At 40.1% G+C, this 72,089-nt stretch overlaps 2 protein-coding genes across 15 annotated transcripts; both read left to right on the top strand.

The window, feature by feature from the left end:
* Positions 1-11,171: 11,171 nt before the first annotated feature.
* ZNF285 (zinc finger protein 285) lies at positions 11,172-26,916 on the top strand. Of its 7 annotated transcripts, none has more exons than XM_077983251.1 (5): positions 11,172-11,231; positions 15,490-15,547; positions 19,094-19,220; positions 21,374-21,462; positions 23,359-26,916. In XM_077983251.1, the coding sequence occupies exon 5, from the start codon at positions 23,490-23,492 to the stop codon at positions 24,987-24,989; it is 1,500 nt and encodes a 499-aa protein (XP_077839377.1). In that variant the 5' UTR covers positions 11,172-11,231; positions 15,490-15,547; positions 19,094-19,220; positions 21,374-21,462; positions 23,359-23,489; the 3' UTR covers positions 24,990-26,916. The 7 variants fall into 7 exon arrangements, with proteins under 7 accessions (XP_077839377.1, XP_077839378.1, XP_077839376.1 ...); XM_077983252.1 differs by having other exon boundaries at positions 11,172-11,322; XM_077983250.1 differs by having other exon boundaries at positions 11,172-11,376.
* A 7,196-nt stretch (positions 26,917-34,112) lies between these two features.
* Positions 34,113-66,652, top strand: ZNF112 (zinc finger protein 112). Of its 8 annotated transcripts, none has more exons than XM_077983245.1 (5): positions 34,113-34,273; positions 50,169-50,217; positions 52,935-53,061; positions 56,551-56,646; positions 63,266-66,652. In XM_077983245.1, exons 2-5 carry the CDS (start codon positions 50,203-50,205, stop codon positions 65,767-65,769), a joined length of 2,742 nt encoding a protein of 913 aa, XP_077839371.1. In that variant the 5' UTR covers positions 34,113-34,273; positions 50,169-50,202; the 3' UTR covers positions 65,770-66,652. The 8 variants fall into 8 exon arrangements, with proteins under 8 accessions (XP_077839371.1, XP_077839373.1, XP_077839372.1 ...); XM_077983246.1 differs by lacking the exon at positions 34,113-34,273 and adding an exon at positions 35,105-35,159 and having other exon boundaries at positions 52,938-53,061; XM_077983248.1 differs by lacking the exon at positions 34,113-34,273 and adding an exon at positions 35,105-35,159 and having other exon boundaries at positions 52,935-53,057.
* Positions 66,653-72,089: the final 5,437 nt, after the last annotated feature.

Raw genomic sequence — 72,089 nt, 5'->3', positions numbered from 1 at the left:
CTTTCTCCATGGAATCATGGAGAACTGAGGACCAATCCTTATAAAATGTGGGCCCGTGAATCTGTTCAAAGACGCAAGATGAACTTTCAGCCCTCATCCTCCCTCATAAATGACAAAATATTATGTAGGATCCCTCTAATGGATTTTTTAAATGCTATAAATTGTATCAGTTTGCCATTGTTAAAGGTGTACAGCATTATTGAATACAATGGAATTGATGAAACCCATATCCATGGACAAACCATGACTTATGATGGTTTGATTTATGATTAAACTTTATGATGGGTTTATTGGGATATTAAATAGATTTTCGAGTACACTGGGTTTATCAGTATGTAACCCTATACTCCAGAAATAGCTGTAAAAAGAAAAACAGGTGTACCGAAGTAATAAATACTTAGTGACTTCAGAGAAAGCAATAGATGTTTACAATTCGAGAATCATGGAAGAGACATACCGGTAAATAAAAACAATAACACAATTTTCCTGCAACTGTCAAGGATTTCTGAACAAAACAGAGGAAGTAGGATGCACACAATGAATATAAAAGAGAGAGGGCAGAAGAAGCAAGAGAGAAATAGAAGGAAGGAAGGAAGGAAGGAAAGAAGGAAGAAAGGAAAGAAGGAAGGAAGGAAGAAAGGAAAGAAGGAAGGAAGGAAGGAAGAAGAGAAGGAAGGAAGGGGAAGGGGAAAACTGGTGTTACTGAAACAAAAAATGGCTTCTCACATTTAAATATTTGAAATACAAGGGGAAAACTAAATGTTTGCATATTTCAATTATGTGTGGACTGCGAGGTCAAATAAAAAGAATATCTGTAAACAGTAAAAACACAAACATTTCCATCATGACTAAAAATAATCCTGAAAGAGAGTTTTGGAGACCTCAATGTAAAATACATATACTAGATTATTAAAACACAAAAACCACATGATGATTTCAATAGACACAAAAGAGCATTTGACAAAATCCAACATCATTCATGATAGAAAGACTCTAGAAACTAAGAAAACGTCTTTAGGCCGGGCGCGGTGGCTCAAGCCTGTAATCCCAGCACTTTGGGAGGCCGAGACGGGCGGATCACGAGGTCAAGAGATCGAGACCATCCTGGCTAACACGGTGAAACCCTGTCTCTACTAAAAAATACAAAAAAAAAAACTAGCCGGGCGAGGTGGCGGGCGCCTGTAGTCCCAGCTGCTCGGGAGGCTGAGGCAGGAGAATGGCATAAACCCGGGAGGCGGAGCTTGCAGTGAGCTGAGATCCGGCCACTGCACTCTAGCCTGGGCTACAGAGTGAGACTCCGTCTCAAAAAAAAAAAAAAAAAAAGAAAACGTCTTTAACCTGGTAAAGAACATCCACCAGAAACCCACAGCAAACATCATGTTTAATGGCAAAATGTTAAATGCTTTCCACCTGACATCACAAACAACACAAAGGGCCGGGTGCAGTGGCTCATGCCCATAATCCCACTACTTGGGAGAATCGCTTGAGCCAAGGAGGTTGAGACCAGCCGAGGCAACAAATGAGAGCCAGTATCCAGGATAAATGACAATTATGAAAAATTAGTTTTAAAAAAAGACAAAGATGTCTACTCTTGCCATATTTAGTCAAGATTTTACCAGAATTTCTAACCAGGAAAATTAGGCAATAGAAAGCATCCAGATAACAAAGGATTAAGTAAAAAAAAAAAAAGATTCCGTTTCTCAAAGACATTATCCTGAATATAGAAAATCTTAAGGAATGCATTAAATGATCTATTCGAACTAATACATGAGTCCAGCAAGGTTTCAGGATAGAAGCTTAATATTCAAAAATCCATTAAATTTCCATACAATCACAATGAACAATTTGAAAATGAAATGTAGCAAATAATTCTATTAACAATAGCATCAAAAAGAATAAAAGGCTTATGGAGGCTTATGCCAGTAATCTCAGCACCCTGGAAGGTTGAGGCGGGAAGATCACTTGAACCCAGCAGATTTAGACCAGCCTGGGTGACATGGTGAAACCCCAACTCTAAAATTTAAAAAAAAAAACAAAAAAAAAGGCCAGTAGTGGAGGTAAGCACCTGTGGTCCCAGCAATGTGGGAGGCTTACATCAACAGTGTCACTGCCAGGTAGGACGGTCATGCTAGCCATGTCAGCGGTATTGTCACCCGCAGGGACACCGACATGCTGGAGGTCGGTGTCAGTATGGGCGCTGGCAGCCACGTCGGCAAGCAGGAGGGTCCCGCTGCACAGCTGCGGGGCGATGATAGTCTGGGTGGTGATATCGGCCGTTAGAGGAGCCTCTTCTGCTGGCAAGAGTGTGACAGTAGCAAGCAGATGGACAGGCCTGCGTGTGAGGACGGAATGCAGGAGGGGCTCTTCTGCGGCTGGGTGTGGGGCCCTCACCAGAAATGTGGAGAAATGGCCAGGTAACTGCGTCATGTTGGCTAGTAGATTGGCCAGGCCTTTGAACTGAAGGACAATAACAGGGAATAGCTGTGAGGCCCTGGGAGTGCCTGAGTGTAAATGGAGATGGGTTCGGGGTCACTGAGGGATACGTGGGAGCCATCCCTGTATAGACACAGGTCACAGGGAAATAATCTCGTGAGGCCTGTGAGTTTCTAGGGTTCTCGTGGGTGCCTGGGGCTGACTGCCGCAGAAATCTGGGGAAGGCGGGAGGGAAGGTGGGAGACACCGGAGAGTCCCTGAAGCCTGGGGGTGAAGAGGTGAAAGAAATGGCGGAGGGCTGCAGTAAGGTCTGTGAGTCTGTAGGTGTTTCCTGGGTGTGGGAGGCCGACTCCTGCTGAAATCTGGGTGTGGTTGGAGAGTAGCTGGGACAGACAGGAGAGTCCCTGAGGGCTGGGGGTGAAGGCATGAGAGGGACCGGGGAGTAGCTCAGTGAAATTGGTGAGTTTGTAGGTGATTCCTGGGTGCCTGGAACTGAGTCCCGCTGAAATCTGGGTGTGGTTGGAGAGTAGCTGGGACAGACAGGACAGTCCTTATGGGCTGGGGGTGAAGACATGAGAGAGACTGGGGAATATCTCAGTGAGGTGTGTGAGTTTGTAGGTGATTCCTGGGTGTCTGGAACAGACTCCAGCTGAAATCTGGGTGTGGTTGGAGAGTAGCTGGGACAGACAGGAGAGTCCCTGTGGTCTGGGGATAAAGACATGAGAGAGACTGGGGAGTAACTCAGTGAAATTGGTGAGTTTGGTGGTGATTCCTGGGTGCCTGGAACTGAGTCCCGCTGAAATCTGGGCGTGGTTGGAGAGTAGCTGGGACAGACAGGAGAGTCCCTGTGGGCTGGGGGTGAAGACAAGAGAGAGACTGGGGAGTAACTCAGTGAGGTCTGTGAGTTTGTAGGGGATCCCTGGCTGCCTGGAACTGAGTCCAGCTGAAATCTGGGCGTGGTTGGAGAGTAGCTGGGACAGACAGGAGAGTCCCTGTGGCCTGGGGATGAAGATGTGAGAGAGATTGTGGAGTAACTCAGTGAAATGGGTGAGTTTGTAGGGGATCCCTGGCTGCCTGGAACTGACTCCAGCTGAAACCTGGGCGTGGCTGGAGAGCAGGTGAGAGAGACAGAAGAGTCCCTGTGGTCTGGGGATAAAGACATGAGAGAGATTGTGGAGTAACTCAGTGAAACTGGTGAATTTGGTGGTGAGTCCTGAGTGCAGACAGGAGAGTCGCTGAGGGCTGGGGGTGAGCTGCTGGATGATGGCAGTGAGAACATATGGTATATTATTGAGGAACGGGGTGACTGTGAAGAATCTCCAGAGGAGGACACGGGAGAGCACAATGACATCAGTGACTGTCCTGCTTGGTTAGCCGGGGGAAATGTAAAGTTGTGAAATTCCGCTGATGATGGATGTGCGCGTGGTGAAGTCCTGAGGGATGATGAAAGGTACTTCCACATCCCTGGTGAGGAGCTGCCCCTTGGGTCTGAGTTTCTGGGAGGGGAGAGGGAGAAGCTGGGAGAGGCAGGCATGAATCTTGAGGAGTCAGGGCTGGGGGACCGCTCATAATCTCCTGAGACCTGTGAGTTTCTGGGGGACTCCTGGCTGCATGGGGCTGACTCCCGCAGAAAGCTGGGGATGGTTGGAGAGTAACTGGGAGACACAGGGGAGTCCCTGAGGGCTGGGGGTGAAGAGATGAAAGACATAGGGGAGGAGCGCCCTGAGGCTTCTGAGTCTGTATGTGATTCCTGGGTGTGGGGGGCTGACTCCAGCTGAAATCTGGGGTTGTTTGGAGAGTAGCTGTGAGACACAGGAGACTCCCCTAGAGCTGGGGGTGAGCTGCTGGGTGATGGCAGTAAGAACATGTGGTATATTATCGATGAACGTGGTGACTGTAAAGAATCCCCAGAGGAGGACACGGGAGAGCCCAGTGGCTTCACTGATTGCCCATCACGGTTAGGAAAGGGAAATGGGAGCTTTTGGGTTTCTGGTGATGACGGAGGTGAGTGGGGTGAAGCCCTAGAGGATGGTGAATGGTAGCTCCAGATCCCTGGTGAGGAGCTTTCTCTTAAGTCTGAGTTTCTGGGAGGGGAGAGAGACAAGCTGGGTGAGGTTAGCATAGATCTCGGAGAGTCAGGGCTGGGGGACCGCTCATAGGAAGAGCCAGACAAGACCCCACTGTTCTTAGACGCAGACATGATTAGGAAACCTGCAGCTCCCAGGGCCCCCTACCAATTTTCTGACCCCTAGAATAAAGGAGTGTGTGGGTATGTGTGTGTGTGTGTGTGTGTGTGTGTGTGTGTGTGTGGTGTGAGGTATGTGCTCCTTAAGAAAATGGAAATAAACAAACCAATAAGACAGACAGACAGAGCTTCACTTACCCAAGTGTTCCGTCCTGTCGTCTGAATCCGCTTCCAAGTCGCAAGACGCTGTAAGCTCCAAGTCCACGCAGAGACCGCAAAACGCTCTGGACGCTGCTCTCCTCTGCGAAGATCTGAGCAGAGGCTCGCCAGGGCGGGCTTAAGTAGCCTTGGGCGCAGCCAGTCAGCGGAAAGGGCGGAGCTTCACTCCTTCTTTCCAGGAGTCTCCCCCAACTTTCCCAGGCTCCACCTCATAGGAAATTGCTCTCCTGATTTGATGTCATGTCACGCATTTGAGACAATCTAAGAACTTCAAGTTTCATTGGACAAATATAGTATGAATTAAATGTAATTAAACACTGAAAACCATCCTGTGCTGTGGTTCTGACATTGTGGTTTTGAGACCAGCAGCATCCTTGCAACCCTCAAACCCCGGAGATCCACAGATCTGTTTTGTAACAAGCCCTCCCCTTGACCGTGATGCACGGCAGTTTAAGAATACCCATGTAAGCGAAAAGACTTTTAAGAAAAAGTGGAGTATGCGTTGTATAAACATTCTGCTGCTCTGGAACCATCTAGAGACTTCGGGGCCAGTTGAGTGGAGCATTCATTGGATGAGGGTGATTGGGTTAAGAATATCAAGGTGTGGTTCCAGATAATTCAATCATCTAATTAAGTTTTCAGTTATGCTAATCTGTTTTAAAATTCCGTTTGTGTAAATCCTATTACTCAGACTGAGAATGGCAATGCCCTAACCCCAATTTCCAGGAGGATTGAGAGCCTGAGGTTGAATTGATCACCAATAGCCTATGGTTTAACCCATCATGCCTATGTAATGAAGCCTCCATAAAAACCCAAAAGGACTGGGTTTGGAGAGCTTCTGGATAAAACTTCCTGGAAAGTAGGGTACCCCTCCACCCATGCGGGGCCCCATGAATCGTTGTTCCAAATTTTTTGCAATATCCTTTATAGTAAAATGGTAAATGTGTTTCCCTGCGTACTGTTAGCTGTTCTAGCAAATTAATGCAACTAAAACAGGGAGTGGTGGAAACCTGATATGTAGCCAGTCGGTCAGAAGCACAGGTAAAACAACGTAGGATTTGCCATTGTTATGAGAGTTGGAGGCCAGTCTTGCGGAACGGAGCCCTGTGTAATCTAATACTATGTCCAGGTACATAGTGTCATAAATGAATTAGAATATAGCCAGCTGGTGTCCCCAGCAGAATGGATTGTGTGCTTGACTGACCGGGAGAAATCCCCATACATATGGTCACAGAAATCTTCTGTGTTGATTCTTGTGATGTGAGAGCAGCGGAAAAACCATTTTTCTTTTTTCGCTGAACCTAAAATGTAAAAGTGTCTATTTTCTCACACTATTGAGGTTCACGTGATTTATAATAAACATGTTTAATCTTTGTCAACTTGATATATAAAAAGGATGTTGGTTTTCATTTCATTGCTAACAATCAAGGTGTCTTTTTGACATTTTTCATTTCACTGACTTGTCAAGCCTTTCACCCATTTTTACTTATTTAATTTTTAATTTAAAAAAATTTTAGGCCGAGCACAGTGGCTCACGTCTGTAATCACAGCACTTTGGGAGGCCGCGGCAGGCAGATCATGAGGTCAGGAGATCGAGACCATCCTGGCCAACATGGTGAAACCCTGTTTCTACTAAAAATATAAAATTTAGCCAGGCGTGGTGGCACGTGCCTGATAATCCTAGCAACTCAGGAGGCTGAGGCAGAAGAACTGCTTGAAGCCGGAAGGCAGAGGTTGCAGTGAGCCGTGGTGGCACCATTGCACTCCAGCCTGATAACAGAGCTAGACTCCATCTCAAAAAAAAAAAAAAGTGTAGAGACAAGGTCTTGCAGTGTCACCCAGGCTGAACTGTAGTGGCGTAATCATAGCTCACTGCAATCTCCAATCCCTGGGCTCAAACAATTCCCCTGCATCAGCCTCTTGAGTAGCTGGGACCACAGGCACACAGCACCAGGTTTAGCTGTTCACCCATTTTTCAAGTGTTCATTTCCCCCCCTTCATTGTATTGTGACCACTTCCTCTTCACGAAATTAGCTACTAACCGTCATTTGTGTTGAGAATAATTTTTCTAGTTATTTGCTGTATGTCTTAATTGCAATATGTAATCAAATTCTTTGTCTTTACTTTATGGCACCTGGGTTGAGAAACAGAATTTGAACCAGAAATTGGTCTGTCACTTTTTCAGTCTGAGACTTTGTTTATTTTGCCACTATTGTTTCGTTTTTGTTTTTTTTTTGTTGTTTGTTTGTTTTGTTTTTAAGTTCTGGGGTATATGTGCAGATTTGTTACACAGGTAAACGTGTGCCATGGAGGTTTGCTGCACCTATCACCCCATCACCTAGGTATTAAGCCCAGGATGCATTAGCTATTTTTCCTAATGCTCTCCCTCCCCCAACCCCACCCCATGACAGGCCCCAATGTGTGTTTTTCCCCTTCCTGTGTCCATGTGTTCTCATTTTTCAGCTCCCACTATGAGTGAGAATGTGTGGTGTTTGGTTTTCTGTTCCTGCGTTAGTCTGCTGAGGATAATGACTTCACATCACTAGTCTTTTTTTAAATGTCTGCATATTTCTAAGACTTCATTTCTCTTTTTGCTATTGCAAATTACATGTATGTTGAAGATAATATTTCCTTATATTTTAATTTTTTTAAGTTAAAATGAAAGTCCCATTGCTATATCAATCTCCTCTCTCTTGTTACTTTCATTTGTCTCCCCAAATTACCATTATTAACGATTTCACCTTAGTTGTTTCAGATCGGTTTCTAAATATTTACACCCATATTTGTGTATAGTTAGGAACAGAGTTTGGGGTTTGTGTGTCTGTTTTTACTTAAGTGCTGCCATATGGACTATCTATTCTGCATCTTGTTTTGGTTTGGTTTTTTACATTGCCTCGGAGATCTTTCCATGTTCATACATATACATTACCTTAATCTTTTTCACTGTGCATAACATTTCATACAATGGGTGTCTTAGGTTAATAAACTGCTATTGGTGAATATCTACTTTTTTCTCTTAATAATTCTGCAGTGAACTGCTTTTTTACATATTCCTATAAATGTGTATTTCTGTAGGATCGTTCCCTAGAAATCGTAAATTTAATAATTAAAAAGGAATTTTCTTTTATTTTTTATTTTTACTTTTAAAAATTTATTTATTGGCCGGGCGCGGTGGCTCAAGCCTGTAATCCCAGCACTTTGGGAGGCCGAGACGGGCGGATCACGAGGTCAGGAGATCGAGACCATCCTGGCTAACACGGTGAAACCCCGTCTCTACTAAAAAATACAAAAAACTAGCCGGGCGAGGTGGCGGGCACCTGTAGTCCCAGCTACTCGGGAGGCTGAGGCAGGAGAATGGCGTAAACCTGGGAGGCGGAGCTTGCAGTGAGCCGAGATCGCGCCACTGCACTCCAGCCTGGGTGACAGAGCCAGACTCCGTCTCAAAAAAAAAAAAAAAAAAAATTTATTTATTTATTATTATTATTTTTTGAGACAGAGTTTCGCTCTTGTTGCCCCAGCTGGTGTGCAGTGGCATGATCTTGGCTCACTGCAACCTCTGCCTCCCAGGTTCAAGCAATTCTCCTGTCTCAGCCTCCTGAGTAGCTGGGATTACAGGCATGCGCCACCACACCTGGCTAATTTTGTATTTTTAGCAGAGATGGGGTTTCTCCATGTTGGTCAGGGTGGTCTCGAACTCCTGATCTTGGGTGATTCACCCGCCTCGGCCTCCCAAAGTGCTGGGATTACAGGTATGAGCCGCTGTGCCTGGTCTAGGAATTTTCTTGTAAAAGGCTGAACCAACTTATACTCTAACCAGAGTAGATGAGATGTTCATCTCCTCAAGCACACAATAAAACTGGCTGTTACTTTGGGAGGCCAAGGCAGGAAGATCACTTGAGGTCAGGAGTTTTCACCATGGCCAACATGGTGAAACCCTGTCTCTACTAAAAATACAACAATTAGTGGAGCATGGTGGCAGATACCTGTAATTCCAGCTACTTGGGAGACTGAGGCAGGATAATCACCTGAACCTGGGAGGCGGAGGTTGCAGTGAGCCAAGATCACATGCCACTGCACTCCAGACTTCGTGACAGAGCAAGACTCCAGCTCGAAAAAAAACCCAAAAACTGGCTCTTATTAATCCTTTTAATTTTTATTTTTTTTCCCATCAGGTGAACAATTATGGCATTATATTACTGTGAATTTTTCCAGGTAGAAGATATTGGCCATCCTGTTTTTTTTTTCAGTTAGGATCTCACCCTGTCACCCAGGCTTTAGTGCAATGGTGGGATCAGAGCCTCAAGCGATCCTCAGCCTCTTGAGCAGCTGGAACTACAGGTGTGCACCACTGCACCTGGCTAATTTCCTTTTAAATTTTTTTGTACAGTCAAGGTCTCACTATGTTGCCCAGGCTTGTCTCAAACTCCTGGTCTCAAGCGATCCTCCTGCCTTGGTCTTCCAAAGTGCTGGGATTTGAGGTGTGAGCCACCTCTCCCTGCCTCTTCATCCTCTTATAAGCTTATTCTTTTGTATTTCCCTTGCTATTTACTCCTTGTTTCTTTCTGTTTAGGTATTTCTCTTATTTATGAACTCTTTTTGTGTATTTTTATAGGTTTTGATGCTTTTTCTTCTGTTATATGCATTAACAAGAAAATTACTTTCAACCTGTTGATTGACATTTATTTTCATGGTGATATGTTTTATAAAGTAATATTTCTTAATAAGATGAATTATATTGCTAAAAGTTATAATGATGAATTTCCATGCATCACTGTTGTACTGTAATAATTTTAATATATTGATGAATTTTGTTTGCTGCTTTTCATAAAATTTTGCAGTTCTATTCATTGAGACATTTTCCTTTAGTTTTCTGGCTTTTGTTGTTGTTGTTCTCTTATGGTATAATTTGGTTATCAAGATTATACTAGGATTTGTACTACTAATGTAGTAAGTTAAGAAGCCTCCCAAAGTGCTGGGATTACAGGCGTGAACCACCACCCCCAGCCTGGGAGCCTTTTTGATATGCACTTTTCAATAATTGACAGATGCATAATGAAAAAATCTAAGCAAGCACACAAATAAGCATGTAGCAAATTTAAATAGCACAGTTAGCAAGTTTGGTGAAAACATAAATGTATGCATATCCATCTGATAGAGGACACACATGGTTTTCCAATAGACACAGATGTCACAAAAATTAACCTTGTATTAGGCCAAAAATAAAAATATTCCTGAACTCGTTAAAATTCAAGTATGTCAGATTAAATCAAGTAATCCTTCAACTTAGAGCAACGTATAAGAACATCAAACATGTAAACATCAAAAGACACAGATAAGCCAAAAGAATTTCACTGTCCCTTTATGTGCCCTAAGTTGCAATGTCAAGCTATAGTTGGATACTATTCAACCATTTCCTGCCCATTGCATAGAGGTGGGGGTCTTCACTTACCTGTCTAGTCCAGGACTGGAACTGCCTCACAATCCCTACAGCTTGAGGGTGTGTGGAAAAGAGAATGCCAGCCAGATATTCCAAACAGAGCCTCTGCCAGCAGGACCAGGCGACTATTCCTAGGAGAGATTGTTCTCACCCGTTATTAGGGCTTTCGTCCAGGCTAAAACTGTGGGCCTCTAATGGAATTCTTATTCAATTTTCTTACCCCATTAGGGTACCCAAATTTTTCTTTAATAGAAATCTTAAATCTTAAATGCAATAACATACAGCAAAATAAAGCCTAAGGCCAAACAAGGGGAAATTTTCAAAAAAGAATCTGAAAACTTCCCGTTTTCTTGTTATGCTGTGTTGTATCTCTTCTAGGAGGCTCTCAGTACTCCTGCAATTCCGCTGTTAAGGATTCAGACAGTGGTTGTTAATTCTTTCTGCTTCTCCTGAGACTAGGAAACAAATTACAGGGCTATGTTATATCGCAAGTGTAGATTATCCAGAGTCTTCATCAACAGAAACAAATCATGGTGAGGGGCGGGGAGGGAAAATATTTAAATGAATCTTAATTGAAAAGTTTCGTGGTTATAACATTGAAGGGCATGCCTATAAAAGTCTTCACCATAAAAGTCTTCAGTAGAATGGTAAAGTGCTCATTTCCAAGTAGTAAAATATTGAAACTTTTTCTTTTCATCGTTGATAGTGATTTATTTAACATTTCATTAGTGATTTATTTTACATTTCATTATTTTATCGTTATTATGATTGCCATTATTTTAGACGAATGCACGGAAGTCAAAGGACTTCCGGCCAACCCCTGACTTCACCCGGGTAGCCTTGCGAATGGTCACAGCGGCGCGCGGGGCTTTCTGGGGATTGTGGTCCATAGGCCTCCTAGCGCATGCGCCGTGGTACCGGACGCACGCTGCAGGCGACATTGTTTGGGATGTTGGGGTGAGTCCCGCCTGGACCGCGCCCCTCTTGGAGGCGTAGCCAGGAGTAGGGGTGTCGGATGTGCAGCTGTGACCCGTCCCTGTGGACTGAAGTAGGAGAAGTGGAAGAGGGGACTGGTGACCAATGATAAGGCCTCGTGGGTGGGGTAGGCTGGGGAAGTTCAGCGGCGCGACCCACCTGGGATGGGATGGGGAGAGCTTGGGCTCGGTTTGGGGAGCAGCCCTGGGTTTGAGAAAACAGTGCATCTTCTTCACGTTTCGTGACAGCGACTCGCGCTGTGCGTCCTCGGGTCGAAGCTTAGTGTCAGTCTTGGGATGTGCATCTCTGGATGAGGGCAGGGGGGCGCTGGCTCAGGGTTCAGGAGTAATGGCTGGGTCTGTGCGTCCCTGAATGGGATAAGGGATTTGCCTAATCAGCGTGTCTCTGGGTATAGAGGATGGTTTGGGCTGTTCTCGCTCAGTTTGGTGGGGGCGATTCTGGCTCAGCACCCCTAGGTTCTTGGAGGGGGAGTTGTCTTGGGTCTGAACTCTGGATTTTGGCAGCTCTGACTCCAGCGGGGCATTTCTAACGTCAGGGCAGAGGTTCTGGCTTCTGGCAATAAAGAAACAACTCAGACCGTAATAACTCTGGAGTTTAATGTCACCGAATTTATTTTGAAAAGAACTGCCCCAGGCCGGGTGCGGTGGCTCACGCCTGTAATCCCAGCACTTTGGGAGGCCGAGGTGGGCGGATCACGAGGTCAGGAGATCGAGACCATCCTGGCTAAAACGGTGAAGCCCCGTCTCTACTAAAAAAGATACAAAAAATCAGCCGGGCGTGGTGGCGGGCGCCTGTAGTCCCAGCTACTCGGGAGGCTGAGGCAGGAGAATGGCGTGAACCCGGAAGGCGGAGCTTGCAGTTAGCCTAGATCGCGCCACTGCACTCCGGGTCTCGGCGACAGAGCGAGACTCCGTCTAAAAAAAAAAAAAAAACAAAAAGAAAAGAAAAGAAAAGAACTGCCTCAAATTATTAACTCCATTCTCACCTCACATGCTGTGAGCCAGGGAGTAGGGACTTTGAGGATTATAAAGCAGATGAGCAAATATAAGTTGTTAAATTGCACTCAACAAATTTGAAGTTTGAACGCTCTCTGTATATTTGATAAAGTTAGAGAATTTGTGTTAATTATTTTAGGTGTAATGCAGGATTTATTACATTTCTGATTGTGTTTCTGGGCAATTGCAGTTCCAGATTCAGCTGCACTTTTCCTCTAGGTCCTCATTCCCTGAAGAGGTTGATATGGGCTTCTGGTCTCATTCCTGATGCATTCCTCAGATCAGAGTAGTTGTCAGGTTGAAGGATGAGAAAGGCATTTGTGTGCGAGAGCTGTGTGGACTTTGGTAGGTAGGGAAAAAACAAGAGTCTTGAGGTGCCATGTGCCCCATGTCTTTGGCTGCCCCACCTTTTCCCCTGCTGTCTGCCCTGAAAGGCCACAATTGCCTTCTGGCCTTGCTTGTCTTTGGCCAATGGGAAGTCTCAACAGAAAAGTTTGGAGAGAGGAAGAATTGTGATTTGGAGTATCTTGTCCCCCAGTTCTCTCTCTGCAGGATTGTCACAGATTAGCTGCCCTTCTAACAACAGATCATGGTTTGGGTGGCCCTGGCCACATGGTCCTCTCAGTTCCCGGCTCCAGGGACTGCTCCCTCCCCTTACCTCTTAAGGCCCAGGTATTATAATAGCACCTCCCTGTCACTTCCCAGGATAGAGCCTTATCCACTGTGATTTCCTTACCCCCAGCCAACACCATTGTAAGCCATCTGTTTATTAAATTCCCCTCAAATTTGAATATTCTGGTTCCTGCCATGGCCCTGACTTGATACAGGCAGGTAGTGTCTGAAGCCAGAAATTCAGGAAACCAAACCCCCAACCATATATGTGTGAGTGCATGTGTGTAGATGTGTGCTTGAAAATAAACCTGTCCCATTTTTGGCTCTTAAGTGAGAACAGGTACTGGAAGTAGAAGGTGAGTTTATGTCTTTGCAAATGCATCTAATGTATAATATCCAAGCCAATTCTATCTCTGCATTTGTTAATATCGAGAAACATTGAGTGCTTGTTAAATGATAAGATCCTTACCAAGTGCAGTGGATAAAAGACTGTAGCTTGGTTATTTTTGTTTTTAGGATTTGTAGTTTTTTGACAGGGGAAAGGAGGAGTGTTTTCTTGGTAGCTTTTAATTATTGTAAAACGATGTAATTCATGCTGTACTGATGAGTTGAATACTCCTTATTTTGCCCTTTGTTGGAACCCCAAATAAGATGTGATTAATGATGTCTCTTAAAGGTAGGAAAGGAGAGAAAAGGAGTCCAAGGATTTACCAAAAAGACATTTCATAGTCTTTTAATCTGATTTTATAACGCTGTGAGCTGCAATTCAAAGGGTAGCCAACAGACCAGTGCCAATAAATGATGTTGGTCTGTGACCAGATAATTTGAGAACTTGAGTGCAAATGTTTAAAATTTTGTCTTATCGATTAACAATTATTGTTGTTATTAATAATAATAACAATTGGGCTTTAAATTGCATACCTTCTTAATTTCCTTTTTCCAGTAATTTCTTTTTACTGTATCTTACCAAAATATCAGTCTGTGACAGACTTTATCACTTTATCACAGATAGTCTGAAAAGCACTATCTGAGAAGGCAGAAACATGGTTTTGGGCTTTTATTTTTTAATCTTTGCAGTTTCCACAGTACCTAAAGTGGCAATTTTATACACTAAGTTTCTCCACAAAGGCCAGAGACAATTGTGTTTACAGGGTTTATCAGATGGAATCCCAATAAAAAATAAATAGAACACTCAAATTGGGTAATTTGAGAAGAGCTTAATAAAGGCACAATCCATAAAGTTGTAGGCAGGCTGTGGTAATCAGCAAAGGATATTGCAATATTTCAGAACTAGTGATAGCAGGATAACTTACTGCCTTTAGGACTGAAGGGCTAAGTGAGGAGGCAGTCACTAAAACCTGAAGAAAGATTTATGGGATGACAGCTGCCTGATGGAGACCATGACCTTTGGTAAATGGATATGGAACATAGCCATTCCACAGCTTACCTGGGGGGATAAATATCCTGACTTCACTCTTGTCCCTTCTCCGGATCTCTTGCTGGCTTTCCCCATTGGCTGAACCCAACTGGAAGCTAATTGGCAAGGGAATCCACTGATAAAAGCAGAACAGGAAGGGGCTTTAGTGTATATGAAGTGGCAAGCTTAGAAGGTCTGTGTCTACCTACTTTGGACTACCTGCAGTCTGAGAACATTTATAGTTCAGTATACTGTGAGCATTTCCAGAGCAGAGGATGTGTCTTTTATGTCATAGGTGTGTCATCAATATTTGCAAAAGCAGGGGATAGAATGGGTGCTGGAGAGATAGTTTAGGAAGCCAAGAGTCAAGGTGTAGATGTTTAAAAATTTGTATTATTGATTAACATAATAATAAAAATTGAGATTTAATTTGTATATCTTGGCTAACCTCAAGTTTTTTAGACCACAGGTCTAGCCATACAAAATCAAGTCTTGCATGTGAAAAGTGGAAATAGCAGAAGGTCCCTGTCATCCTGAGATTGCTCTCTCCTCTCTCTCTTCTTTTTTTTGAGACAACTCTGTCTCTGTTGCCCAGGCTGGAGTGCAGTGGTGCAATCACGGCTCACTGAAGCCTCCGCCTCACAGGTTCAAGTGATTGTCCTGCCTCAGCCTCCTGAGTAGCTGGGATTATAGGCGCCCGCCACCACAGGCAGCTAATTTTGTATTTTTAGTAGAGACAGGGTTTCACCATGTTAGCCAGGCTGGTCTCGAACTCCTGGCCTCAAGCGATCCACCCATCTTGGGTTCCTAAAGTGCTGGGATTTCAGGCGTGAGCCACTGTGCCCAGCCCTGAGATTGCTCCCTTAATCAGCAATTCTGGGGCCTCTTTTCCTGCGAAATTCAGATGTAGATTATGTCAGTTCATTCACAAGTCTGAGCAAAGGAAAAGAATGTGCAGGTTTTGACCCAAAACCTTGAGGAGAGAGAGAGGAGTTACACAGTGGTTCGAGATTGAGGGACTGGGGCCAAATCGAGGGAAGTCTTGAGAAGGTGGGAGTTCAGTCTGTTCAGAGTGAGAAGAGATGATATCTAGGGAGTGGAGAAATTGTGAGAAACTTTTACAGATAAGGAAGGAACAAATGTTCATTCATAACTTGTTGAATCCATGATCTCATGGATTCTTTCTTCTTTGCAGTTCTGCTTTTCCAGAATCCTGCCCTTTCCAAAAGGAAGACGATATGATGAAGTTCCAGGTAAGTTAAGGGTTTCTTTCTCTTTAAATATACTGTTCATTGTGAGGAACCAGACACTTCTGTTTTCTGAAAGGAGGTCAGCATTTTTTGAGTGACTGCTATGTATTAGGTACTTTATCTTGCTCATAATGACTTTGTGAGGCAGGCGGTTTGACTCCCTTTATAGAAGTGAAGAAATAACTCACAGATTTCAAGATGTCTGCTTTGGTGCTACTCTAAGTGTGGTTCATGTACCAGTACCAGTACCAGTACCAGTCCATGAACTGCTTGTCACTGCCCCATGAGGGAAAAAGAATTAAGAGTAAGTTCAGAAACTTTTATAGCAGTTTGGTGTTGCCACAGCATCCGAGTGCATGGGCAGCATATACATGACCATACTCTAAATGTCACTGGTCTAGTTGAATAAGTAGCAAGATTTGAATGGGTATGTATTGGTCAGAGTTCAACCAGCAAGGCAGAACCAGTAAGAGATATATATTAAGAGATTTATTGTAAGGAATTGACTTATATGATTATGGGGGCTAACTAGGCAAGTCCAAAATCTACAGGGCAGCCCATCAGGAAGGGTAGGCCAGAACTCTTGGACAGACTGAAGCTACTGTCTGTGGGGGGAATTTCTCCCCCTCCCAGGGAAGCCTCAGTTCTGCTCATAAGACCTTTCAGTTTATTGAATCAGACATACTCAGATTAGTTAGAATAATCTCCCTTAAAGTCAACTGATTATGGACTTTAATCACATCTACAAATTATCTTCACAGCAATACCTGGATTAGTGTTTGATTCAATAACTGAGGACTGTAGCTTAGCCAAGTTGACACATTAAAAAGACCATCACAGTGTGGAGGAAGGATTTTCTTTTAATCATGAAAAAATTAATTATGAAAATACACAAAAAGAGCAAATGGTATTATGATCCTCCATTTGCAGTACCCATCATGCAGTTTCAACAATTAACTTTTTGCCAAAGAGATTTGCTTAATCTCTTTTTCCGTTTTTTCTTTCCCAAAGTATTTTAAAGAGGCATGTTATTTCACACTGTATTGGTTTTTCTCTGAGTACCTCACTCTTGTATAGTACCTTATTATATATGCAACTAAAATGAATGAGCTCACACTTTTATCCTTCTGCCTAGAAACCATCTTGCCCAAGTCCAAGATTCATTATGTCCATTTTCTATCTTCTGACTTACAGCAACAGTTTACCAAATATTCACCACTACATCACCCAGGTCACCATTTTTCCAGCCTCCTATAACAGCGTCCTCAATGGTTATCTCCTGGACCTAAAACCAATGCCATGAATATTTGGTAGCACTCTGCTGGTTTTGATTAGCTTGGGTGTGTCCTCATAGTGAAGAAGAGGGGCAAGAGAGCAAGTGGACACGTGAGATCTCTCGAGGCCCAGGTTTAGAACTGGCACGTTATCACTTCTGCTTCATTTTGGTAGCCAGAGCAAGTTCCATTCCAAGTCCAAACTAAAGGGGTAAGGAGACACACTCTGGTCCTTTAGTGGGACTGGAGAGCATGGAAGAGGATATTTCTAAACAGCAACCTAATTTACCACACTCTCTATGTATTTCAGTATATATTTCCTTAAAAATGGACTAATGAGATAATCAATAATTATTTGGTATTATCTAATACCCAGACAATAATCAAATTTCCCTGATTATCTAAAAAAAATTTTTTTTAACAGTTAGTTTGTTCAAATGGGATCTTAACAAGGTCTATACTATCATATAGTTGGTTGTTACATCTCATAATCTCTTTTAATCCAGAGAAATCTGCCCCTCTACTTTATTCTCTCCTGCTATTAACTTGTTGTAGAAACCAAGTTTGGTGTCCTGTGTTCTTTCCTACATTTGGAATGCATTTGTTTGCTTCCTTTTGGTGTCTTTCAATGTGTTATTCTATCCACAGTATTTCTTGTAAGTGGAAGCACCAGATGCTTGAATAGATTTAGGTTTAAGGTTTTACAAGAATACTTCATAGATGGTTTTACAACAATACTTCATAGAAGAAAAGATTTAAAGATTTTTGCATGTGTTTATTAGTTTATAAAATTTGGTTTCTTAATATTTTGGGGTTGTCCTTGTACCTGTATCCTGTGACAATCGCTGCCTAGGATTCCTACAAGGGATCCATCCAGCTACAAGGGTGGTGGAGAAGTGAGTGTTTTATTTTCCCAGGCTTTATAGTTGAGGCAGAGAATGGAGAATGGGGAGTATGCTGGGTGAACCTCTATTCCTAACGCCTTCTCCCTACGTTGGAACACCCCAAGCAGGCTTCAGGGTATCTGTATTTCCTGAATGGTTAACTCCAATTCAATTTTGTTGCCTCTAACAGTAGTGCTACTGAGAGAGTGGTGCTATTAGGACAACAGTGCTGACTCCCCTAGATTTTGGTTTTAATCATTGTCAGATTTTGGTAGTTGGACAATTGTTAGTAACATATTCCTTGTGAAGTCCTTTGTAACTGCTTACAACTTTTGTTTGAAAGCTCTGCTTTATTTAGAGATGCAGCATCTATTGAGAGAACATATCTGTAAATACTTAACTCTGAGCAGTGTGATATATGCAGCGATAGAAATATTTTATGTAAAAATTGGTTTCTTGATTAGGAGATGGTTATTAATATCAGCTTATTCCCCACATCCTTTTATTTTGAGAAATTTCAATTTATCAGGAAGATGAAAGAATAGCATAATGTGTAATCTTCACCTTGATTCACCAGTTGTTCAGAATCACCCACAAACATATGCATAATATACGTACATACACACACATATCTATATTTTATTTTGATGACTCAGTTGGGGATAAATTGCAGGCATCATTATAATTCATCCCTAAATATTTCAGCTTATAGCTCCTAAGAATAAGAGCATTCTCCTACATTTCCACATTACTGCTAACATACTCAAGAAATTTCACATTGATACCACTATTTTTTAATACCTAGTTGATATCGAAGTGTTCTTATTTATCCTAATCTCCCTTTTCTCTTTTGTGTTTTTTGAATCTAGGGGCCAATGCTTTTAGTTACCCTGTCTTCTTAGTTCCTTTTAACATGATAAAAATAGATTAATCTGCCATGAAAAAGTGAAAATACCAAATCTTGGTGTGTGATGAGAAATGAACTCATGGAACACTACTAGACTTATGTATTGGCACAACACCTTAGTGTAGATTTATCTGCCTGTTTCCTGGGCCATATTTTATAATTTGATTAATATTGTCCTTTGGGAATCCCTGATCCAACAGGATTAGTGTCCTTATGAGAGAGACTCAACACAGCTTGCTGTCATTCTCCCTATGCCACGTAAGGACACAGTGAGAGGACAGCTGTCTACAAGCCAAGAGAAGAAACCTGAATGAAACCTATCTTGGTGGTACTTGATCTTAGACTTTCCAACCTCCAGAACAGGAAGAAATAAGTTTATTTTGTTTAATCTAGTCAGACTGTGGTATTTTATTAAGGCAGCCCAAACAGACTAAGACCAGTCATTTGTGTGGATGATTGATGTGGCGTGTGGTTGATGTTTTAGGAAAGGGTGACATTCAAGGATGTGGCTGTTGTCTTCACCAAGGAAGAGCTGGCACTATTGGATAAAGCCCAGATAAACCTGTACCAAGATGTGATGCTGGAAAACTTCAGGAACCTTATCCTAGTGGGTGAGTAACTGACCATCAGACCACTGAACCTGTTTCTTCAAATCATCATTTCAAACCGGATAGAATATTCCAGTTAGATCACAAAAAGATGCATTGGCCACTGGAAAGAAAAATCCTAAGAGATTCATGTGCAGGTTAGAACTCTGCAGTTAATGAGCTTTTACAGATCAATGTGAGGATGTGGCCCCTTGTGATGTGAGGGAGCTCTCCCCAAATCTCATACCCCTGGCCTGTGGGCATTCAGTGCAGGTAGTAACCCCTCCCTCCCTACTCACACATTTAGGCTCTCATTCTTTCCTCATATTTCTCAGAATGAGACTGATAAAATTCACACATCACCAACGGCCTTGATCTATTGGTTGCTTCTGGAGAAAAATCAATGTTTATCCAATGTTTTGGATAAACCAGTGTTAAAGGAACCAAGGGAGAACTTTGGTTTCATTGGCAGTTACAATAGCCAACACTTACTGGTATGTAGTAAGTGTAATCTAAGTGTTGGTTTATTTGATTACTTTTTGATAAATATCTAACCTCATTTTTATTTCTCAGAGGTTCATATACAGTTATGTGTTACCTAAGTTTAGTTTATGAGATAGAGATATGGTTTGGCTATGTCCCTACCCAAGTCTCATCTTGAATTGTAGCTCCCATAATTCCCACATGTTGTGGGAGGAACCTGGTAGGAGGCAACTGAGTCATGGGGCAGGGGTCTTTCTCATGCTGTTCTCATGAGAGTGAATAAGTCTCATGAGAGCTGATGGTTTTATAAATGGGTGTTCTCCTGCACAGGCTTTCTCTTTGCCTGCCGCCATGTAGGACATCCGTTTGCTCTTCCTTCACCTTCTGCCATGATTGTGAGGCCACCCCAGCCATATGGAACTATGAGTCAATTAAACCTCTTTCCTTTATAAATTACCCAGTTTGGGGTATGTCTTTATTAACAACGTGAGAATGGACTAATACAGATAGTTACTGTTATTAGCCCCCTTTTATGATGTATTACTCTGTTTTCACACTGCTGATAAAGACATACCCAAGACTGGGCAATTTACAAGATAGAGGTGTATTGGACTTACAGTTCCACATGCCTAGGGAGGCCTCACAATCATGGTGGAAGGTGAAAGGCACGTCTCACATGGTGGCAGACAAGAGAAGAGCGCTTCTTCAGGGAACCGCCCCCTGCCCCCCCCCTTTTTTTTTTTTTTTTTTTTTGACAGAGTCTGGCTCTGTAGCCAGGCTGGAGTGCAGTGGTGCTATCTTGGCTCACTGCAACCTCCACCTCCCGGGTTCAAGCAATTCTCCTGCCTCAGTCTCCTGGGTAGCTGGGACTACAGGCATGTGCCACCATGCCCAGCTAATTTTTGTATTTTTAGTAGAGACGGGGTTTCACCATGTTGGCCAGGATGGTCTCAATCTCTTGACCTCGAGATCCGCCTGCCTTGGCGTCCCAAAGTGCTGGAATTACAGGCATGAGGCGCCGCATCCAGCTGGAAACTCCCCTCTTTAAAGCCATCAGATCTCATGAGACTCATTCACTATCATGAGAACAACACAGGAAAAACCTGCCCCCATAATTCAATCACTTCCCACTGGGTTCCTCCCATGACACATGGGAATTGTGGGAGTTACAATTCAAGATGAGATTTGGGTGGGGACACAGCCAAACCATATTATCCCACCCCTGGCCCCTCCCAAATCTTATGTCCTTACATTTGAAAACCAATCATGCCTCCCAACAGTCCCCCAAAGTCTTAACTCATTTCAGCATTAACTCAAAAGTCCACAGTCCAGTGTCTCATCTGAGACAAGCCAAGTCTAATCCGTCTATGAGCCTGTAAAATCAAAAACAAGTTATTTACTTCCTAGGTACAGTGCAGGTACAGGCATTGTGTAAATACAGCTGTTCCAAATGGGAGAAATTGGCCAAATCAAAAGGGCTACAGGCCCCATGCAAGTCTGAAATCCAACAGGGCTGTCAAATCTTAAAGCTCAAATGTGATCTCCTTTGACTCTATGTCTTGCATCCTGGTCACACTGATGTAAAAGGTGGGTTTCCATGGTCTTGGGCAGCTCTGCCCCTGTGGCTCTGCAGAGTATAGTCTCCCTTCTGGCTGCTTTCATGGGCTGGTGTTGTGTGTTTGTGGCTTTTCCAGGCACACGGTGCAAGCTGTCAGTGCATCTAGCATTCTGGGGTCTGAAGGACAGTGGCCCTCTTCTCACAGCTCCACTAGGCAGTGCCCTGGTAAGGACTCTGTGTGGGGGCTCTGACATGTGGGAATTATGGGACACGACACGTGGGAATTATGGGAGTTACAATTCAAGAAGAGATTTGGGTGGGGACACAGCCAAACCATATCAATGAATGAAACAACTGAGTCACAGAATTAATAACTTGCCCACGATCACAACTGCTTGTAAGAACTAGGATTTGAGCCCTCCTAATCTGGCCCTAGGTCCTATGTTTGTAATAAATAACCTCATGAAACCAAAGTGTAAACTGTAGACACAGGGCCTTTTGCATAAATCTACATATCCTTGCAGTTGTTTCTCAAACTGCAGGATAAAACCCTCTTGGCGAGTCCTGAAATCAAATTACTGTGTCATAACTAGCAATTTTTAAAAAGCAAAGTAGATTAATAGAACAGAAAACAAAAGAATTTATCAAAGTGCATTGCACATAGTATGTAAGTATCAGCTGATAAAACTTCTGTTTCAGTGACCAGTCTGTGTTGATGCTTGTGCCTATTCCTACTGAGTCACAATGCCGATTTTACTGTGGGTTACAATCAAAACAATTGGGAAACCACTGCTTAAGCCCATTCGGAGCAGCTCATGGTCTCCCTTTCCCTGATACTATTTTATAAACTTAAAGTCACTTTCAATTAACCCAGAAAGGAGCTTGAACCAAAGCGGTATCCAGTGGGACTTGACTATGATATTCATGCCATTTTGAAACCCATCTTAGGGTCCCAAGAATATGATCATCCTCTTCTGCCTCAGGCCCCTGTTTGTTATATACCACAGTCTTGCTTCCCTGGGTGCCAGGCCATTGACAGTGCCACAGTATCTGTTACCCATTCTCATAGTCATGGCTGTTTGAGATTCTGCAGTAACTTAAAAGGGTAGAACTTAAGGAAATGGATTGTAGGATCTGAGTGGTTTCTATCTTTTCATGAAGACAAAGAACCTTGGGGAAAATAAAAAGGATGTATCTTAAAGCTCATCTCAGAAGTTTAACATATGCATCCCCGCACAATGCCAGGACCATATTTCACAATGTTTATCCCCATTTTCATCCCCATTGCCTTTTCATCCCCATCCCCTTTAGGCTCACCATGTACAGTTATGCAGGTTGTACACAAAGATACATGATAGTCCTCCATACGACAGTGATGTGAAGGAAGGGAAGCTATCAGGAGATAGGACTTGTTGCTTGTTTCTGAAACCTCTTGTGACCCTTTGGGTCCCTCACTCTGCCCAACATATAGAAAACACTCCATCAATATGTATTATTTACATACACACATACACTACATAAAATGGGAGCCTTTCCCATACCTTTTGTAGCAAGATTATTGAAAGCTTTTTATTGACTACTCTTATAGCAGGGAGGTGAATTTCTTCCTTCATAAATTTTTCCTAAGACTTCCTTTTTTTCTTTTTTTGTTGCGTGGGGGTGGAAAGATCTTGCTCTGTCACCCAGGCTGGAGTGCAGTGGCACAATCTTGGCTCACTGCAGCCTCTGCCTCCCAGGATTAAACAATCCTCCAACCTCAGATTTCCAAGTGGCTGGGATCATAGGCAAAACTGACCCAATTTTTAATTTTTTTGTAGAGATGGGATCTCACCATATTGTCCAGCCTGGTCTTGATCTCCTGGGCTTGAGTGATTCTCCCACCTCAGCCTCTCAAAGTGTTGCTACTACAGGCATGAGCCACTGCACCTGGCCAAGATTTCTCTTAATTTCCCTACAACACTTGATTTCTAATTGGCAGCTCACAGGTTAGAATTACCATGGCTCTAATTGTTTCACAATTAGAACAGGGACAACTTCCCACCCCATCGTATTTCATTTTCTCAAAACCTCTGGACAGATGATTGACTTGTTCTCTTAGCCACATTCTCTTTCTTCTCATAGGAGATGGGATTAAAAACAACATTTTGAATCTTCAGGAAAAGGGGTTAAGTTACCTTTCGCAAGAAGTGCTTCGTTGCTGGCAGATTTGGAAACAAAGGATCCGGGATTTAACTGTGAGTCAGGATTATGTCATGAACCTTCAAGAAGAGTGTTCCCCACATTTAGAAGATGTTTCCCTCTGTGAAGAGTGGGCAGGCGTGTCTCTTCAGATTTCTAAAAATGAAAACTATGTAGTAAATGCCATTATCAAAAATCAAGATATCACAGCATGGCAAGGCCTGACACAGGTTCTTACCCCAGAATCGTGGAGGAAAGCCAACATAATGACTGAGCCCCAGAACTCTCAGGGAAGATATAAGGGAATTTACATGGAAGAGAAATTGTATAGACATGCTCGGCATGATGGCAGCCTCAATTGGACCGCACGTGATCATCATGAGTCCCAAGAATGTAAAGGAGAGGACCCTGGTAGACACCCCGACTGTGGGAAAAACTTGGGTATGAAATCAACAGTTGAACAACATAATGCGGCCCGTGTAGTACCACAGCCTTTCACATGTAATAACTGTGGGGTGGCCTTTGCAGATGATACAGATCCTCGTGTCCATCACAGCGCTCACCTAGGAGAAAAATCTTATAAATGTGACCAGTATGGAAATAACTTTATTCAGAGCCAAGATCTTATCGTTCATTGTAAAACCCACTCAAGCGAGACTCCCTATGAGTTCCATGAATGGCCTACGGGCTGCAAACAGAGCTCACACTTTCCCAGATATCAGAAAGTCCCCCCGGGAGACAAACCCTACAAATGTAAAGAATGTGGCAAGGGCTTCAGGCGCAACTCCTCCCTTCACAACCATCATCGAGTCCACACAGGAGACATGCCCTACAAATGCGACGTATGTGGGAAAGGGTTTGGATTTAGGTCCCTTCTTTGTATTCATCAGGGAGTACACACAGGGAAAAAGCCCTATAAATGTGATGAGTGTGGGAAGGGCTTTGATCAGAGCTCGAACCTTCTTGTCCATCAGCGAGTCCACACTGGAGAGAAGCCCTACAAATGCAGTGAGTGTGGCAAGTGCTTTAGTTCAAGCTCCGTTCTTCAAGTCCACTGGAGGTTTCACACAGGGGAGAAACCTTATAGGTGTGGTGAGTGTGGAAAGGGCTTCAGCCAAAGTACACACCTTCACATTCACCAGAGAGTCCACACAGGGGAGAAACCATACAAATGCAATGTGTGTGGAAAGGATTTTGCATATAGCTCTGTTCTTCACACTCATCAGAGAGTTCACACTGGAGAAAAACCATATAAATGCGAAGTGTGTGGAAAGTGCTTTAGTTACAGCTCATATTTTCACTTACATCAAAGAGATCACAACAGAGAGAAACCATATAAATGTGATGAGTGTGGTAAAGGCTTCAGTCGGAATTCAGATCTTCATGTTCATCTCAGAGTCCACACAGGAGAGAGGCCCTATAAGTGTAAGGCATGTGGTAAGGGCTTCAGTCGTAATTCGTACCTCCTTGCCCATCAGAGAGTGCATATAGATGAGACACAGTACACACATTGTGAGCATGGCAAGGACCTTCTGACTCATCAAAGACTATGTGAGCAGAGAGAAACATTATAAACATAGTAAGTCAGGGTTAAATTAGGAAAACAGAAGCCACACTGTATTCCAGATGATAGGGGCTTACTCAGCCTGTGGGAGGGCTGGGGGAGCAAAAGACAGCAACACTCTCATCAATGATGTCAGCCTGCAGCACTGGAGTGTGCCAGGCAAGGATTGTGGATTTCAAGAACTTCTGTGAAGTTCCCATCGACTGCTGTATGCTGCAATGGCAAAGTAGGTGACTCTCGACAAATGGGTGGTTTTTGGTAGTGGTTGTAGTTAAAGGTCAAATTTCCTTTAAAGGGTGTATCCAGGAAGGAAATTCTAATTGGGATGATTATGGTAAGGTCTTCAGTTCAGCCAAAGTCTTTAGATATTTTTTAGTCCCCACTAGAAAAATACTCTCTGTATGAAGAACATTCAAAAGTGTGCTCAGAAATGAAACCCATGCTCTTACTATGAAAGAACATTAGTACTCAGGTTTTCCATGAGATTCTGTACACAGGTGAGAAGCTCTAAAGAAGTGGTATTTGAAGGATATGGCAGAGGCAGTGCTGTGTTTATCATTTCCTTGCAAATAAGGCTCTGTTTCCCAGTAACCCCTGCAGTTAAGAATGTGCCCATGTGATTGAGTTCTAGCCAATGGAGTGTGAGCAAAAGTGATAGAAGCCACTTTCTGGTCTAGCCTTTACACACATCCTCAGGCTTCTCTATCCCTGCCAAGGTGACCTTGGAGGCTGCTTATTCCAGACTGGGTTGATAGAAGGTCACTATCTGATCTGTGTTGGATTTCTTTTTAGAGTAAGAAATAAAAATTCATTGTGTCTCACCACTGAGATTTTTGGTGGTTTATTTTGTTACTGCAACATTTCCTAGGCTATCTTGACTAGCATGGAGGGATTTTATAGCAATATGTTTCATTGTCATTGGAGTACATATACAGAAGTAACAATATAATTCAGAGTTCAAAACTTTTAAATCTTTAAGGCTTGATGTGGCAGTGCAGCCATCTAAAATGGTATGGATGCGACTTCTTCAGTGATAACTTCATTCATTGGTGTGTCCACCAAAGAGAAATGTGCCAGATGATATAGCTGTGGTAAAACTTTACAGAAAAGTACAACCCACAGTCATAAGAAATCTCATACAATAGAGAAACTCTATAATGTGGGATGCTGAATAAGTTTGTCAGCTCACACCTTAAAATGCGATTAAAAATTAACTAGAAGGCCGGGCACGGTGGCTCACGCCTGTAATCCCAACACTTTGGGAGGCCGAGGCGGGAGGATCATGAGGTCAGGAGATCGAGACCATCCTGGCTAACATGCTGAAACCCCGTCTCTACTAAAAATGCAAAAAATTAGCCGGGCGTGGCAGCAGGTACCTGTAGTCCCAGCTACTTGGGAGGCTGAGGCAGGAGAATGGTGTGAACCCGGGAGGCAGAGCTTGCAGTGAGCGGAGATTGCGCCACTGCACTCCAGCTTAGGCGACAGAGTGAGACTCCGTCTCAAAAAAAAAAAAAAAGAAAAACCAATATTGAGATTAATTCATTGGTGGATTCTACTAAACAGTAAAGATGTGAATTGTAAATAAACCCAGAAACGAAAAGAGAAGGGAACGCCCACCCACCCCCAGCTTGTCTCATGAGGCCAGCATTAAGTTGACAATACCAAACCAGACAAATAAATTATAAGGAAAGAAAACTACAGATGAATATCCTTCATGAACTAAGTGAAAAATCCTGAATACAGTAGTCCCTTGGTATCAGTGGGGAATTGGTTCAGGGACCCTTATGGATATCAAAATCCATGGATTCTCAAGTCTGTTATGTAAAATGGCCATAGTATTCTCACGTAACGTTTTCATATCATCCTGTATACTTCAAATTATTTGTATACTTCAAATTATTTCTATCTCTATACAATAAAAATGCCATGTAAATAGTTGTTATACTGTATTGGGTTTTTTATTTGTGTTATTTTTATTGTCGTGTTACTAATTTTTATTGTTTTTTTTTCTTAATATTTTTGATCCCTGTTTCATTGAATCTGTGGATGATTCTGTAGTCTCCAATGGCTTGAAGATCTCAATGACAGAGATTGAGGTGACCACGGGACCTGGAAAGTGAGGAAAGAAATCCAGGGAAAAAGATGTCAAGCAAAGAATTGCCCCTTATTCTACATTAAACTCGGCCCAAATTTCAGACTGACTGACACCCAGAATATATAAAGACTTGTACAGGCCAGGCGCGGTGGCTCAAGCCTGTAATCCCAGCACTTTGGGAGGCTGAGACGGGTGGATCACGAGGTCAGGAGATCGAGACCATCCTGGCTAACACGGTGAAACCCCGTCTCTACTAAGAAATACAAAAAACTAGCCGGGCGAGGTGACGGGCGCCTGTAGTCCCAGCTACTCGGGAGGCTGAGGCCGGAGAATGGCGTGAACCCGGGAGGCGGAGCTTGCAGTGAGCTGAGATCCGGCCACTGCACTCCAGCCTGGGCTACAGAGCGAGACTCCGTCTCAAAAAAAAAAAAAAAAAAAAAAAAAAAAGACTTGTACAATACAATATTAAAGAGCCCAACATCTCAATTATAATGGGCTTGAACAGTTACTTTACAAAGGAAGACATACAAATTGTTAATATAGCCCGTGAAGAAGTATGACATTATTGATCACCAGGAAAAAGCAAATGAAAACTTCAGAGAGATACAACTACACAACCACCAGAATGGCAGATATTAAAAATACTGATAACAGGCCAGGCGCAGTGGCTCACACCTGTAATCACAGCACGTTGGGAGGCCGAGGTGGGCAGATCATCCAAGGTCAGGAGTTCAAGACTAGCCTGGCCAACATGGAGAAACCCCATCTCTACTAAAAATACAAAAATTAGCTAGGCATGGTGGCAGGTGCCTGTAATCCCAGCTACTCGGGAGGCTGAGGCATCACTTGAACCCAGGAGGCAGTGGTTGCAGTGAGCCAAGATCATGCTACTGCACTTCAGCCTGCATGACAAGAGTGAAACTCCGTCTCAAAAAAAAAAAAAAAAAAAAAAAAGAAATTTACAGATAACAGCAAATGCTTGTTAGGATTCAAAACAATCAGAAATTGCATATATTTTGGGAGGCAGTGTAAAATTAATCTTTTGGGAGATGATCTGGTGGTTTCTTAAGCAGTTAAACACATCAAGCAATTCTAATCATAGATATTTATTCCAGAGAAAAGAAGGCATATGCCTGCAAAAAGACTTTTATAAGTATGCTGCAGGATCTTTATTCATAAAAATATTTAAACAATTAAAATGTAAGTAAGTTTCCAAAGACATATATTCATGCAATAGAACATCACTCAGTAATAAAAAGGATCAAATGACTGATATGTGCATCAACATGGATGGATCTTAAAAACACTATGCTCAAAGAATTGTAATGCAGAAGAGTACTTACTGTATGGTTCCATATATTTCATATTCTAAAATTGGTAAAATTTATGGTGGAAAAGTAGAACGGTGGTTGCCACTGGGGGAAGGAGTTAGAGACTGACTGGGAAGTGTCATGAGGGAATTTGTAGGGGTAATGTTAATGTTCTGATGGATAAGTGATAAGTAAAATAGCTAGATGGATGGCTAAGACATAAATGTTGCCAATTTTAGAATCTAAGCTGAGAATATATGGGTGACTACTGTATAATTCTTCCAACTCTTCTTTATGTTATACAATTTCAGGGCTAGGCACAGTGGCTTCTGCCTGTAATGCCAGCACTTTGGGAGGCCAAGGTGGGAGGATCACTTGAGGCCAGGAGCTTGAGACCAGCTGGGCAACATAGTGGGACCCCATCTTTGCAAAAAAAAAAAAAAAAAAAAATTAGCCAGGTGTGGTTGGGCACACCTATACTCCCAGCTACTTTGGAAGCTGAGATGGGAAGATGGCTTGAGCCCAGGTGGTCAAGGCCACAGTGAACTGTGATCATGCCAATGCACTCTAGCCTAGGTGACAAGCTGAGACCCTGTCTCAAAAAAAATTTTTTTGTAGTAAACTATTGAGAAAAACATAATTTTGAGTGAAAAATTTTAAAAGAGTTTTATAACACTATATATATATATATATATATATGTATCTCCAAAATTCCATACATTTTGCCAAAAAGACATACCAGCAACAGACACACGTTAAACAGATCCACCTGGCTACTGATGCAGCAGGGGAGAAAATGAGAGTGGGTAGTGGGGGATATAATGGAATAAATAAATGATATGGTTTGTTTTTTTCTTTTTCTTTTATTTTATATATTATTTATTTATTTATTTTGAGACAGAGTCTCGCTCTATCACCCAGGCTGGAGTGCAGTGGTGCCATCTTGGCTCACTGCAGACTCTGCCTCCTGGGTTTATGCCATTCTTCTGCCTCAGCCTCCTGAGTAGCTGAGACTACAGGTGCCCGCCACAATGTCCGGCTAATTTTTTTGTATTTTTAGTAAAGACCGGGTTTCACCGTGTTAGACAGGATGGTCTCGATCTCCTGACCTCATGATCCACCCACCTCGGCCTCCCACAGTGCTGGGATTACAGGCGTGAGCCACCGCACCCGGCCTTTATTTTTAATATGTATGCCCTCAAACATTCTCCTATTCAAATAAATATTTTTATGTTCACATTTTATTCAGCAGTTCTATGTAAACAAACTAGGAAGACAGTCTGTGGAAGTTTTATCTGTGTTGTTGCCAAAGGCTTGTAATATTTCTTGAAGAATATTTTCCAGAAATAATTTAGAAGTGATTCACAATTGAATCTTGTATGCCAAGAATACAGCACATGAACAAAACATTCTCTGACCGTGGATCAATCTTTTCTTCTCAAAATTCCATAGATTATTTTTATATTACTACTTTTAATGTTGCAGACAATAATTAAAATGCAAAGCTTATTTTTTCATTCCTTTGAATTGACTCAATTCTTTATTCTTCAGCCTTGCCGTTAAAAAATTTCTCAATGTGTACAAGTGCATCTCTACAAGTCTCTTCCTCCTTTTACTCTTACTCTTCCTCCTCCTACTTCTCCTTCTCCTACACACCCTCGCCTTCCTCCCCTTTCTCCTCCAGCTTCTTCTCCTCCTTCCAATATGTGATTTTGCCCATGAGGATAAATTGTTTATTCTCTCTTAATGATTTATTTGTTACCATCTGCTTCCTTCTCTAATCCTCATTTTTTCTCATTAGCTTATAAGATACACCTGATCAATATGCTTATATTCATTATAGAGTTTCTCATTATTTTTAGCCCTTGCCTCTAAGTTCTGAAAAAAGTTCTATGCCATGTATTCAGTTTCCTTTGAAGCATATAATTGATTTTTAAAAATAGACTTTATTTTAAGAGCAGTTTTAGGTTTACAGAAAAATTGCAGAGAAAGTATTAATATTTCCCATATACTCTCCTTTCCCCTGCCCAGTTTCTTCCATTATTTGCATCTTGCGTGTGTGTGACATATTTATTACAACTAATGAACCAATATCGATACATTATTACTAACTAAAGTCTGTGGTTTACATTAGGGCTTACTCTTTGTGTTGTACATTCCATGGGTTTTGACAAAGCATAATGTCCTGTATCCACCATACCATATCATACAGAATAGTGTCACTGCTTAAAAATACCTTGTGCTCTACCAATCAATCTCCCACCCCTGAACCTCTAACAACCACTGATAACTTTACTGACCTTTAGTTTTGCCTTTTCCAGATTATCATATAATTGAATTACAGTATGTAGCTTTGACAGATTAGCTTCTTTCCATTAACAATATGCATTTAAGGTTATTCCATGTGTTTTCATAACTTCATATCTGATTTCTTGTTATGGCTGAATAATACTTGATTGTATTGATGTACCACAGTTTGTTGGTCATATATCATTTTTTTTTTTACAGATTTAAATGTCACTCACATTCAGAAAAGTGTCTAAAATCATAAATATACATGTGAAAGCATGAACATAAAATGAACAAAGCTGTATAATCACCCCCCACAACAAAAAATGAAGCATGGTAGAATTGCAAAAACCCCACTCTCACAGCATCATGATGCTTTCTTCCCCATGAAAAGAAACCACTACCCTAAGTTTTAAGATTCCCTTGCTTTTCTTTATATTTTTACTATTTAAATGTCCAAAATCATCCTACAGATGAATTTTGCATGTCTAGTGAACTTTGTACCAATGGAATCACACTGCATCTACTGGGTTTGTCTAGTTATTTTGCTCAACATATTTATGGGAGTAATCATGGTGTTGCATGTACAGCTAAAGTTTGTTCAATGTCCTTGCTCTTACCTTGTGTAAATAACAAAAATATTTATCCATACTATCATCGATAGACATCTGGAGTATTCTCAGCAAGTCATTGTGATGAATGATGCTGTATGAACATTCTTATATGTGTATTTTGGTACACATTTCTTATGGGTTTATACACTGAGTAGATTTAAAGTGTCATAAGAAATGCTTTTCAAATAGGGCTCTACAATCCACCAGCCTTAGATTGTTGCATATAGTCGGAGGTATAGGTCAATTTCAGTTTTATTTCACAATACTCAATTTAACAGCAACATGTATTGAATATTTGCCCTGTTCCCATGGCGCTGCAGTGCCACATTTGTTGCAGTTCTGAAGTCAACATGAGAGTGCATGTAAAATTCAAAAGATCTACGCATAAATTATTAAAATTAATTAGATTAGTTGGCAAGATTGAAGGATAAAGAAGCAAATGTGGTATTTAGTAGAAATGGTTGGGGTGAACATCATTATTTTCTTCCCCGTCGTAGAGGAAATGTTTTCAATATTTCACTGTTCCTTTTGATATTTGTTGCCATTTTTGTAGATCTTTATTATTGCTTAGTTGCCTAATTTTTCTCGTGATGAATGGGTGATGAATTTAATCAAACTCTTTTTTTCAGTTTTTGATACCTAGGTCATGATGTGTTACCCTGTTATATATTGTTGGCGACATTTTGTTCAGGATTTTTGCAAGTTAGTATTTATGATGAGATAGACCTGTCATTTTCTTTTTATCTCTTTCTTTTTTCTTTTTTTCTTGAGATGGAGTCTCGCTCTATCACCCAGGCTAGAGTGCTAGAGTGCAGTGGCACCATTTCAGCTTACTGCAATCTCCGCCTCCCGGGTTCAAGCGATTCTCCTGCCTCAGCCTCCGGAGTAGCTGGGACTACAGGTGCGTGCCACCACGCCCCCCCAATTTTTTTTTTTTTTTTTTTTTGCATTTTTAGTAGAGACGGGGTTTCACTGTATTAGGATGGTCTTGATCTGACCTCGTGATCCGCCTGCCTCTGTCTCCCAAAGTGCTGAGATTACAGGCATGAGTCACCGCGCCCAGCCAGACCTGTCATTTTTCTAATCTAATGAAGCCTCTCACAAATTGTGTCAGTGTTATTATAGTGGCCTCATAAAGTTAGTTGGAAAGTGTTTCCTATTTTGTTATTCTCAGGAATAATTTTAAGATGAACATGATTTCTTCTTTAAATATTTGGTAGAATTCACCGATGACACCAGATTTCAATGCCATACTCTTTTATCTGTGGCTTACTTAAAAGTGCTTTAATTAATTTCCAAACACAGTTTATAATTTAGGGTCCACTGAGGAGATAGAAACCTTACCAATTATTTGAAAAGAAAAATTCATGTATTACAGAGTTGGTAGCTAGATTTCTGAAAGAGCAGAAAAAGAACTCTAATATATGATACAAGTAGCAACTGCTGGAAGTAGCACCTGCAGCAAGCAGCAACCACCTGAGGTCTGCGGAAACAAAGTGAAGAGACAGGAATTACTAAAACTTAGAAGTCTAGAGGAAGGTCATGCTCTTCTGAAACTCAGGCCTCTGAGGAGAGGCCAGTGTTTGGCTGGTTCTGCTGTCTCTGAGCTCAGAAGCAGGGCCCTGCAGTTTCAGGACTTAGACAACTAAGGATCAATCTTTGGGAAGTTGTTTAATAATGTTTACAAGGAGCCATGATGAAATTGGTTATTCAAGTGTTAGAAAAACTGCAAATTAGGCAGCTGCTACAAGAAAAAGTACTGTTGACTGGCAGGCACAGGATATAGTATATCTCCCTGCCCCCACCACCCCTATACTCTTCTGCTAATAGTTGCCGAACACAGAACCAGATGGGGGGTGTGGAGGTAGGGAAAGATTGGCTGCAGATTCCGCCATTCCAGCCCTGTAAAGCAGAGTGAAAAATGGTGGGTTTGGAGATGAGACAATATTTATTAAATGCACACATGAATCATTTAGTTGTGTTTTTATTGATTTCTAGCCAAATTTCATTGTATTCAAAAACACATTTAGTATTTCAGTATTTTGAAATCCCGTATCATTTTACTCATTTGTACAAATTTTATGCGTGCTTGAAAAGATGTGCATTTTAGTTTTTGCTAGAATCTTTTGTTCCCCCAGCTTCACATAGGTGTCAAAATTGCTGCAGAGCTTCTGGGCTTTTCAGATCCTAGACTAGACCATTCATTCCCAGGAGAAAAGTAGCCCCAAATGCATGACTGTCCCAACTGTTTCTGAATTTTGACCCACCATTTCTCCATTATCTTGTCTTTTAATGCCTTTTGACATTTAAAAAGTTTGCTAACTTTTCATCTGCCAGATGTTTGTTCCAAATCACTAGTTTTATTATTACTGGAAGTGGAAGTATACAAAGTATTATTCTGTCCCTTGTATTTTTAAATTTCCCTTTCATTTTATAAAAAAAAAAAAAAACAACACCTCACCTATTATCAGATTGATCCTCTTTAATAGGTAAACCATATGTATTTTCAAAAACATTTCCTTGGAAAGGAGTTGTTAAGAATCAAATAGTCTCATCTCTTAATAGTGTCTTTTAAGCCACTGAGCATTTTCAAAGATTGGTCGTTACGTCTTTTTATTTTCACCTTCCTTTTCTTGATTGAGTCAACCCCTTTACGGTCCTCCCTAAATCATCCTGTCCTCCATGAGACAACTTACAGTGTTGGCTAGATCAACAGCAGGGTGAAAATAGGTGATAGATTTTTCTCAAAGAAGAAAAAAATTTCAAGATTTTACAAGGGACTTATCCCTTCTCATAATAATAACATTTTATCTGTATCACTACAGCCCTTCCATTTGCCTTATGACTCGCATTTCATCATCAGTAGTTAAAGCAGAGGAAACGTGGGAACCATTTGCTGTTTCTGCTTACGGCCTCATCAACGGCTGCATCTGTTTTTTGTGGATTCTTGGCATCTACGTTCTTGTGGATCAACAAACACAGTATGGTAGGTAGCAATAGCACTATCAGTTTCAGACGCGTCCACACCAAAATGGAATAAAAAAGTAATCCAAAGAAAGGTTGAGATCCTGTATTCCTTAAATTCGGTGTCCAGTACAAGTCAGCCCAATTTCCTTTCAGTACCTGCATTTTTAGCGCACACATCGCTTCCATTCTGTAATTCTTTTTTTTTTTCTTCCTGTATTGCAAGCTTCTCCGTTCTCTCCTTTATGGGATATTTTCTTGGTTGGTAGGTAGATAAAGTCCGATTTGGTTGAGTTTATTTGGGTTTGTGTCGCGTTTGAAGAAAAAATAAATTCAAACTCTAGGGGGAAGGCAGTAGAGCTGGACTAGCAGTAGAAAATTAGACGGCTAACCAAAAGAGAATAATAACTATACAAATACTGACTATCCAAACGAGAAAGAGACGACTTAAGGGGAAGTGCTGCCCTGCAAGAAATTCCGGGAATTGTCCATAAGATCCACAGGGTCAGAGACACACGCGCCAGGAAAGGCGCCTTTCATGCACGATCCGCTGGGGAAAATAGAGAAACATATATTCGAGCTCTCTGTCTTTGGAAGCATTTCGGTTCCGGGAAGGGGGAGTTAAGGAATTCCTTTGGGACCCGCACATGCGAAATATGATCCAGGTTGTCAGCTTGGCAGCCTGCACTTGCGTCCCAGGCAGGCAGAGAGGTGGAGAGTTATTCTAGGAATTCTGGGAAGTGTAGTTTGGGAGCCCCGTGTAGTCGGGTAACTTCCGCTCTAGGAGGCTGAGGCCGGCTCCCTGATCCCGTCGGGAATTCTGGGAAGCGTAGTCCAGGAGGTCTCTGCAGGCAGAGCCACTTCCGCCCCAGGTACGCTAGGCCGCGGCCTTCGTTCCTCCCAGAAAGGTGAGCCCTCCCCGCCCTGCGTCCTGCTCCTTCTGTCCGTACTGATGTTCCTTTTGCTGGGGGCCCGTAGCAACCGGGCAGTCGCTCTAGGGGAGGAGAATCCACTTGCGGCGAAGGGCGGGATTTGTGTTTTCTTTGAATGAGCCTTCTCCAGTGTGGGGCGGCTGGCGCATCCCCACTTAGCGCTGGGAGTTCAGGATCCTACATCGCAGGGACTGGGGATCTCCTGGGTTCTGTACTCCCCCAGCCCTTTCCCCTGGCCATCAGCCAGCTCTGCCACTTAATAGCAGTGTAATAACAGGCGCATATCTTAATCTCTCTGCCTATGTTTCTTTTTCTTAAAAATGGTACTAATATCTATCTAATGGAGTTCTTTTGAGAGTTAAATAAAAAGAGAACAGAGCCTGACAGATGGTAAAAGATGGGTCTCTTGTTATTAGCACTTTTTCATTTTCTGAGAAGCACTCAGTTCCCCGAAAGCGTCTGTGAACCCAGGATGGGGTCAGAGCTCCAGCTGCAGAGTATCCCTGGCCCTTTTCTGATCAGTGAGAGATTTTTCTTTAGGAGAGGTTCACTCCCGGCTGTCTGGGTAGTCCGCTGTAATTCATGCAGGAGTGCTGATTTCTCCCATCCTCCTTTCCTTCTTTAGCCTTGACTTCTTGAAAAAGGCTGCAGGGAGAAGGAGGGAATGATCCTTTGGCACTTGGCAGCGGAGTCTCACCTGAGTAGTACTTATCATCCTTTCTTTCCAGGGGAGACGATATTTCCTTCATTTCTTGGGAAATTCTGCTCGAAGATGCCCTGATATTTGTTCAATAAATGCAGAAACGGATGAGGGAGTACTTGGGTATGAGTAATAAAGACAGTATTTAAACATTTAGTGTTGATTATTCTAAGAGTTTGATATGAATTAACGTATTTAATCCTCACAAGAGCCCTTTGAGGCTGGGTTGGGTACTACCATTTTCATCTTAAAGATAAGCAGACACAGAGCATACGCTGGTTTAGGTCACCCAGGTGGTAAGAGCCTGAGCTGGGATTTGAATTCAAATAGTTTCCATCCATTGCTTTAGTTCTTGATGTGTTTAGTATCAGCTTCAGAAGACATGTTTGGATTTTTCTTTTTTCTTTTTTTTTTTTTTTGAGACGGAGTCTCGCTCTGTCCCCCAGGTTGGAGTGCAGTGGCATGATCTCGGCTCACTGCAAGCTCCGCCTCCCGGGTTTATACCATTCTCCTGCCTCAGCCTCCGGAGTAGCTGGGACTACAGGCGCCCGCCACCGCGCCCGGCTAAATTTTTGTATTTTTAGTAGAGACGGGGTTTCACCGTGGTCTCGATCTCCTGACCTTGTGATCCGCCCGCCTCGGCCTCCCAAAGTGCTGGGATTACAGGCGTGAGCCACCGCGCCCGGCCATGTGTGGATTTTTCTAGAGGACCCTGAAAGCAAGGTTAATGAGCTTTGAATTTTTGATGTTGTTTTAGTTATCTGTAATTTAATTTTACTTGAAATATTTATGGTTCACATTCTAATTATATAAATGATTGCATATTGTAAAAGATTAAGAAAGTATAGAAAGTGTAAAAGAAAAAAATTAATTATGCTAACCACAGGCTATAACAATAACAATATTAATATTTCAATATTTTCCTCTTCGGTAGACTTCTTTTTGAATTTTTACCCATGTTTAACCAAATAAGCTTCATAGCTTTAATTTTCCCTTAAGTTTTTACTACGGAAATTTATAAGCATAGCCAAATGTAATATGACTAAAATAATTCTGTGGAAGCATCACCCAGCTTCAACCCTTGTTAACATTTGCCAATCTTGTATCAACGCCCCGTCCCTATTTTTTTGTTTCAGTATTTTAAAGCAAATCTCTAACATCGACTTAGTATAATATTGTTTGATTGATTGTCATAATTGTCAAACATTGAGGATCATAAATTGCTTATATCCAAGACCGTGAAAGGGAAATGCCAGCAGCTACTCTAAGGTTTTCATTCGTTGCAGCTTACAGAATGGTCCTTACTTGGGAAAGCTAGGGGATGCAAGAGAGTTGTATCTTGGAGAAGGATGGTGATGAATTTTGTGTTCCAGTATAGAGTTTGCCTTGCCTAAGTCTTGTAGCTCTTTGTTTCTTATTTCTCTGTATCTATATCTATACACTGAAAGTTCTTCTATTTCTGGGACCATGTCATATTTTCCTTTGTGTGCCCAGTACACCGTACAAGGTTGTTAAAGGTTTATGGTTAGAGTAGCTACTCAACAGACAGCTGGCATCAAGGATTTGCAGTGTAGAATTGGACTTAGGTATCAAAATAGAATAGGAATAACCCCTGGAGATATTCCTTAATCTCACTGAATATTGGTAGGTTATAGAATCCACCAACTATTTCAGAGTATTGAAGAGTTGAAGAACAATGATTGGTTATGTTTTGATAATCTAAAAAAAATTTCCTAAGAAACCAGTTGTTAGAAATGATAACATTTATAGACCATGCCTTATAACTGAGGTCGTGTTTCCAGGTTTTTAAAACAAGTTTTTAAAAAATGTTTCTACAGTAAAATTGGCTATTTTGTTATTTTTGGTGTACAATTCTATTACAACACAGGTATAGTTTGTATAACAACTACCATAGTCAGAAAAAGAACAGTTCCATCACCCCAAAAACTCCCCTCATGTCTTCCCTCATAATCACCCCTCACCATATCTGTAACCACTGGCAACTACCATCACCACTAAAACTCTATTTTTGTCTTTTTGAGAATGTCATGTAAATGAACTGATGCTGTATGTAAAATTTGAGACCTGATTCTTTTACTTAGCAAATTGCTCTTGACATTCATCCAAGTTGTTGTATGTATCAATACTTCATTTCTGTTTACTTCTGTTTAACAGAAGTATCCACTTTATGCATATATCACAGTTTATCTATTCACTGGTTGATAGACTTTTTCCCCTACTTTTTGGCATTTATGAAGAGAGCTGATATAAACATTCATGTACAGTTTTTTGTGCTTATTTCTGTAGGGTATGAAGCCAGGAGTGGGGTTACTGAGTCATATGGGAAATGTATGTTTAAGAAACTGCCAAACTGTAGTATCTGTACCATTTTGCATTCCCACTAATGATGTAAAGTTCCAGTTTATTTACATCTTCATCAGCACTTAGTATTTTTCTTATTTTTTAAAAAATTTTAGCCATTCTAAGCATTGTGACTTTAATTTACTTTTCCCTAATGGCTAATGGTGTTCAGCAGATATTTCTTTTTGTTGTTGTTGTTTCTCTGCCATCCTTATATCTTCTTTGCTGTAGTGTCTGTATGCATGCTTTGCCCAGTTTTACATTGGGTTATATTTTTCCTATTGTTGATTTTTGAGAGCTATTTATATATTCTGGATGTAAGTCCTTTGTTGGATGTGTGATTTGCAAATATTTCTTCTCAGCCTGTAGCTTGTCTTTTCATTCTCTTAATAGTGTCTTTACAAAAGTTTCTAATTTTAATGACATCTGATTTATCAATGTTATCTTTTTTGGATTGTGCTTTTGATGTCATCTCTAAGAAGCCTGCCTAGCCGCAGGTCATGAAGATTTTCTCTCGTTCTAGAAGTTTTACGGTTTCACACTTAAATCTGTGATCCATTTTGAGTTAACTTTTTTATAATACGTGATGGTTAAGTTGGGGTATATTTCTTTACATATGAATGACCAACCACCCCAACACCACTTGTTCGGGTTTATTTCTGTACCGTGTTCTGCTAAATTGATCTATGTGTATATCTCTTCACCAGTACCAAGATATCATATTTACTGTAGCTTGATAGTAAATCTTAAGACTGGATAGTTTGATTCCTCCCAATTTATTCTTTTTTTCCAAAATTGTTTTTAGCGATTCTGGTTCCTTTGCCTTTCCATATGCATTTTAGAATTGGCTTATTTACATCTACCAAATATTTAGCTGGGATTTTCATTGACATTGTGTTAAATCAGTAGATCTGTGTTTATCACATTGAGTTTTCCAGTTCATGAATATAACATGTCCCTTCATTTAAGTGTTCTTTAATTTCTTGCATTAGTGTTTCATGATTTTCTGAATACAGAGCTACACGTTTTGTTTAGACATATGTTACATTACATAATATATGATTTATTCTTCTAGAGCTATTTTAAATCATATTGTTTTAAAATTTTGGTTTCCGGCCGGGTGCAGTGGCTCACGCCTGTAATCCCAGCACTTTGGGAGGCTGAGGCAGGTGGATCACGAGGTCAGGAGATCGAGACCATCCTGGCTAACATGGTGAAACCCCATCTCCACTAAAAAATACAAAAAAATTAGCTGGTACTGGTGATGGTCGCCTGTAGTCCCAGCTACTCGGGAGGCTGAGGCAGGAGAATGGCGTGAACCCGGGAGGCGGAGCTTGCAGTGAGCCGAGATTGGGCCACTGCACTCCAGCCTGGGCAACAGAGCAAGACTCCGTTTCAAAAATAATAGTAATAATAAAAAAATAAAAATTTTGGTTTCCAGTTGTACATTGTTAGTGTATAGAAATACACCTGATTTTTATGCATTGACCTTGTATTCTCTGGCGTTGCTATACTCACTAGAAATTTTTGTTTTTTGGTAGATTCCTTGGGATTTTCCGTAGAGACACATGTTGTGTATTATTAATAGGGTCAGTTTGACTTCTTCCTTTCTAATCTGTATTCCTTTCTAATCTAATCTTTTCCTTGCCTCACTACACTGGCTGATTTTCAGTACAGTGTTGAATAGGTATGTCAAGAGTACACATCTCTGCCTTGTTTCTGATCATAGGGGAAAGCATTTTTATAGGTTCCATTATATTTTTAGTCTGCGAAAGTTCTGTCATGAGTGGATGTTGTATTTTGTCAAATGCTTTTTCTGCTTCACTTTTACTGGAGCTGGTGATTGTTGTGCACTTAAAAGTTTGACAACTACCTGTAGAACAGCCTTATTTAATTTTTTAACATTTGTTGTTTAACTTATCTACTTATGGAGAATTTATTCTTTTTGGTGTACATTTCTGAGTTTTGGCAATTGCATTGTCATGTAGACTTCACCACCACAATCAAGATTCACTAGAATGCCCAGAAACATGCCCTTGTGGTACCTTTTTGTAGTCAAACTCTTCCCCAACTCTTAACCCCTGGAAACCCCTGGTTTACTCCCCAACCCCATTGCCTTTTCTGTAACATCACATGAACGAATCAATGCAGTATGTAGAATTGTGAGTGATTTTTTCCACTTTTCTCTTTGATTTCTCTCATCAGTATTTTGTGTTTGTGTCTTTGAAGGAATTAAACCATTTCATCTATCACTTTGAATTCATTAATGTGAATTCATTTATGTTTCTAATGCCTGTTAAGTCTGTAGTGATATCTCTTCTTTCATTCTCGATTTTGGTAATTTGTGTCTTTTTTGTTCTTCATCTGGAGTTTAATTTTTACTAGTCTTTGCAAAGAACCCCCTGTGGGTTGAATTAATTTTGTCCAGGAGCCAGCAAACCTGTTTTTTTAGGCCCAGACTGTAAATATTTCCGTTTTTCCAGTTAACTAGAAATATCAGTACCATTATTTAGGTATTTATATAATGAAAGGAAACTTTAATTGACAAAATTTAAGATATAATGATTGAGTACAACTTAATTGAAGTTCAAGGTTGCTATTCCCTGTCATCAAAATTGACTGTAAATGTTCATCTGTTAATGCTGACTTGTAATGAGATTTTATGTATTTTATCTTTGAAAAGAACTTTTTTAAACAAATAGGTCCTACCAAGTACTGATACTAATCCACAAGCAAATGATTTCAATTGTGAATATTAATGAGTTGAAAGATGTGGTAAACTGAATAATAACTCCCTAAATATATTCATATCCTAATTTCCAGAGCTTGTGAATGTTACTTCACATGGTGTGAGAGATTTACTGGTGTGATTAAACTTATGGATTTTAAGATGCGTAGGTTATCCTGGATTATCTGGTTGGGCCCAGTGTAATTACAAGGATTCTTATAAGAGAAAAGCAGAAGGATCACAGTTAGAAGAAAGTGACATGATTAACAGAAGCAGAAATTGGAGTGCTGCAGCCATAAGCCAAGGAATTCCAGCAGCCTCAGGTGCTGGAGAGGATGTGGAGAAATAGGAACACTTTTACACTGTTGGTGGGATTGTAAACTAGTTCAACCATTATGGAAAACAGTATGGCGATTCCTCAAGGATCTAGAACTAGATGTACCATATGACCCAGCCATCCCATTACTGGGTATATACCCAAAGGATTATAAATCATGCTGCTCTAAAGACACATGCACACGTATGTTTATTGCGGCACTCTTCACAATAGCAAAGACTTGGAATCAACCCAAATGTCCATCAGTGACAGACTGGATTAAGAAAATGTGGCACATATACACCATGGAATAGTATGCAGCCATAAAAAAGGATGAGTTTGTGTCCTTTGTAGGGACATGGATGCAGCTGGAAACCATCATTCTTAGCAAACTATCACAAGAACAGAAAACCAAACACCACATGTTCTCACTCATAGGTGGGAACTGAACAATGAGATCACTTGGACTCGGGAAGGGGGACATCACACACCGGGGCCTATCATGGGGAGGAGGGAGGGGGGAGGGATTGCATTGGGAGTTATACCTGATGTAAATGACGAGTTGATGGGTGCTGACGAGTTGATGGGTGCAGCACAGCAACATGGCACAAGTATACATATGTAACAAACCTGCACATTATGCACATGTACCCTGGAACTTAAAGTATTATAATAATTAAAAAAAAAAAAAAAAAAGAAAAGGCAAGGAAATGGATTCCAGTGAGAAGCAACCAGTCCTGCTGACACCTTGACTTTAACCCAAGGAAACTGATTTTAGACTTCTGATCTCCATAACTAATAAAGAATAAATTGCATTATTTTAAGTCACCAAGTTTGTGGTAATTTATTATAGCAGCAATAGAAACTAATACAGAAGACATTTAAAGAATTCTTGTAGACTCTTGATATTTACCTTTTAGTATGTCACTACATTTCAGAATAATCACTTCCAGTGGAAGGTTGGGAGAATTATGCAGTGTGCAATGAAATGGACTTTGAAATGTGGAAAGGTCCTTTGCACTTGCATCAAGGTCTGAAAACACTGTTACAATTCTGAAGTTTGGGCTCAGATAATATATATGCTACAAATTTATGTGAGAATTGACATAACAACTTTTGACAGCACTGGAAATTTGTAAAGTAGCTTAGCATTACCTGTGATTCAGACATTAATTTGTCTTTGAAATAATTCTCCTACACTATACGCTTCACAAATAAGTACTGTTTTGCCTTCTAATTTTAGGTTGAATTCATTAAGAAACATTATCAAGTCTGCAGCTAAAGCTAATTTCCAATGTCATTCACGCTTGAGGGAAGTTCTTACTCAGAAATATTTCAGTCTCAGCCTTGAGATTTTAAAAAAATCACAATAAAACTTTATTGCTGCTCAGACATTGAACTCTCATGTGGTAGGGCAAGTCAGGATTTTTCTACTTCTCATGAAATTCATGAAACTGATGATGGTTAAATCTTTGAGTTTGAATGAAGTTCACTGTTGCCATTACTGGTTCAATAGCACATGATAGATTAAAATATTCTCTGCAGAGTACCTGCTGATGAATAATACAATGAGTAACCATAGGCTTTAAATACACGTTTTTATAAATCCAACCTCTGCCTTTTTCTGCTCCAACATATCTTTTACCACTATCAATTTTAACACATCATTTAAAACTGCCTCAGGTTTACTGAATTAATATTTGCACCTTCTTCGGTAATATTTTCACCTGTGGTTGTTCCATATAGACTGTTCCTAGAGGCTAATTATTCAACCCCTCAAACTTGGCATTGATTCCTTAAATACACAACATCTGAGCAACATTAGTAACATCTGTGAAATCATCAAGAGCCAAATAAAATTTATCAGAATCATTTCCCTTGTATTTTAATGGTCCATAATGTTGTTCCCATTGTCCTCAACTCTTAGAGCAGTTGGTCTTGCCCAGAGTCTAATAATCGTAAACAAATTTATTTTATCTGGACACATTTTTTTCCTTCTACAATCAAACATGATTTAATTAACTCATCACTGGTAAATTACTTTCCTTGCTTGGGGCAGAAATAGAAGCTGAATATCGATTAAACTTACCAAACTTGAAGATCTTAAAACAAAAGACTGTAGTATCTAAAGATTTTTAAAGTACCCAAGTGGAATAATTAGCAAATCATTACTGAAAGATAACTCACTGACATTTTCTGACATTTAATTATGTTTAAGATCTGAAATAATGGGATGCGCTAAATTGACAATGAAAAAATAGATTTCAAAAGGTTGCATGCTTCAGTGTAATTTATTTTAGTGTCTGAAAAATTGGTTTTATCCAAAAATAGTTTGTCTTTTAAAATAGCCAGTGCTAGCAATTAAAATGCAAATAAAAGCCACTGGTTTACTTACATGTGAAACATATTGAGCAGATCTGCATTAGAAATGGAAAGACTTTCAAATCTGCCTTAAATGTGTTGCACTCTTGATACCATTTTCTGTACTCGCTCATTAGAAAATATCTTACATAGTTTGGGATTGTGGTTAATTAAAACAGGAAAAAAGAAAAGAAACTGAATATCTGAATATCGAAATGTACTGTAGTTGCTACCCCATTTTCATTTTTTTGGTGTGTGAAAAAATTCTGCTCTGATGAGACATTTTATTTAAAATTTTCTACTTTTTCTGACCATTTATTGTGAATTGAGACTATTGTGATGAGTGCTTAGTGTGACAGTGTTGACATATGTCTGATTATTTTAGCATAGATATGTTGTCACTGCATAGGAAGCACAATAAGCATGATAAGCTTTGTCATCTAATTCATTAGCAAAATATTTCACCTCCATTGTGCCTTCAAAGTGTAACAAAATCTGTTTTTCTGGTTTTTTTTTTTTTTTTTTTTCCTTGTTTGGCTTGATAAGTGTGTACTAGTAATACAGAAATTAAAGTGTAGTGGTACAGCAATACATATGGTACTTGAAATGCTGTTCAATTAATGGCATTTAACCCAATTGAGTTAACCTAATGCTGAGTCACTGTGGTTTAAATTATGCTTAGCAACAATATGAAGAAATGAGAGTGCTACCTATGGTCTCTGTTATAACTACATAGCCCTGCTGCTGTAATGCAAAAGCAGTCATAGGCTGTACATAAACAAATGAGCATGGCTGTGTTACAGTAAAACTTTATGGACACTGAAATTTGAGTTTCATGTAATTGTCACATCACAAAATAATCTTTTTAGGATTTTTTTCAACCGTTAAAAAGTAAAATTCTTAGCTTACATCCTGTACAAAAACAAGCAGTGGGCTGGATTTGGCCCAGCTGTATTTTGCTAGGCTTGATTTGTCTAGTGTTTTTGTGTTTTCAATGTCATTGATTTCTGTCTTAGGTTTATTATATTCTTTTTTCTGTTTGCCTTTAAGACCTCTTTTCTAATATATGCATCATTGCTACACATTTCTTTATAATACCTGCTTTAGCTGTATCTCTTACATTTTGATATGTTGCATTTCAGTCTTGATTCCATTTAAAATATGCTCTAATTTATTTTCTAAAAAGTATTTCCACTTCACTGCATCTAATATCTTTTGTAACTAATTTCATTGGTTGCTTAGAAGTATGCTGCTTAATTTCCAAACATTTGGAGATTGTCCAGATATCCTTTTCTTGTTCATTTCTACTTTAAATCTATTATAGTTAGAGAAAACACTTTGTCTGATTTGAATTCTTAGGAAATTAAGATTTGTTTTATGAAAAAGATAACATCTGAGGTAAAAAAAAAATTATTCAATGGGCTCAGTAGCAGACTGGAGATGACAGAAGAAAGAATCAGTGAACTTGAAGACAGATTAGTATAAAAATGCTATTTAAGCAACAGAGAGAAAAAAACATTGAAAAAAAAAAAAAACGAGCAGAGCCTTTGGAACCTGTGGGACGATATCAGAAGTCGAATACTCCTGTCTTTGGAGTCTCAGGAGGAGAGGAGAGATATGTTTATTTGGAAGTACTAGCTGAAAATTGCCCAGATTTGGTGAGAGACATAAATTTACAGATTCCAGAAACTCATTGAATACCAAATACGATAAACTCAGAGAAAATCACTTCTGGATACATCATAATCAAACTTCTGAAAATTAAAAATAAACAAAAATTCTTGAATACAGCTAGAGAAAATGACACATTATATATCTGGTAGAACAATGATTCAGATATATGTAGATTTCTCATGGGAAGCCATGGAGGCCAGAAAACTTTGGAACATCATCTTTAAGATTCTTAAAGGAGTTGTCGGTACAAAATTCTATATCCAAGGAAAATGTCCTTCAGGAATGAAGGGAAAAAATGCCACACCTGTGCTAAAAGGAGCACTAAAGGAAGTTCTTTAGGCTGAATAGAAATGATACTAAATGGAAACTAGGAACTTCAGAAATGATGAAAGAGCACCAGAAATAGTAAGTTTTTTGGCAAATATAAAATACTGTTTTTCTACTCTTTAAAATATGCAGGACTGTTTAAATAGAAATTATAACTTTCTTGACTAGAGGTTTATGTTATATAGAGTAGTATATACAAATGAAACAAAGTGGGGAGGTAAAGGGAACTATTTGTTGGTAAGGCATCTGCATTTTACAAAAAGTAGTAAAACAGTAATGCTAAATACACTGTGAAAGATTAGATATGTATATTACAACCCTGGAGCAACCACTGGGAAAAAAAAAAAGGACATGTAGCCAAAAGCTAATAGATAAAATGAATGGAATAGAAAACAAAACAAAACAAAACAAAACAAAAAAAATCAAATACCCAAAAGAAGGCAGAAAAAGGAGTAATAGAGGGACAAAATCAGGGAAGACAAACAGGAAAAAAGATAATGGTATACAGAAATCCAGCTATATCAGTAATTATAGGAAATGCTAATGGCCTGAATACATCAATTAAAAGAGATTGTAAGATTGGATAAAAAGCAAGAACCAAGTATATGCGGTCTGAAAGAACTCCATTTAAATACAAGGGCATAAATAGTTTGAAAGTTAAAAAGAGAAAAGGAGCTATACTATGGAGTGGCTATATTAATATCAAAGACTTCAGACCACGGCCAGGGATGCCGAGGGACACTATGCCAAGGGTCAGTTCCCCAAGTAGACATAACAATCCTAAATGTGTACCCCCAAAACAACAGTTACATGAAGAAAAACTGACAGAATTAAAAGAAAAAATAGAGAAACCCACAGTTCTATGTAGAAATCTCAGCACTCTTTTATCAATAATCAGAACAAGAAGACTGAAAACCAGGAAGGATTCAAAAGACCTGAATAATGCTATTAACATCTTGACCTCATTGACATTTGTAGAGCACTCTATCACCAACAGAATGCACGCTGTTTTCATGTGCTTCAGGTTTGATTGTTTCTGCTGACCTGTCTTTGAGCTCGCCGATGCTTCTGCTGCTTATTTCTGATCTGTCTTTCCCACTTGGCTACAGATTTCTGTGTGGTGGGAACTGTGTCAAATTCTCCATTTGCTTATAACCAAACATAGGGATTGGCAGAGAGGAATTATTTGGTACCTGTCTGTGGTTGTGCAGCTTTCCAGCAGGCAGCAGGAAGTAGGGACCTTCAACTCAGTGAGAGTGTATTCAAATTTTCTGAAAATAGATGTAGGAGAAATAAAAGATGTGAATATTCCCTGTCCCTTATCTCTGATCAGTTTTGGTGGGATGCTGAAGCCACCCACCAAATGATTTATTTCATAGTGATAACAATGAGGATGGTAGTAACAATGGCTAACGTTGATCAGATTTTATTACCACTCACACTGACTTTCTAATATTATGATGTATGATGAATAGTATGATGTATTATGATGTATTGAACTCATTTATTTCACATAACAACCCAACTTTTATCTCCATTTTACAGATGAAGAACAGAGGCATTGAGAGGTTGATTAATGTATGTCAGTTTATGCTGCCAGTAAGTGGTAGAGTCAGGATTAAAGCTTGGCAGCTTGATTCTGTAGCCTGGGCTCTTGGCCAAAGCATTCTGCTTTCATTAGGCTGGCGAAATGGGCTTTAGGAGCTAATAAGCCTGCAGCAAAACCTTCTTAAAGGTATCATAGAGCAGAGCACATACAAGCTCAGTGGTAAAAGCTAAGAGGATCTGTGATGCAGGTGGGCAAATTGCCTGTGGCTTGTTTTTGTGTGTCTCCCCTTCAGCTAAGAATGGTTTTTACATTTGAAGGGTTGTGAAAAGAAAGAACAATATTGTGCAGAGACAGTATGTGACCCACAAAGCCTGAAATACTCACTATCTGTCCATTTTACGAAAGCTTTCCAACCCCTGCTCTAAGTGAAAAGAGGAGTACAGGAGGGATGGCACATGCAAGGGCCTGGAGACGTTTTTATGAGATCAAGTGATTTACACGGCTGGAGATCAAAGGGGAGAGAAGATTTGCAGAGAACATGAGCAGACAGACATGAAAGATTCCTGTATGGCTTGCTAAGAATCTAGACTTTATCCCAAAGGCAGCTATGCACATGTTTTAACCAAGAAAGGAACATAATCAGGCTTTAATTCTATCAAACATGAAGAAGCAACAATAGTCTATAAGATGGCCACTGTGTGACTTCATATTTAACAAGAATTCCCTTTTCTTTTGAATTCTCAAAGTCCCTTGGCTGATTAGTGACCCCGTGCTTGATAAAGGTGATCAGAGAGGTCTAAACTGGAAGGCTATCTTCACACGGAGTGCGTGCCTGCAGACATCTACAGCTCATGTTACTGCTCCTTCCTCTTAGCGACAGCTCCAATAGTATCTTTTAAAAGAGAGAAATGGGGATCTGGGAATCAAGAGGCCTGGCTCCCAGGCCCTTCTCTGTTCCTGGCTTGAATGTTCTCTGACAATTTTCTTGAGAGGCCAAATGGCCTAGTGGTTAATTGCATAGGCTTATCCTGCAAACTGCCTCTATTTATGTCCTGGTCTTTGGTTTACAATCCTCTGCACACTGTAGTCATCTGGGGAATTTCATAAAAACTCTTCTTCCACAGATCCTCATTTATGGATCCTGGACTTGGGTCTGGGCGTTGGTATTCTTTTTTAAACCTCCCCATTGATACCGGTTAGCTGGCAGCTTAAGAGCCACTGTCCTAGTAATTGAGAACACAGACCCTGGGCTAATAGTCCTGGCTGTTCTGCTAGCTAAAATGACAAAGCCGCTTAAAATATTGATGCCTCAGTATTCTCAACTGTAAAAGGAGTTACAAATTGTCCCAACTTCTTGGGTGGTTGTGGGATTAACTGAGGGAGTTCCTCTAAAGCATATGCGTTGGTCTTCTCACCACATTTTCTGCCTCCTCTCTTGCCCTAGATACCCACTAACTCTCACTCTGTTTCAATAGTCTGATGACTCCTTTCTCTTTGAGCGGCAAATATAGGTCAGTCAGCTTCCAACACTAAGACAGCCCTCATTTTCTCCATCCTCATCCATCCTCCCTCATCATGTATGGGTTTGAGGGCCCTTCCATGCTCTCTCAAAGGACTCCATGCACCCTCTACCCTGGCATCTATCTGGGCACTATATCCCTTTTAGAAGGTGATCCATAAATACTGGATAAGTGAAAGTAACCTCAGCTCTTTTACTGCTGATTACGCAGCCAAGTTCATACTTGTCCTTGGTCGTTGTGCTGACATCCCGTGGATTCTACAGCAGAGGCCAGGTGGAGGAGGAGGGAGCAGGTGCCTACTGGAGTAGTGGACCTCTCTTTGAGGTGGTGCTAGAAGGCTCTGCCTTACTCACAGTTCATGTTCAGTTCCTTTTTTATTTTTTTCAGTTCTTTCTCTTGCACAGATAGCCTTAAAGTTGCCCGAGAACAGTAAGTAAAGTAACAAACCTTGAGGAAGAACCATGAAATTAAACTCCTGATGTCCAGTCCTCCCCAGGGTCAAGCACTGAGCTGCTTTTCACAGAGGAGCACACACAGCCCCGCAAAAAACCCTGCAGGCTAGGTGTTCTCATCACCAATGAGATTTTGTCATAGCTAGACAGAGGATCACATTGTTGTTTAAGAAATGTAGTAGTCTCACAGGTTTCATTAGTCTTTTGTTGTACCCTGTGGGAAGAGGGATGTACCACTGAACTTCCCCTGAGCTCAGGAGGAATATTTACTAGCCGCTGTATTTTTCATTTTCGATGTATATAGTATATACCGTGGCAACAAATAAAAGAAAGAAGCCAGAGCTACAGACATTCCAGAAGTTAGGGGTGACTTTCCCGGGACAGAGCAGTAATCTCTGCTGTCCAGATGTCTTACAAAATACATTTGCCAGGGCAATTTTGTGATACAGAATACTATCTGCATCTCTATAGTTGCAAGGAAATAGAGATCCCTGGTGTAGTTATAATAGTTTCCTCTGTGCACACAGATAATCCTAATAACAATCATGTATTGTTGGCACTGTATGGTCTGGATTTTGCAGATGACAGAACTGAAACATTAGAAAGGTTCATGAATTTAACCATGGTTACTCAGAAAGTGTAGAGTAGCACCGGGTTTTCAACATAGACATTTTGTCCCCAGAGTCCACTTTTAACCGGTACGTGACATGCCACTGCCTCTCCTTTCCCACCTCTCCCAGGATCAGAATGAGCATGCTGGGAGCTGTAAGGCATGTGAGGCTATTGGGTACAGCTGTGCACGTTGCCCCATGCATGAGGGCACCCTGCCAGGAGGGCCAAGTGGTAGCTGGAATCCAGCCCATGCTACCTGCTCCTTAATGCAGGTGTGTGGCCACCACATCTGCTGGGGGAGGGGACACCTTTTTCTAATTTGCACAAAGATACATTTCCCTTTTAATCGTGGCTTCTTTCGTATTACCCTGTTCTCCCTTCTCAGGTCTCTGCCTTTCTCTAGAACAAGAAAGAGAAAAATGACCAAATTCCAGGTGAGCTGGTTTTCATTTCTGCCATTTTACATGTGACCTCATTTTGCAGTGAGTGGACACATCTTTTTCCCCCTTCTTTGCCAAGGGTAAAGAATGACAGCAGGCATGTAGTATCATTTATGTATCAGGCTCTTGCTTTTGCTTTTGTCCTTTTCTAAAATTTCCTTTTAGTTGTAAATGGGTTTTATTATTTATTTCATAAATAATAGTACAAAAAAAGAATAGAAATTTTAAAATCCTACACCTTATTACCCTGCTTACAAATCTGTTTTTGTCCGTGGTCATTTTTTAAAATATAACTAGTCTTGCAGTAATATATAACAATTTTGAATTAGGCTTTTTATCTGCATAAAATAATAGCAGTTAATTTTTATCATCTAATATTATTGAAGTAAACTGTTGTTATCCCTCTCCCCCCCTTTTCTTTTTCTTTTTCTTTCTTTCTTTTTTTTTTTTTTTCTTCAGTTGAGATGGAGTCTCGCTCTGTGGTCCAGGCTGGAATGCAGTAGCGTGATCTTGGCTCACTGCAACCTCCATCTCCTGGATTCAAGCAGTTCCCTGCCTCAGCCTCCCAAGTAGCTGGGATTACAGGCGCCCGCCACTACACCCAGCTAATTTTTTGTATTTTTAGTAGAGATGGGGTTTCACTGTCTTGGTCAGGCTGGTCTTGAACTCCTGACCTTGTGATCCATACACCTTGGCCTCCCAAAGTGCTGGGATTACAGACTTAAGCCACCGTGCCTGGCTCTTTTCTTTAAATTATTTCCAACTCACAAGCTTTTAAGTTCCTGAGGATTCTTGCAGTTTTACATTGCAGTTATCAGTTTTCCTACAAATAATCTTGACTCAAAAAGCAATCTGAGAGAGTTTTGATATTATTTGTCCATAATGTTCTAGGGACTCAAAACTAAAAATATTTTCTCCAAAGTGATGTCTCAGGTGGAATACACAAAATATGGTTTTGTCTAACAAGATTATATTGAAGCTAAAGTTGGGGGAAAAAATAGATGTTTTTGTACAAGAAGAGCTGGATTCTTCTTAGTACCTGTAGCTATGTGTTTATATATGTTTGTATGTCTGTGTGTGTTTCATTATTAATTTTATTAGAGTAATACAGGCACTTAAAGTTTTTAGTCATACCATAGGATGTATAGGCACTTTGCATCTGTCACACTATTCATGGCCCCAGATGACTGTTAGAGGGGGACCGTAGAGTCATTTGCACTGTTACCTTGAAGATAAGAGGTTCATGTTCATACAGGAAGATAAGCATCTGGCCAACTCTAAAGCCTTTGCCTTCTGGGTCAAGAGTTTCAGGCGTATCACTGGGGTGGAAAGACTGACAAAAAAGCAAAGCAAATCAAACCAAAGGAGAGTTCTGCATTTAGAGCTGAAGTTGTTATGCTCAGAACTGCAGCCAGAAGAAATATGGGAATGAACAGTTGTTCATTTAAAAATTTAAAATTATCCTACAGCAAAAAGTTGCAAGACAGCAAAGTGGAATGAAAAATATTTACAATGTCCATGGAAGAAAAGACCTCACTGTCCCCCAAATGAATTATTATTACAAAACAAGAAATAGAGATGAACAGAAAATGTGTGCAAAGAGAATGAACTTTATTACTAATAAGTTTGTGAGAATTTTTTTAATAACTGGTTTTTACTTCCCAAATTTACTCGTGAGATTATGAAAGGTTTTTTTTTTAAAAGCTTTTGTATCCAGTGTTGACTAGGATTTATACTTTCTTGGAAGAAGGCTAAGATGGAAGGCAAAAATCTGTCTTGGGAAAACACCTGCCATTATGATTTCAGAACTTTAAAGGTCATTATTCTTCAGCATTGCCATTTTTACTTTTTGCTATTTATTTTGAGGAGATAATCAACAGAATTCCAGAGGCTAACATCAATGCAAAAGGTTGTTTTTGCAACATTGTTCGTATAGGTAACCTCAAACTAATTATGCATTAGTTGGATCAAATCATTATATTCTAGACCATTAGTTTTCTGAATTACTTTGCAGCCCAGAAATGGGATAGAAGATATGATGAAAATATTAATAATGTAGCTAACATTTGTTGGGTACTTACTGTGTGCCAGGCACTGCTTTTCAATGCTTTACATGTGGTCATTCATTTTATTACTAGGACTTTATGGGATAAGTTTCACCATACAAATGAGAAGGAAGGAAACTTGTCCAAGATCATAGAGCTAGCATTGGGCAGAGCGCCCAGATCCAGACACAGGCAATCAGGCTCCAGAGCTGTGCCTATCACTGCAACAGTCTCCAGATGAGCACAGAGGATGAGCTATATATTTGAGCAGTAAGGATGACTGATACCCTGTAAATCTGGCAAATTAAATAAGTGATGTGTGTGTGTAAATGAGGAGAAACAGGTAGCATCAGTCACTGTTAGAACTAAAGCTTTTGTGGAGCAAATGACATTATTAATACAATTTAAAATATTGGTAACCTAGGGTGCAACAGAGTTCCAGAGGCTTACTTATAAGTGCTAACCAAAGGAAGTAATTTTAAAGTGTAAGGATTTCTTTTCTTGCAGCCCTTTTGGTGAATGGTGTTAGCATTAAAGAAGGCAAACAGAAGAGAACTGCAAATTTGATTCAAGTTGCCCAGACTCCAGAACAGCTTCCCATCCTTTACACCTTCTCAGCACTGCCCTTCTTCTGTAAACTTAGTGTGCGTGTGTTTGGTATGGTAGGAGATGGTGACATTCAAGGATGTTGCTGTGGTCTTCACCGAGGAGGAGCTGGGGCTGCTGGACTCTGTCCAGAGGAAACTGTACCGAGATGTGATGCTGGAGAACTTCAGGAACCTGCTCTTAGTAGGTGAGGATGGGTGCTCTTGGTAACTCAACGGCAGTCTCCTGGGGTGTCTTTGTGTGCTCAATTGTTAGAAACTCTGAAGCCCCTGAAATTATTCTCTGAGATTGGGTGCCTGAGAGTCCTAATAATCCCTGTGCAGCACAGACAAGATGTTTCTGACGGCTCTCTCCAGTCTATCCTTGGAATAGTAAATATGGTCCTGCTTCATTGATTTGCCATCTAACAGTTTAGTAAGTTGTTTCAGATAAGTAAGTTTTTTTTCAGGGTACCAGTAACTGTTGATGAAATTGACTTTTTAGAGGGGTTTTTAAAAAAAAATAATGTATTTGTAAATAACTTTAAACTCACTGAAAACTTAAAAAGGACAAGAATACCCATATAGATTCACCGAGATTCTACCTAGATTCACCTCTAATAACATTTTACCCTATTTGCTCTATCATTTATGTTCATGTTCTTTCTCTCTCCATACATACTTATGTATGTATATGAAAAAATATATATAGTCGTTATCTTTTTCTGAACCACTTGAGGGTAGTGAATATACCATGACTGTTTTTCTCTAAATACTTCAGTGTATATGCAGAGTTCAGGAGTCCCCAAGTTCCCTCTTACCTCTGATACCAGTTGCAAGATTAGGAGTCCCCAAGACCCAAGAGTATTGAGCCCCACACTCAGGCTCAATAATTCGCTAGAAGGACTCACAGAACTCACTGAAAGCAGTTGTCCTCATGGTTAATGATTCATTACAGGGAAAGGAATCAGATTAAAGTCAGCTTAGGGAAGAGGCCCAGGGAGCAGAGTCCATGAGTGTTCCAGGTGTCGGCTTCCACTTGTCATCTTCAGTGGAGTTGTGGACAGCACTGACTCTTCCCAGCAGTGATGTGTGACGATACACAAGGAGCATTGGCAGCCAGAGAGGCTCATTCGAGCCTTAGTGTCCAGAGTTTTTGTTGGAGCTTAGTTCCCTAGATATGATTGGCCACCTGGGTGGCTGCTCTTAGATTCCAGTTTCTCCAGAGATTAAGCTAATACCACGTGGCTCAAAGCCCCCACTGTATATCAGTTGTTTAATTATCTGGTGTGTAGCCCAAGGCTTCTGGGTAAACAAAAGACACTCTAATTGGGCAGAATATTCCAGGGACTTAGAGATTACCTTCCAGAAGCCAAAGGCTAAATCCAAATCTCTCTTTGGACAAGATTAATTCTTTCCTTTACTGCACAGTCTGTTTTAGAAAAAGAGGAATATTCTCTTACCTATTCTCAGGATAGATATAATGCTTTTATCTTATTTATCATTTATGCTGTAATGTTATCCATAAAGCCAATTATATATATATATTATATATATATATATATATCAATTTTTTTTTCTATTGAGACAAGAGTCTCACTCTGTTGCCCAGGGTGGAGTGCAGTAGTGCAATCTCAGCTCACTGAAACCTCTGCCTCCCAGGTTCAAGTGATTTTTGTTTCTCAGCCACCTATAGCTGAGATTACAGGCATCTACTACCACGCCCAGCTAATTTTTATATTTTTAGTAGAGATGAAGTTTCACCATGTTGGCCACGCTGGTCTCAAACTCCTGGCCTCAGGTGATCTGCCCGCCTCGGCCTCCCAAAGTGCTGGGATTACAGGCATGAGCCACCGCTCCCAGCCTAATTTTATTCTTTAAAGCTTGTTTTTCTCACTCCAGAACAGGATCTAGTCTACAGTCTAGTATAGTTGTTCTGTCTCTTTAGCCTTCTTTAATTTAGAACATTTCCACAGCATTTCTTCGTCTTTCATGACAGTAACATTTTTGAAGAACATTATCACCTCTTCCCTTATTTTTAATAGAACATTCCTAATGATTCCACAAAATTAGATTCACATGATCCATGCAGCAGGAACTCTACGTAGGTAGAGTGTGCACTTTTGAGGGAATCACATCTGGAGGCACATGAAGTCATTTGTCCCTCAAAGGTGGTGTTAACTTTCCTTACTCAGTCACGATGTTATGCAGTTTCCCCACTATATAATTACTGCTTTTTTTTTTTTTTTCCCATTTGTAATCATAGGGTAACACAAGTATTTTCCTGTAGATTTAGCACCCGGTGATGATCTTGCCTTATCTGGTCCTTATCATGACGGTTACAAAATCACGATTTTTCTAACTTCACCTCCACATTTAGCAGCCAGGACCTGCATAAACTTGCAGTCAACAAGAGTCCCCCACTTCTCAAGCATCAATTCATTTGTTATTTGTAGGGATTTGTGAAATTTTTTAAAGGTTTATAGTTTATTACTGTAATTTTTTAGATGTTAAAATTGTCCCAAGTTTGGCCTCTTTAAGCTGGCTCCTGTGACCTTGTAACATGTCCACAATTTTTTTTTTTTGAACACTTTCTTACTTTATTGGTAGAGCACGATATTTTGTGCTCATCTGTACTTTGCCTTGGCTCTGCAATTATCCATATTTTGTTTTTGTTTTTTTACTGGGGAATGGTATTTAATGCCAAAGTCTGGATGCTAGGTATGGTCATTGTAGTATCTATGTTTCTTTGTCTCAGAACATGGAGCTAGGATGTGTGTGTGTGTGTGTATGTGTATATATACATACAAATATACACACATATAAATATGTATGCATATGAATAGATGTTCAGTTTATTGCAAAAGAAATGTTCATTACAGTTATACTGAAATGCCATTTCTCACCCATGAAATGGGCAAAAATTAAAAAACGTAACAATATACATTTTTTGGCAAAGCTGTGGGGAATGAGGAACTCTCATGCATTGAAAGGAAGAATGCAAATTGATACAACCCTTAGGGAGGGCAAGATGACAGTATCTAACAAAGCCAGGTATTTCCCCTTCCCCAGCAACCCATTTCTAGGAATTTTCCCTAAAAATAGCCAAGTCCAAAAGAATATTAATAGTATACTACAATTCATTTAAGAAAGAAGGTAAAATAAGTAAATAGACAGTGTGTGGGTACAGACATATATATATACTTATTTTTATAAGAAGAAACACAAGAAGGAAGGTTTAACCAAAATAATGGCCGGGCACAGTTGGCTCACACCTGTAATCTCAGCACTTTGGGAGGCCGAGACAAGAGGATTGCTTGAACCCAGGAGTTCAAGACCAGCCTGGGCAACATAGGGAGACCCTGTCTCTACAAAAAATTTAGCTGGGCATAATGATGCACACCCATGGTCCCAGCTACTCTGGAGGCTTAGGTGGGAGGATTGCTTGAGCTCAGGAGGTTGAGGCTGCAGTTGTTGTAAGCCATGATCATGCCACTGCATGCTGGCATGGGCAGAAGAGTAAGAGCCTATTTCAAAAAAAGAAAATCATGAAGTTAGTTTCTTAGAGTGAGTGGAAGGTAACAGGGTGGAAGGGATGTGGGGGAGTCACACTTGTCTGTGTATACCTTTTTGTCTAGTTTTGACCAACTGAATGTCATCAAACTTAAAAGCTTTTGCTCTCCTTGCCTTCTTTACAGCACATCAGCCCTTCAAGCCAGACCTAATATCCCAGTTGGAGAGAGAAGAAAAGCTTTTGATGGTGGAGATGGAAACCCCAAAAGATGGGTGTTCAGGTAAGAACTGTGCTGCAGGAACACAACAGCCATGGAGCCCCTTCTAGAACGAGTCAGAACACATCACTTCTCTGTTTAAACTTTCCTGTGGTTCCCCATTTCACACATAGGAAGTTTAAAGTACTTAAAGTGGCCTATTAGGTCCTAAGGTATTTGTCCCCTCAACCTGCTCTCACTTTCCATATTCACCTACTATTGTTTGTTTTTGCTCATTCAGTCTGTTTCAGAGGCACTGCCCCATGATTGCCCCTCAGACCTCTCAATTATGCTTCTGTGTCAGTTTCCTTGACTTGCTTTTCTCTCTGAATGAATTGGGTAATAGATGCATGATCTTTGCTCTCTTCCATTCACCTTGAGGCAGCTAATAGGTGTAGAATAAATCTGTGTAATTGAAGGATATTCTAGAATACTGTTTCTCATCTGATGGATACCTGTTCTGACTGCTTAGCTGTCCTTGGGTATTCATAGATGGATAGCCATTAATCCTAAAAGATAAGAATAGCCAATCAGCTGAAGTAAGTATCAAAAATGACCAATGCCAACATTATAACTGGTCTTCCTCATGCAGCATTTTCAAGTGAGACACGCTTGTATTCTTATGTCCAGCTTCTTATCTTCCCATTCTGTCCCATACTCTCGCCCGAAATAGTCTCTTGACATAGCCACAGTCTTAAAGTAGAATTTTCAAGTTGGACATTTGTGTGAATTGAAACATTTTGATAGTTTCTTGAGTCCTCAAGACTGACATCAAAAGCCACTGTCACAACTGTGTAGCTAAGAATGCTGCTGGGTAAGAAGAGTCAACAAAAAATTCAAAACAAATTAACTTACTTCTATAATTGTTTGTTTCCATCTTGGTCAAGATTCAGGGTCCTACATGACCCTTGAGAGTAGGAGTTAAACTTTTTCTCTAAAGGTCCCAGTATTAAATACTTTAGGTTTTCCTGGCTGTATGTGCTCTTTGTCACATAGTCTTTGTTTTTCTTACACCACTTTGAAAATGTAGAAAGCACTCTTGGCTCCTGGGTTGTACAAAAACAGGCTGAGGCCATGCCGTGCCAATCTACCTTCCTGATACTGTCAGCTGGAACATAATGTCACCTTTTAAAATACCTCAATTTTTTTTACATATACTAATATGATCATATACCTCATAGTAATGTAAAAATTTGATATGTATATTCTTATTTTTAATATACTAATTTTTCTTCTTTGCCATTACCTTGGGGAAATCCCTCCCAGTCTAAGATTATAACTTGTTTTTGTAAGGGATGCATAATATTCTAGTAAACAAGCTAGTTACTTCCAAGATACAATGGGGGTACAGCCTCTGGGTAAATGCCCCCATTCCAAAAGGGAGAAATCAGCCAAAACAAAGGGACTGCAGGCCCCATGCCAGTCTGAAACCCAGCAGGGCAGTCATTAAATCTCAAAGCTCCAAAATCTCCTTTGACTCCATGTCTCACATCCAGGCCATGCTGATGCAAGGGATGAACTCCCAAGGCCTTGCCCCTGTGGCTCTGTAGCGTATAGCCCACTTGGCTATTTTCATGAGCTGGCATTGAGTGCCTGCATCTTTTCCAGGCACATTGTGCAAGCTGTTGGTGGGTCTAGGGTCTGGAGGACAGTGGCCCTCTTCTCACAGCTCTACTAAGCAGTGCCTCAGTGGGGATTCTGGGGGCTTCACCCCACATTTCCCCTCTCCATTGACCTAGTAGAGGTTCTCCATGAGGGCTCCACCCCTGCAGCAGACTTCTGCCTGAACATCCAAGTGTTTCTATAAATCCTCTGAAATCTGGGCAGAGGTTCCCAAGCCTCAGCTCTTGCTATCTGCATACCCACAGGCCCAACAGCACGTGGAAGCTGCCAAGGCTTGGGGTTTGCAACTTCTGAAGCAATAGCTTGAGCTATACCTTGGCCCCTTTTAGCCATGGCTGGAACTGGAGCAGCTACAATGCAGGGTGCCATGTCCTTAAGCTGTAGAAAACAGCAAGGCCCTGGGTCTAGCCCACAGAACTATTTTTCCCTCCTGGGCCTTCAGGTCTGTGATAGGAGGGACTGCCATGACTGGCTCTGAAATGCCCTGGAGGCATTTTCCCCATTGTCTTGGCTATTAACATTCAGCTCCTCTTTACTTAGGCAAATTTCTGAAGCCTTAAATTTCTCCCCAGAAAATGGATTTTTCTTTTCTATCACAGGGTCAGGCTGCAAATTTTCCAAACTTTTATGCTCTGCTTCTTTTTTAAATACAAGTTCCAGTTTCAGATAATCTTTTTGCCCATGAATATGAACATATGCTGTTAGAAGCAGCCAGACCACATCTTGAATGCTTTGCTGCTTAGAAATTTCTTCCACCAGATAGCCTAAATCATCTCTATCAAGTTCAAAGTTCCACAGATCTTTGGAGCAGGGGCATAATGCTGCCAGTCTTTTTGCTAAAGCATAGCACCAGTGTTGGGAAAATGTATAAATGCATTTACAAACCTAAATATATCTAAATATATCACCAGTACCAGTTCCCAATAACTTTCTCATCTCCATCTGAGACCACCTCAGCCTGGACTTCATTGTCCATATCATTATCAGTATTTTGTTTAAAACCATGTAACAATTCTCTAGGAGGTTCCAAACTTTCCCTCATCTTCCTGTCTTCTTCTGAACCCTCCAAATTATTACAACCTCTACCCATTACCTATTTCCAAATTGACTTCCACATTTTCAGATATCTTTATAGCAATGCCCCACTTTTCTGGTACCAATTTTCTTTATTCATCCATTCTCCCATTGCTGTAAAGAACTACCTGAGACTGGGTAATTTATAAAGAAAAGAGGTTTACTTGACTCACAGTTCCATAGGCTATACAGGAAGCATGGCTGGGGAGGCCTCAGGAAACTTACAATTATGGTGGATGGTGAAGGGGAAGGAGGCATGTTTTACATGGCAGAGAAAGAGGAAGAGAAAGAGGGTGGGGAGTGCTACACACTTTCAAACAACCAGATCTCATGAGACAGCACTTAGGGGATGGTGCTAAACCATTAGAAAGCACCCCCATGATTCAATCACCTCCCACAGGCCTCAACTCCAACATTGTGAATTACAATTCAACATGAGATTTGGGTGGGGATGCAGAGCAAAACCATATCAGTGGTTAAGAAAGGAGTCAAAATATTTTTGCAGCTTAAATATTTGTGATCTAAACATTGTCACCACTATACCTTGTAGTGCCCACAAAAATGCCTTAGTTTCTCTATCTAAAAGCAAAGTAAGAATGGAAGGTGATCTCAGCTGGGTTACCTGAGCTGATGTTCTCACTTAGCTTTTGTTAAAGGAGAAGAAAAAGAAGAAGACATAAAGATTTTTTTTCTCTGAGTTCCTTATAGCTAAGTATTAAATTCAAAGGAATTATTTGTTTTTATGACAAATATAGCACCTTTCTTATTGAATTGATCGATTTGGGATGCTTGAATGATTGACTTTCTCAACCTCTAAGTGCTAAAGCAGGATTGCTATGAAGACGTAATAAATTCTCAACCTTCTTACCTCAAATGAGGTCTTTGTCATCTTTTGTCATGCTTATTTTCTCCATCAAATAAAGTTCATTTATAAGCTTAACATGATTTCTTATTACCACTCTACCATTGATATTGAAATATAACTTAAATGTTGAGATATTTAAAGAAAGTAACAAGGTGTTTCAGTCTGTACCATTGACTAAAGGAAATTAATGTTGTTTACGTGTGTGGTCCTTTTTAGAAGAATTTGAAACAAAGTGAAATGACCTTTTGTTTTTTTTCTTCTTCTATGTCCTTAACATTGCAAAACCCACTGGTCAGAGAGAAACTTTAATCTCTTATATATTTGAGATATTTTTATATCATGAATTATGTACTAATTTGCATTGAAGCAGTTGCTTTGTAAGAAACTGGGTTTAGACTAACAAGCTGCTTTCATGTTCTCAAACCACTATATCAGTCCCAAAAGACAGGACATACTCCACTGTATCTTTATGGGTATATATTGAGTGTTTTTTATAATAGTAAAACAAAACTACAAGGATTATGATTAACCCAAGCTGGAAGCTCAAACTTCTCACATATAAGCTATATACTTTATCTGATATGCCTCCTATAATATATGCCTTCATTTCATCATTATATGATAAAATATCATTATAATAACTGAAAGCTTTGCTTTTGAGAAGGCAAAGACATCAGTAAATGTGCTTTTAAAGTACCAAGATGCATACCTATGGACATACCTTGAAGTGTTGTCCCACAATCAGTGTGCTGCCCCAGAGCCTAGTGACACAGAGTCATCAGTGTGGCCTTTTCTTTTTTCCTTTTTTAAAAGTTGGGATAGGGTAGGGCTCACAGGGAAGATTTTGTTCAAGAAAAATTACACCATTTTGGGTTTTTTTGAGAGAGTCTTGCCATGCTGCCCAGGCTGGAGTGCAGTGGCTGTTCACAGGTGTGATTATATTAATAGGTCACTACATCCTCAGATGCCTGGGCTCAAGCATTTCTCCTGCCTCAGCTTTCTGAGTAGCTGGGTCTACAGGATTGCACTACCATGCCTGGCTCAAAGTTATACCATTTAAAAAGTTACTTTAAAAATGAGAAAGACTCAATCCACAGGCCCTGCCTATTGGTCTTTTTGATCTTACATTTTTATTTCATCCACAGTAGACTCTTGTGACCTTTGCTTTTCTCATCAGCAGTATCACTCTGAATTGTCACCCTACCTCTCCTATAGCCTTTCAGCTTTCCAGCAGAGTTGTCACCATCACCAGTTCCTTTCCCATTTAAAAAGCTACGTTACATGCCCTTTTAGTTCTATGAGTGAGAGCAACTCAAACTATGATTTATTCATCAATGTTTATTGAGCAACTACTGTTCACTTGGCAGTGAAAGGAATGCAGTGCACAAAACAGTGTTTGTTTTCATGGACAATACATTCCAGTGTGGAGAGGCAGACAAACACAAAGAAATAAGGCAGGATTATGTTTGAGGGTAATATTCATGAAAAAACATTCCTTTTACTGCTTTTCTTCTGGATATTATAGAGACTTAATCTACTTCTAAGTGTTAGAAGAGTGCATGTTATTAATTCAACCCTGTTTAACCAGTTGTCCTTAGGGAGGATATTTGTCACTAGTATATGAAGATCTGCTGTCTGCTTATAATCTGAACTTTAATAACTTGGTAATAAAATATTTCTACTCAAATATCCTATCTTCAACCCCTTCTGGTGCCTCAAATTTCCTAAACATTAACATAATTTTCCAGTAAAATGGCACAAGCCAAAGTCAGTATTCATTGAGTTTTGTTCATGGCTCATGAGCACCTCAGAGGACACCTACAGGTGCCATAATTTTTTTCTGATTTTTTTTTAGTTGAATTCTGTCACAGTCTTTCACATTTTGACCTATGCCATGGCCATTGATAATTGTGAAATATCTTTTGAAAAGAGTTAAAATTTATAATGGCCTACAGGGACTTAGAAGAGCTTATTATTCTCATGAGGATAAATAGCTCATTTGTGACAGGATATGTGATGCCTCAAGCATAAAGTAAAGGTCTGTGTTTACCTTCTTCAGCATATCATTTAACGCATACAATACCCTTACATATGAACAACATTATCATGTTCATGTGCCAGACAAAAAAGAAAAAGTTATTAGGACAAAAGGCGTTTGTCCATTTGCAACTACATTTTTTTGAATTTAAGAACATCATCTTTTCCCCTTCAGATTTCCTGGAAACCCATGATAAATCCATGATAACATGTTTATGGTTGTGTTGTTGCATTTTGTGTTTGTGAAACAGGGTCTCATTCTGTTGCCCAGGCTGGAGTGCAGTGGCGTGATCTCAGCTCACTGCAACCTCCAACTCACGGGTTCAAGCGATTCTCCTGCCTCAGCCTCCCCAGTAGCTGGGACTACAGGTGTGCGCCACCATGGCTGGCTAATTTTTGTATTTTTAGTAGAGATGGGGTTTCACCATGTTGGCCAGGCTGGTCTCAAATTCCTGACTTCAGGTGAGCCACCTGACTCAGCCTCCCAAAGTGCTGAGATTACAGGCTTGAGCCACTGCACCCAGCCATGTTTATGATTTTACTAGGCCTTTTGAACATAGCTATCATGTTCGCTGTCCAAGTTGTGCTGCAACGTCATGATTTTGAAGCATACAAATATCCTGAATTATGTAAATGCTATTTGTATGTAGGTTGAATATTCCTTCTCCAAAATGCTTGGGACCAGAAGTGTTTTGTATTTCAAATATTTTCAGATTTTAGAGTATTTGCATTATACTTACCAGTTGAGCGTCCCTAATCAGAAATCTGAAATGTTTCAATGAGCATTTCCTTTGAACATCATGTAGAACATTCAAAAAGTTTTGGATTTTGGAGCATTTCAGATTTCAGATCTTTGGATTGAGAATACTCAACCTGTAACTGGTATAGCCAAAGAAGAGGCATTTTGTAAGTATTCTTAGAAATGGTGGCATTAATTTTCCTCTGGTTCATTCAAGTTTCATGTTATGACCTAAGTGTAAAATCTTCAAATCTCTCGAATAAAGCATTTACTCATGCACGTCTGAATTCTCTTTATCCGTATAGGAAGGAAGAATCAACAAAAGATGGAGAGTATTCAGGAAGTAACAGTAAGCTACCTTTCCCCCAAAGAGCTTTCCTTCTGTCAGACCTGGCAACAAAGTGCAGGTGGGTTAAACAGGTGTCAAGATTTCCTGAAAGTTTTTCAAGGGAAGAATTCTCAGTTGCAAGAACAAGGTGATTCCCTCTGTCAGGTTTGGGCAGGAATACCAGTTCAGATTTCTGAAGATGAGAACTATATATTGACTCATATAGGGAATGGCTCCAATTATATAAAAAGTCAAGAGTATCCATCTTGGAGGGCACATCATTCTTGGAGAAAAATGTATCTGAAAGAGTCATGTAATTATCAGTGTAGATGTCAGCAAATTTCCATGAAAAATAATTTCTGTAAGTGTGACAGCGTCAGTTGGATCTCACATCACAATGATAAACTGGAAGTACACAGAAAAGAAAACTACAGCTGCCATGACTGTGGGGAAGATATCGTGAAGGTATCATCATTCAATCAGGATTCAATTCAAACAGAGGAGAAGCCCTATCCATGTACTGGGTATAGAAAAGCCTTCAACAATGACTCCAGCTCTGAAGTTCATCAGCAGTTCCATTTGAAAGGGAAGCCCTATACATACAGTTCACATGGAAAGGGCTGTAGTTATAGTTCACTTCTTCACATTCATCAAAATATTCAGAGAGAAGATGATATTGAGAATTCACATCTGAAATCCTATCAGAGAGTGCATACAGAGGAGAAACCATGCAAATGTAGTGAGCATGGTGGGAATTTCAATCACTATTCCCCTCTTAACACTTATGAACTTATCCACACAGGTGAGATGTCCTATAGGCGCAACATTTATGAGAAAGCCTTCAGTCATAGCTTAGACCTTGATAGTATTTTTAGGGTCCATACTAGGGATGAACCCCATGAATATGAGGAAAATGAGAATGTCTTTAATCAGAGTTCATGTCTTCAAGTCCATCAAAAAATCCACACTGAAGAGAAACTATACACAGATGTAGAGTATGGAAAGAGTTTCATTTGTAGTTCAAATCTTGACATTCAGCATAGGGTTCATATGGAAGAGAATTCCTACAATTCTGAGGAGTGTGGTAATGACTTCAGTCTGGCCTCACATTTTCAAGACCTTCAGATAGTCCACACCAAGGAACAACCATATAAACGCTATGTGTGTGGTAACAGCTTCAGCCATAATTTGTATCTTCAAGGTCATCCAAAAATTCACATTGGAGAGAAACCACATAAGGAGTGTGGGAATGGCTTCAACTGGAGCTCAAAACTTAAAGATCATCAGAGAGTCCACACTGGACAGAAGCCATACAAATGCAATATATGCGGCAAAGGTTTCAATCATAGATCAGTTCTAAACGTTCATCAGAGAGTCCACACAGGAGAGAAACCTTATAAATGTGAGGAATGTGATAAGGGATTCAGTCGGAGTTCATATCTTCAAGCCCATCAGAGAGTACACACTGGAGAAAAACCTTATAAATGTGAGGAATGTGGGAAGGGGTTCAGTCGAAATTCATACCTTCAAGGCCATCAGAGAGTTCACACTGGAGAAAAGCCATACAAGTGTGAGGAGTGTGGGAAGGGCTTCAGTCGGAGTTCACACCTTCAAGGCCATCAGAGAGTCCACACTGGAGAAAAACCATTCAAATGTGAGGAGTGTGGGAAGGGGTTCAGTTGGAGCTTTAATCTTCAAATTCATCAGAGGGTTCACACAGGGGAAAAACCCTATAAATGTGAAGAATGTGGTAAAGGCTTCAGTAAGGCCTCAACACTTTTGGCCCATCAGAGGGTCCACACGGGAGAGAAGCCATACCAATGTGATGAGTGTGGTAAGAGTTTCAGTCAGAGATCATACCTTCAAAGTCATCAGAGTGTCCATTCTGGAGAAAGACCATATATATGTGAGGTATGTGGAAAGGGCTTCAGTCAGAGAGCATATCTTCAGGGTCATCAGAGAGTCCACACTAGAGTGAAACCGTATAAGTGTGAGATGTGTGGGAAGGGCTTTAGTCAGAGTTCGCGTCTTGAAGCACATCGGAGGGTTCACACAGGAGGGAAACCATACAAATGTGAGGTGTGTACAAAGGGTTTCAGTGAGAGTTCACGCCTTCAAGCACACCAAAGGGTTCATGCAGAAGGGAGACCCTATAAATGTGAACAGTGTGGTAAGGGTTTCAGTGGGTATTCAAGTCTTCAAGCCCATCACAGAGTCCACACTGGGGAGAAACCATACAAATGTGAGGTATGTGGAAAGGGCTTCAGTCAGAGATCAAATCTTCAGGCTCATCAGAGAGTCCACACAGGAGAGAAACCATACAAATGTGATGCATGTGGTAAGGGTTTCCGTTGGAGCTCAGGTCTTCTGATTCATCAGAGGGTCCATACTAGTGATAAATTCTATAGAAGCGAAGACTTTGGTAAGGACTACCCTTCATCAGAGAATCTACACAGAAATGAAGATTCTGTTTTGTTTTGAAGTCCTCAAATGGGAGCTGAAATGTTCCAGTCACTAGAGTTCTTTCAGTAGAAAAAGAATTTTTAAAAATTAAAATGTAATTTTCTGCCCAACTTCAACATTCATAATGGCCAGGAGACCACACAACAGAGACATTTAATGAGAGGGGTTTCATGAGGGATTTTGTTAGAACTTTAACATCAGTCATTGCACAGGAGCTAAGGCTTATAAAATATGAGTATGGTCAGGAATTTAATCAAAGTACAGTGATGAGCATACCTAAATCCATGTTCTCTAGAATGTAAGCTTGGTGAGAGAAGGGACTTTGTTCATTGCTAGTCTACAAAACTATGACATTTCATAACTCAATGTAGGTGCTCAGTACTTTTTGCTAAATAAGTAAAAGTATATAAAGGTAAAATGTTTGAAAACTTTTAAGCTCATTTTTTAAAACTTCACTTAAAATGTATTTGAAAGAGGAATCTTGCAAGTAATCTTAATAAAATCATTTCAAGTAAATATTTGAAATGTAGAACAATATGCATTATTATGATCTGAAATAACATTAATTTGGTTGTAACCCTATTGGGGTTAGTTCCTATCCTTTGTTCCATCTTGAGCAGAGATGTACTGCACTTCTTAACGTTTGGTCTCTATACATTATACCATCTGTTGAAGTTTAGCTTTGTGTGTGTGTATATGTACACATGTGTGCACTTTAAATATCAGTACAAACTGATAAACAATGTTTCTGGTTAATATTGCAAAAATGGAACACTGTATTTTACATAATTGATTTTCTACTCCTGCCCTGTGAGTTAAGGCAGAGTTTTACTGTAATATTTGCAAGTATCCAAAATGGTTACTGATGACAAATACTTTTTAATAAATGTCAAAATCACAATACTTGTTTTTTTTTATTCTCCATATATTTCTCAAAGTCCATTTGATCTGACTGATTTGTAAATGTTGTGGCCTTTTCCAATCCACACCTCCTTAAGCAGGGTCAAGTTTGAAGGATTTTAATTTTGTCAAGTTTTCCATTCCCATACTTCTCCCACTGACACACAAAAAAGGGGAAAAATCTTGAATTTTTCTAAGCATATTTATCAATGTATTGACTAGTAGGATAAAGTTGCCATTTACTTGCTAGTGTCTGTCTTAAAGAATGATGCATTTTGGCCCGGTGCGGTGGCTCAAGCCTGTAATCCTAGCACTTTGGGAGGCCGAGACGGGCGGATCACGAGGTCAGGAGATCAAGACCATCCTGGCTAACACGGTGAAATCCCGTCTCTACTAAAAAATACAAAAAACTAGTCGGGCGAGGTGGCGGGCGCCTGCAGTCCCAGCTACTCGGGAGGCTGAGGCAGGAGAATGGCCCGAACCCGGGAGGCGGAGCTTGCAGTGAGCTGAGATCCGGCCACTGCACTCCAGCCTGGGTGACAGAGTGAGACTCCGTCTCAAAAAAAAAAAAAAAAAAAAGAGATGCATTTTGTTGGTGAAAGTGAAAAATACAAGCTTGTCATTTAATATATATAAAAATATTTATTAAGCCGCCCATATGTATCAAAATGTAAAATGTGCATGCCGATCTGGAAATCATAGAACAGTAATTTATAATTAAGCAATTTTAGCAGGAAGGAAGGATTTTACAATGATAGTAATGTTTTAAGCTGGAAGTAAATGTCCATCAATATGAATTTGGGTTTCTATATGTTCTATACTGTAGATCTACAGAAAGTATGATTTAGCTCTAAAATGACAAGAATAGGTCATGCATATTATTTGGTAAAAACCTGGATTGTACATTCATAATAACCAGCTAATTTAAGTCTGTTTACATGTATGTTCAAATATATGCTTATAGATAATGTGTGAAAGATTACTCATTATTATATATACAGTAGTTTTCTCTGGAAAGCAAAATTTTTGGCTTAGTGTTTTTTTGTGTGCTTTATTTAAAAATATTTGTAATGGACATTTACCAATTATACCAAAGCAGTGAACAGCTATTGATATTATCCCTTATACTTAAGAACTCATGATATGATTACTCGATTTCATTGTATGACATTAGGACCAACAGTAAAGAATAAACCCCCTGAAGTTAATTTTTTAAATTTCCTGGATTTTTGAGAATACAGATAAATTAGGTATCCAGTAACTTTATATTTCTGTGAAATTTCCTTATGTCTCAAAATCCATGTTGCCTAGGATGTCCTAGTGCAATCCAGTTTTATAAATTGATGCTCACAGCTTTTCCATCAGATTTCCCCTTGCTGGATGAATATGGTGACCAAAGTACTGGCATAACTTGGCTTTCAAGGTGCTGGTTCAAGTTGCACAGTGTCATCAGAAATCCAGGGCTTCTAAAGCATGTCTTTGATATCATCACTTACAGGGGAGAGCTCATGGTGGTTTTATCAATTGGAATGCTTTTAGTTCTAAGTAACAGAAAATTTAGAGTTGCCTAAACCAAAACTATTTCTTAGTTCATATAAATGAAAAGATACAGATAGTGTAAGGCTAGGGTCTGGGTAAGGTAGGGGGATTTTATATTGCTTTCCTTTAATTCTCTCACCTCTCTTTTCTTGTGAATTCTTGTCTTCACATTATTCACAGTATAGCAGCCTCACCTGCTTTCTTATTTCACAGCCGAAGGAAGAGATATTCTGTACCATTTTAGTCCTGTGTGGTTCTGGCTCCCTAAAATGCAAAATGCATAGAATCTGTCACACTCTGATTCCCACTAACAACTGAGACTAACCAAGACAACAAAGGACACTACTGGTCCCCAGCCTACTCCTAGTGAGAGGCAACAGCAGGCTACCATGAGGAAAGGCAAGAACATGGAGAATCCTTCTGTGGCCCCAGTGCAAAGGGATGGCCAAAAGCTGAGGATGGGGCAACAGGAACACTGAGAAAACTTTAGCACTCCAGTTCTCACCCTAAGTACAAGATAGCACTAGAGAAATTTGAAGCCAATGGTACAACTAATATATATATTGCAACAATAAAACCCAATTCCAGCTTAATTCCTGAAAAGATTAATTCAGCACTCCACTCTGACATCCTAGCAGAACATGTGTGCCCAGTTTTAGGCAAAAATTAATGTTTTCTTCAGTCTCTACTGTTCTGTATATGTTTTCTGGCATTTTGTTTTAAAAATACAAGATCAAAAGTTGAGAACAATCTTCTGCCAATAGATAGCAGACCAATTAATAAAACCACACTTATAGATAACCATATTTTGGAAATATTGGGGAATTTTACATAACTGATTGATGTACTAAAGACTCCAGTGAAAAGGGCAGATAATATGCATGAGTTGATAGGGATTTCAGTAAAATTTAATAGTCAAATGGGAAATGCTAGGAAAAGAAAATTTATGCTACTGCTTTTACTTTTATCAGAACGCTTTTGAAGGACTTATGAGTAGGCTCAACATAGTTAAGAAAAGTGTCAGAACTTGAATATAGGTCAATAGAAATCACAGAAAGTAAAACACAAAAAGAAAAAGTGTGAAGAAAACAATAGAAATCTAATATTTGCATACTTGGAAACCTAGGGGCAGGGGGAGAGAATGGGAAGAAAAGATATTTAAAGAGATAATGACTGAGAATTTTCCAAAAATAATAAGACTTCACCCAGATTCAAGAACCTCAGAATACCAAAGCAGTATTTTTTTTAAAAAAGAACAAAACTAGATTATTGTCAAGTAGCTAAAAATGGATAGACAGTGCAAAGAAAATATTAATGGCAGACAGAGGAAAGGGACACATTACATGTAAGAAGCAGAATGAGAAAAACATCAGACTTATCACAAACCATGCAAGCAAAAGACAATGGAGTTATATCTTTAACATTTAGAAACAACAACAAAAAATATGATCAATCAAAAATCTAAGCCTGATGGAAAAAAATCTTTCAGAAGGTATGCGAAATAAAGACATTTTCAGATGAATGGAAGCTGATAGAATTCACTGTTAGCAGACCTGCACTGTAAGAGATATTTAGCATACCAGAAATAGACTTGGATCTACCAAAAGACATAACTATGAAAATAGTTATTTCAATCATTTTAAGTGTAAAATAATTTATTACTCCAAAATATAATTCAGTAAAGCAAAATTAGGAATGAGGTTTTATTAATTTAGAGGATATATAAAAGTAAGATGTTTTGTAAGAACACTGCAAAACAGGGAAGACAGAAATTAGAAATATACCAGCAGAAATTAGAGGTATATGTTGGTACTCCATACATTAATTGGCATAATATGATTTGAAGATAGACTGTGAAAAAATATAGGAATATATTTTAAGCCCTAGAGTAACCATTTAAGAATTTTTTAAAGTACAACTCATAAGTCAGCAGTAGAGATTAAATTCTGGTTCCAAAAATAGCAATGTAGAAGCAAGCTGGCTTCACTCCTTTCAATAGAAAACTAAAGACAAATATACAGCACCAAGATTATCACCAACAATATCCCAGAACTCAAATAGAAGGAGACAGTTCCTGAGGATACAAATAAGTGAAAAAAAACTGAGCGGATGGTAAGAGAATTGGACTTTCCTATCCACATGCGCTTCCCCCTAATCTGCCTGGCACCAAGACTGTGGAAAATTTTCCCCGTCTCACAGTTTCTACGCTGGAAAATGTTAAGGTGGACAACCAGCCTCCTCACCATCTTGGGTTCTCTGGCAGGAGACGTCCCTGACTCAACCTACAGAGAGCATCAGGAGTAACTGAAGAGAGAAATATCCCTGAGGACAGCCAGAGACAAAGGAGGGAGGTAGGAATACTGCCCCCGTCATGGAAACTCTATTCTGCAACTCAGCCAAAGGAGAAAAAAATCAGAGTGGCTGTTCAGCATCACTACACTGTAGGTCCCCAATCATGAACCACTAGCCAGCTTTCTTACAACTAGGATATCCTCTGTGGGACCTACCCCTTTTGGGATGGGTGGCACTATGATTATTTACTAGAACGGAGGCAAGCCTGGAGTTAATGTGCCATCTAGTACCAAAAAGAAGTCAGTAACCTAGCAGGAAAGAAGAAAATCAACAGGTAAAATAAAAAGAATCTCTAGGGAGCCATATCCAATAAAAAACAAAACCAGCCAGACAGAGAAAACTGGAATATGTAATCATTCGATGCAAAGACAGACACACATTCACAAGCAACAACAGCAAACAGGGAGCCATGGTGTCCCACAAATGGACAAAGCAAGGAACCAGTGACGGATCCTAACAGGAAGACAATATGTGAACTCTGACCAAGACTACAGAAGAGCTGTTTTAAGGAAACTCAGTAATCTCCAAGATAGCACAGAGAAGCAATTCAGAAGTATATCAGAGAACCTGAACAGAGAATAAAATAATTTTTTAAAATCAGAAGTCTTGGAACTGAGAAATATGTTTGCTGAACTGAAACATGCATTAGAGGCTCTCAATAGCAGAATGTATCAAGCAGAAGAAAGAATCAGTGAGCTCAAATACAGCCTATTTGTAAATACACAGAAGAGAACAAAGAAGGAAAAAGAGCAAACATTGCCTGAAAGATACAGAAAATACCTCAAATCACCAAAACTAAGAATTATCGATGTTCAGGAGGGAGTTGAGCAAGAGCAAGGAATAGAAAGTGTATTCAACAAAATAACAGAAAACTTTCCAAAATTTAAGAAAGAGATGAATATGCAGGTACAGGGAAGTAATAGAACAGCAAACAGATTTGACCCAACTAAGACTACCCCAAGGCATATAATAAACTCTCATAGGTCAAGGAGAAAGAATTCTAAAAGCAGCAAGAAAAAAACAAGCAAATCACATATAAAGGAGCTCCAATTCATCTGGCAAAAGACTTCTTAACAGAAGCCATACAGGCCAGGAGGAAGTGGAGAGACATTTTCAAAGTGCTGGAAAAAACAAAACAAAACAAAACTATCGTCCAAGAATACTGTATCTAGCAAAGTTATCCTTCAAATATGAAGGAGAGATAAAGTCATTGTCAATGTCTGGAAATGTTTAAGGCCCCAGTTTGGGTTCAAGCCTGCTGGAAAAATGTGCAGCTGGTTGGGTCACAGAGTGGTCAAAGCACTCTGTGATTTTTGATCAGGACACAGAAAAAGAGGGTGACTGGAGGACTCTACATTAGCCATTTGTGTGTACTGGACACTTCTTTGGAGGACTACCTATTGAAATTCTTTGCCCATTTTAAGTTGGGTCTTTTCTTCTCATTGTCTTCCACATGCTAAATGTTATATAACAGTCTCCTCCATTGCTGCCTGTAATGTAAAACCATCTTGGGAAGGAGATCCTGGGAAAAGGGTAGATGCTTGCTT

This window comes from Macaca mulatta, chromosome 19 (genome assembly GCF_049350105.2).
Source record: "Macaca mulatta isolate MMU2019108-1 chromosome 19, T2T-MMU8v2.0, whole genome shotgun sequence".
Taxonomy (NCBI): Eukaryota; Metazoa; Chordata; class Mammalia; order Primates; family Cercopithecidae; genus Macaca; species Macaca mulatta.
The sequence above is the reverse complement of the archived record's forward strand: the minus strand, read 5'-3'. Positions and strand labels throughout refer to the sequence as shown.

What these genes read in the sequence shown, in the direction of transcription:
- ZNF285 (XM_015124219.3), top strand. Translation starts at nt 11,179, where the DNA reads ATGCGCCGTGGTACCGGACGCACGCTGCAGGCGACATTGTTTGGGATG. An exon ending in ACGATATGATGAAGTTCCAG is followed by an intron (nt 15,548 to 19,093) that starts GTAAGTTAAGGG and finishes TTGATGTTTTAG; the next exon opens with GAAAGGGTGACATTCAAGGA. An exon ending in CAGGAACCTTATCCTAGTGG is followed by an intron (nt 19,221 to 23,358) that starts GTGAGTAACTGA and finishes TTCTTCTCATAG; the next exon opens with GAGATGGGATTAAAAACAAC.
- ZNF112 (XM_077983245.1), top strand. An exon ending in CAGGAACCTGCTCTTAGTAG is followed by an intron (nt 53,062 to 56,550) that starts GTGAGGATGGGT and finishes CCTTCTTTACAG; the next exon opens with CACATCAGCCCTTCAAGCCA. An exon ending in CCCAAAAGATGGGTGTTCAG is followed by an intron (nt 56,647 to 63,265) that starts GTAAGAACTGTG and finishes TTATCCGTATAG; the next exon opens with GAAGGAAGAATCAACAAAAG.